This window comes from Haliaeetus leucocephalus, unplaced genomic scaffold (assembly GCF_000737465.1).
Source record: "Haliaeetus leucocephalus isolate CR32 unplaced genomic scaffold, Haliaeetus_leucocephalus-4.0 Scaffold41, whole genome shotgun sequence".
In the NCBI taxonomy this organism is placed as follows: domain Eukaryota; kingdom Metazoa; phylum Chordata; class Aves; order Accipitriformes; family Accipitridae; genus Haliaeetus; species Haliaeetus leucocephalus.
In genome coordinates this window covers 2,591,544-2,654,623 of record NW_010972477.1, presented here as the reverse complement: position 1 = coordinate 2,654,623, position 63,080 = coordinate 2,591,544, and the positions used below count along the sequence as shown (strand labels likewise).

The window sequence follows — 63,080 nt, the reverse complement described above, 5'->3', positions numbered from 1 at the left end:
AGGCCGGTGCCGCGCTCGGTCCTCTCAGGCCCGGCCGGCGCTGAGGGGGGACGCCGGTTCTGTGGTGCCCGGGTCGGTCTCGGTACCCCGCAGCCTCCCCGCCTTCCCTCCCGGTTCCACGGAGCTAGCAGGGCCGTGCCCCGGAGGGAGGGCTCGGGCGGGTGTGGCTTCAAAGCGGGCGGATGAGAGAGGTAAAGGGTGTTGAGGGGAAAGGTTTGGTGAAGGGGGCAGAGACCTCCGCTGAATGGGCTTGTTTCTATTAGCATGCCATTTGCATTATTAATAGAGTTCTAAGCGTTTCTTTGTCGGAGGGTTGGCTGTAAGCCTGCCGGAGAACGCTCTTTTCTGCCCGTAAATGACTTTGTGCATCCAGGGACCGCGCGGGAGAAACGAACCCAGCGGCAGAACGAGCGGGAGCGACACCTGAGGCTGGGAGGACATCTTCCCCCCGCCCCGAGTACAGAGGCGAGGACGCCGTCGTGGCTGCAACTCGTCGACGACTCCTCGGCTCTCACCGCTCGCTCCAGGTCAAGCTCCCAGAAACGACGGCTTGCCTCCGGGTGGAAGGTGACAGGTAGGGAAGCTCGCCTCGGCCTTCCCGGGGACGGCGTGCCTTCTCCCTGCCCGTGCCGTTCCCGCCGTTCGCTGGCGGTGTTCCCTGTGATGGGCTTCGTTCGGTTTGGGAAGGGAACCTGGAACGCTCGGCCGGGCTGCTGCCGCTTTTGCGCTTCTCGAACCTTGCGTTGGGGTTGCGTGGTGGTTGTCCGTTCTCTGGGTCTACGCCGCGGGCTGGGTCAGCGGCGAGATGGTCCGTTCCCTGGCCGCAGGAAGGCAATCTGACCTGTGGAGGTTCGGTCCACAGTGTAGACGGGTAGAAAGAGTCTGTGACTGAAGAAGCCTCTGTACAGTAGGGCCACCACTTCCATTTCTTCTCCCTGTAGAGATCAAATTATCCTGTTTTTATTTAGAATTCAAGAGCAATTAAATGTAAGCTGTCCAACGAAGTCAAAGCAAACTGAAGTTACTGCTCCTTTCGTAGCTAGTGACTATTTTGCCTCAAAGTCTGGCCATTCCAAGGCGAATGGATCGGCTTCTGACAGCTCTGGGCTTCTCGGATGAGCACCCTAGCATCCCATTATCAGATTTACTGCCAATAGTAAAACAGGAAAACTTTTAAGAACCCAGAAAATTCGGTGTCCCACAGACCGCTTATGTCCTTTTTCCAATCTCTCATCCCAGTGAACTCCTCCTCCAAAGACAGTCTGACAAGCTGCCAAAGCTATTAATGACTCCGTGGTCTTTTACAGCCTGGAGAACCTGTAGGAACCCAGTGCTCTTTAATTCCGGTATCAAATTCAGAAATGGTCCAGAAAAAAACCCAAGGTAATACAGGACAACACTTCAATGAGATGAAAAAGGTTTGTATCTTCTCTGTCTGCCTATACACCAGTATAGAGTGATTAAATTGTACTACTACTTTATGGAGCAGAGCCATAAGTAATAACAGTACATTTAGTTGTATTTTAATTTGAAGTCTAACAAATTTGAAGTTGTTGCTGTAATTGTGAATTCAAGAAACTGAAAAGTGGCAAATGTAACCCAATTAGAAAAAAACCTTTTCATACCAGGAGAGAAATGATACTTATATGTAAGTGGGCTTACATGTCAGTCAAATAGCTGGGCTTTTCCTCCCACACCTAAGGTTAACTTTTGTTAATTTTCTGCCTGCCTACTCTCTCGGGACTTAAACTTCATCCTGAGTCCACGAGGTGGCAGCAGATCCAAAAGCAAAATTAACCAGATGGCCAAATTTGCGGGCTGGTTTAGTTTCCCTGAAAATACAAGGGCCCTGAACCGATCCGATGCGTTTTTCCCCCCACTTATGCTAAAAGGTTTAATTTGGTTTGATTTTTGGATGAGGGTGAACTGCTGTGCAGTCTGCTTCCCCTGAATGCCATTTATGTGCAAAGTCATTAGCAACAATAATTGACCCCACAAGCGAATAGGCAGAGGAAAGATGCTAGAATGTCTGGTAATTTAAAGGCTCTGCATTGTCACTCCAAGTCACCGCTTCAGTTCCAGAAGAAATAACTGAGACTGCTGAAAGTATTTCCTTCACTTTAAAGAAGCAAACTGAACTTTGAAATAATACAAGCTTTAAAATTTGGCTTTCAGTCAGGCCAGTATAAATTCTAACCAAATTGTTCTAGAAAGCAAAGACTTCTGTTCCTTGGGAGTTTGGATGTTGAGTCTGCAGACTACTGTTTTCCAGTTAAACCATGCATATCAGTCTTTTTAAAACAGAACCCATTTGAAATTGATTCGTACCCAATGTTTAACAATGAGAAGTGGAATTTTGGGCCTTGAAATAATTAAATACCTTGGTGTAAAGTAGTTTGCTAGAAATACACTAATGGCATACTTTTTTTAAGTCTGATGATAAGACAGAAACCCTTCTGCAAATGCATCTTGTTTCTTGCTGCTCCTGTCAACTGCTAAGGGAAAAAGAATACTTTATTCTATGTGCTGTATTTCTTGTTGCTTAGGCTATAATAAAATTTGCTTATTCAGCTACACTTTTTGTATTAGCTTGAATAGTTAGTTCATTATATTTTGTTCTGAGTAGCGTTTGATCCTGCTTCCTTATCCTAAAAACTGCTGAAACGTTAAAAGGTTTGAACATTAATCTATATTTTATGTTGAAGTCTCCCTTGGCAATAGGTGAAGATTCTGATGTCACCATGGTCTGAATTACTGGTCCAGACATACATGTTACTGAGAGAGATCTGACCTGATCAGGATCCCCCCAGAAAGTAAAATGATGCCACATTTCTCTAAAATCCAGAGAACCGTATTGTCAATGTGGCATATCTCTACACGTTTCAGCAGAGTACTTTCTGGACTGAAAATATACTCTCCTATATTTGAATTTAACATATTGTATCTGTTTTGAGATGTACATAAATTCTGTGTGCTGTAACAATTGGCTTCCCAGCCTTTTAAGACCTTCAAGAACCAATATACAGAGCTAACCCTCTCAACCCAGTACTTTATCAGGCAAAAGGTCGTTTTCACCTTGTATACTTTCTGTTTCTATGTTTATCTCTCTACTGGAAGCCAGCAGCATTTTCCGCCTCGGTAATTTCTAAAACCATTGTATTGTAGCTATGAATATTTTAAAAAATTGCTTTGCTGTAATTCTTAGGACACCTACACCTTACAATTGGAAAGGTACTTCAAACATCTGTAGAATTAGCCTAATTAGCATTAATTTGTCTAATCTGCGTATCAACAACTAGATACCTGCATGATAAGCCAGTGCCAGATTTTTCACGCATGTTGAATAGCTTTCCTGTGCTGAGGCTTGTTCTGCTGCATCTCTCTGTTGGAACTAGGTAGGGCTTTACAGCTACCTCAAACGCGTCTGTGTGCAAACTGGTAGGAATTGTGGGACCAGTTGCAGTGCTGTCCCTAGCAAGCTGCTAGCTAGTAAGCGAGGCTGTTGCCTCTTTCTTCAGGCTAAGGATGGATTGCCACAACAAAGCCTCTTTCCAAGAGATTTTGTTCTTAAACAGGCAAACCTTTTCATTCAGGCAAGCCTTAGCTACTTAATTTTTTCTCCATTAGATCTTAGGCAGCATTTTACAGCTGACTTTCCAAATAATGAATAAGAAATATTAATTTGTTTTCCAATTACTTCATTTTTTTTAAAACCAGAAAACTAGAATTATATTAAAAGGCAAAACACAAATACAAAAGCAAGGTTTGGTGGCTGCTATTGCACACATCAGAAGCAGTGTGCAGTTACACTGATAAAGAAAGTTGTATATAAAGCAATACAGATGTGAAATTAAAACCAATAAAGATATACATTAATGCTAAATACAATGTCTGCAATTAATTTTAAGCAAGTTGAACATGTGGTGCATATTAGAGTTCATAAAATCTCGCCATAGGCAAATAATTAATGTTGCATACATCAAGTCTGGAAGGATAGCCAACTGAAAGCGATTAAATGTGGAGTATATAATTAATTACAAGTTGCTATGAAGGTAATAAAGTAGTAAACAAGATTCTGGCACTGTCAGTGAGCATAAGTTAAGAAACTATTTTATTGTTTTGGAAAAGAATTTGAAATAGATCTCATGTTCGCTGAAAGAGGCAGTTCTGATGTTCATAAAACTTACCGTAAAAGAAAATTGGGCTCTGCTTTACATTGCGTAACTTTTCTCAACACAGCAAATGATCTGAAACTAAAGTCATCTGTCAGTCTAAATTTTAAACCCCTGAAATAAGTTATGGGATTAGAGACATGTCTGCTTCTCCTCAAATAAGAATGCTGAGTGAAGTAAAATATAATCCTTGGTAACAGAGCTTATGAAATGGATAATTTAAAAACAGGTTGTGGACTGATGGCAGCAGCAAGGCCATTCTCTTTGACATAGAAAAACTGCATCAGTAAAGCCTAATTACCATGTCCTTCTGTGTTAAAGAAGGTGCTGCTAAAAAAAGTGTCTAAAAAAATGTCACCAAGATACATTTATGCTATTTGGTCAGATGCTTTTTACTCTCTACGCTGCTTTGTGTGCTCTATAGTCTTTGTACTGTATACTTTCTGTAATGGAGTTATGTATTAATGTAACTGTATCAATCTGCTGCCTTCAGGACTACTATGTGTAAGCCAGGGTTGCTAGCAAGCGTGTGGAGAACCTTCATGTAAAAGGCTCTCTGATGGGACAGAAGAGAATTTCAATTTGATTTCTGGAATAACATTAAGGGATCGATAAAAGAAGAAAGTGTTATTCAGTTTGAGAAATTGGAAATGAGGGAAACTATACTCCCCAAGCTCCAGAATCTTCCAGTAGAAAACTGATCCCTTCAAAATATGGAAAAAGAGTATTTCAAATGGAATTGTGTTCAGTCCAGTGGAATCATTCAACCATCCTGCTGATCTACATCTGAATCTAAAATCAAGTGTCTAAATCTACAGGCTGCCACCCCAGTAACCACAGTAGAGACAAGCTGTGCTTGTGCCAGTCAAAATCCTATCTTCTTTCTGGCCTTGGCTCACCATCCAAGAGGACAAATAACAGCATTTAGCAAGTGATGACACATCTATGTCTTTGAATACAGATAAAATGGATATTCATTTTGCTTTTCAACTCAGGCTTCAGTATCAGCAGTGCATCTGCCAGCATGTCATAAGTATGGGTTGGAGATAGAAAAGGATGTGTTGAAGAACATTGAGAATGCCATATGGAAATTCTTCTGTGGATTATCCCACTGAATCACCTAGTCGTGTATAGGATTAGTTACTTCTCCATATGGTGTTTAAGGACCAGATTGCTGCTGGAATATTTTCCAAAGGCTATTTTTATGTTTTGCTGTACTATGGAATTGTGTGAAAAATTACATCATAACCTGCACCTACAGTGAGATATTTTAAAGCACCCAAAGAGCTTTATACATTTTCCTCCACGTTTTAGCAATTATAATACTCTCTCAATTAGTAATCTTTGAAGAACTGTGATTCATTCACTGCTATATGTACATTTCCGTATGAACACAGTCTGCAAGCTTTGCAAAAATGGGTGTGGGCGGCATGAAATCGTTTATGCCGCTAATTGACAATTATGCAGTTGCTTCTAGTTTCAAACAGAAAAAAAAATCAATGTAGACTGGCAGATAAAATAAAAAAGAAAGGGGAAGGAATAACATTCCATTTTTTGCAACCAGATTGTGTCATGCTATTTAAATCAGTTTCAGTTAAACTAGCTAAAACTAATCAGTTTTAGCTAAAATAAGATTATTTATTCTTGCTATTCCATACACTAGCTAGCAAGTTCTGTCAAGATGACTTTATGTGAACTAGAGATCAATGCCTATTCCTATTGGTACCTACACTTGAGTGACATGAGTGAATTAGGGTAGAACTTTGCTAGTATGCATTAATACTGAATACTTCTCAAAATACCTTAATAAAAGTGTCAAGAGGTACTTTATTTATTCTAATGTCTGTAACTTTTTGTAATAAGAATACATATGCGTAATTTACATAGTAAGTTTAACAGTGGAGGAAGTTTATTAGAGAACTCCAATGTCTTTGCGAGGAAAGGAAAAACCACGCACGTCTGGGAAGAACGGAGAGAGGGACTCAGGTTTTTTGATGAGAACAAGGTGCAGCACAGTGGGACGAGGCAGCGGGAGCAAGTGCTGCGTTGCGGTGAGCTGGCGGAGTTTATCCCATGGCCAAGGGCCTCGTGCTGTCCAGTCCAGCCCAGTCCAGCCCAGCCTGTACCTGCTCAGGCACACTGTGACGTGGGTGACCGGGCCCTCCGTGCGCAGGAGTCCTCTCCTCACCATCACGACATGGGGACACGAGGATCAACTGAAGCTTCTTCAGTTACGCGGCTTTAAATAATATACACTATAGCAAAATAACTTGGTACTTTTGAAATTGTGCACAGTAGATAAGAATTCAGATCCTAAAGAATAATTTTAAAGCTCTCCCACCATATATTCAAAAATTCAGAGGTAAATTCTTTCTGTCTTTGGTAACTAAGACTGAAAATAAGAAGAGTTACTTTTCCCTTTAAAATGCTCATATTTACTTTTCTTGGGTCGTGAAACTAAACCAGACCTTAAAAATCACTAAGCACCTTGATCTCTCTCATAACTGATAACCAATTTTTTTTTTTTTGTGTGTATATATATATATATATATATACACACACACACACATACACAAAACCTGGCAAGATCCAAGTAAAATTTAGTGACCTAAATCAAGACTGAAGATACATAAAACTAAAACTGAAATTGGAAAAAAATACATTGACTGCTTGGAAGCATGTAAACATCATATATGCTTTGTGCTTCAGCTTCCTGGGTTCCTTTGGCACCTGCTTCTTCCTAAATCCTCGGCTTTCTTGGTGGACTGCCGTCCTCCAAATCCCAGCTCCTCCAGTGGAACAGAGGCAGGATCTGGGTATCGATGTCCAAGACAAAAGCCACGAGCCCCTCACCTTTCTGGGTGCCTACATGCTTCTCAGGGAAAGCCTGAGAATAAATAACCTTTCAAAAATGTAATGAAGTCCTACGCATAGCATCTTAAAAGGAGAACACGAAGAAGTAGCGTGGTTTAAAAATGTTCTTACTAGTGCCCACAATGTAAATCAAGTAATACTTTAGTGATGTCACAAATTAAATGATAGAAGTGATGCCCTTTATGCGAACCTATATACCTTACATACACTACTAACTAATTACATTTTAACTCAGTAAATAATAGCAAACAAGGAAGACACAATAATGAGATGAAAGCTGGGGAAGGGGGAACTGTCAGTGAACTTTATCAAGCTGCATTTTATTATACCTCATGCACATTTGGAGGTGCAAGAGTATTTTAAAAAACAGAAGCAAAATTATATCTTTAAAATACTTACAGGGTCTGAAAGTCATCTGGTGTGGTTTTGGCTGTTCTGTACATCCTAGCTTTGAAGTTAAGAGAAAAACAGCAGAACGCAATCCTGAAATGGTACTTTAAATTCTTCTGCAATTCCTAAAGAAAAAGCTATTTTTAAATGAAAGTTTATTTTCTTATTTACTCAACAACCATGACTACACCTATCCAGCAATACTAAGAACAGATTGCTAAGCCAACAACTGAACTTAAATTAACATCATAACTATAGCATTAATAACAGAAGGGAAGCCTGCAAAATGCGAATATGGTCATTTTTGCCGAAAGCCGAGAAAAACATTGGGGGAAAAAAAAAAAAAATCTCATGAGAACACCACGTTGGGGATCTGCAGAATGCGGCAGCCCGACAGCGGCGAGGCTGCTGCAGGCTCCAGTAACTGGGCTTCGGCACGCAGAGCAACTGGTAGCTGGTCCTGCATCCTCCCTCTCCCCAGTTGCCTCCTGTGCAGGTGCACACATACCAACTGGTCTCCCAGTCAACCCCATACCTTATGGTCTCTCCAGCAGTCCCACCTGCAGAAAGGCACAAGCGTGCCTTGCTCCAGCTGCCCCAGGACAGAGCTGTGGGCCCAGCTCCGCTTGCTCGGTGCGCACAGAAGACGCTGTCCCTTGCCCGAGAAAAGAGTTAGAAATGGAGTTTCATGAGACAGAATGTGCTGGTACGGCACAGGGTGCAGCCTTAATGTAACGGCCAAAGCATAATGACCTTAAGTGTAATGACCGGCCACCGGTTTATACACAACCAGCCCCTTTTATCCCCTTTTCCCTCTCTTTTCCCATGCTCGTTCCTCCCCAAACCACCTCGATCCCTCCCTTTCCCCACCTTTGGTTCCCTCCCGTAGCCCTGCCATGGCAAGTCCGGCACAACCCAGATCCCGAGAGCCTCTCCAGCAGGTTCATCGTCTGGGTCTCACAGCTGGGCGGCGTAAGACTCTCCCAGGACAGCACTGGGATGGGCTGGGACAGGGTCTCCATTCCTCTTACTGGGCTGTAGGGGTTCCCCCACCTGCCGCTGTGCCCCTGCGCTGCCTCGTGTTTGTGGGGACGAGCTGTTCATCACATAACCCAACTTTGAACCAAATAATCTAGTCCACTTGTAGATCTCTTAATGTGCTACCCACAAACCAAAGAAAACCAGGACACGTCATCAGGTTGCTGTCTCTGGATCCCTAGCCTTACGATAACCAGCTTGAGATCCTCTCCCTTGAAAAGGACTTGACGAATTTTACAGTTACACTAGGAAACCAAAATGGGGAACAAATAAATTACAATACATATTAAAAGTCACTCGGAATAGAAATTGAAGAAAATATCCAACAATGGAAGTCAAACAAGTTGAAAAAAACCCCAGTGAAAGGAAAAAACAACAGCTGAAAACAGACCACATGTCTAGAGCTAGTACCCTATTGCAGGAGTTGTACGTTCCTTGCCCTTCCTCTGGCATTCCCCAAATTTTTCCCAGAGAAGCATATTATCGTTTCTGTAACCCTGTAAAGCATGCTGCAGCTTCTGAATACCTTAGGTATGAGCAAAACACGCCATCTTAAACAGCAGCGTACAATTTTGAAGGTACCGTTTCTACAAAATGCCTAAAGACTCCACCTTGCTCCTAAAAAGGGGCATGCAACAGAGAGAGCAAACTCATTCTAGAAAGCATCGAGGGCGCGCTTCCAAAGGCATTGCAGGTAAGGGAAAAGAGCATACTGGCGTATTGATTTTCTAGCTGGCTAAGTTAACATTCGTTATTTTTTCTGTGTTTGTTGTTACAGAACAGATTTTATATTAGTAGTGCAATTCTAATACTGCTAATTAGTCACTAGTCATTAGTATTTAATATTATTTAATTTTTCTTCTCTTTTTTGGGGGGGCTTTGCTTTACTGACCGTTCTTGTTATTGCTTATAGAACAAGAACAAATGCCCACATGTCAATATGCTTATGGGCATCAAAGCCATCAACCCAAATCGAGTCATCAAGAAGTTCTGGTGCCATGTATACACCATTTTATGCCAAGCCTAGGGTCGTTTCCAACATCTGATCAGTCCTTTGTCCAGAAACGCATTACTGCAAGGCCTAAAATGAAGATAAAATACACTTCAAAATAAAAGTTTGGTTCATATAGATTTGAAGTTAGCATTATCACATTTCATTAATTGGTATTATCCATTTAATACCAAATCAGGTGTGTGCAAAAGCTGAAGTGCTACAGCAAAGCAGAACTGCTCTACCAGGAAGCGGCAGATTATTTCATCTATGCTAATTAAACCCTGAAATTACTCGAAGTTGTGAGCTAGCTGACTATATCACTTAGTGAGAAAAAGTAAACACAGGTAGAATATTGCCTTCAAATTAGTTCGAGGTGGTTTGCTCGTTACAGGAGTTTAAAGAAAGAGCTGAAGCAACGTTGGGACTTGGTGTTACTTTGACAGCTTGTGAAGGATTGGGAATGTATGGAAAGGTTGGGATAGTGGGCAGTGATTCTTCTGAAGAAGGACAAAGAAAAGAGATAAGAAATTATATACCAGTCAATTTTGGTTTGATTGTTTGGGAAAAAAACCACACCTGTAATGAATCATCCATCGCTATTTTTGAGTACCACCATGACAGCAAGCAAGAGTCAACAAGCGTTTTGTTACTGGCAAGTTGTGGCAAATGTATCTTATTTCCCTTCCCAACAAGTGAAGCAAGGAAAATTCAAGTTGGGCATCAAAAAAAGCTTTCTAAAGATAAGGCTAGTGAAGTAATGAAATGTACTGCCTAGGGAAGTTGTAGAATATGCATCAGAAAGAGTCTGGCAAATCTTTCAGAAATAGTCTGGGCAAATGTTTGCCATGCACGTGGATATGGTTTGTCTCGCTTTGGAGGAGTGTGAAAGGTTTGATGATTTCCAGAATCTTTTTCAGGCCTCTTTTTCTCCGATTCTTCACGTGGACCTCCAGGCTATGTCTCAGAAATGAAGGGGGCCTTCACTAGCAGGGCAGAGACTGCTGGAAAGGACTTTTGGCTGCAAAGGGCAGACCTGAACGTGCTCAAAAACAAAGGTGAAGGAGCTGCACGCACCCTTGTTCTGGCTGGACCTTTGCGAGCGACTGCCTGTAAGCGTGCTCTAGAAGAGAAACCTAGCAAAGGAAGCTGTCGAAATTTTTTCAGCCTTTCTGGGGATTAAAAACCAAAAGTGACGTTTTCAACCTCAGAATAAGACCCATTCACCCCAACAGACAGCAATAAAAACTGCGTCAGCTCTAGGAAACACTGCATTTGAGAACGTTTTCTAAATGTCAAGACTCATCTCCCGCATTCAAAACCTCCCAGATTTCATCTCTTTCTAGCACGAAGTTCAAACTCCCCATTGCATGCCTGTTCGATCCATTTTCTGTGTGACACATTCCTATATTTTAAGATATGGTAGAAGCAAACTGGGATAACATATCATCGGAGTTGTGGCCTCAAATGCTTCAAAGGAGATGGAAAACGAGGGGTTTTTTTACTTCACTTATTATGTGGATGCAGGAGAAGTTCTGTTTGCTCTTGTGAAATTAATTGCTAGATCTTATCAAGTCAACTTAAATTTTGTAAAAAGCTCATTCAACAGTCACTGGCTGTCGCCGTAGCGCAGGCACTCACGTGCTGCAGCGCTGCATTCACCATCGCCGCTGCAGCAACCTCTTAACACCGCTACTCTCTGCTCCAGAATACAAGGGGTTTTGGAAAAAAAGCTAATAAAAATAGTCTGTCCAAAGGAGTTCTAGATACTATGACAGAAGCAAGAAATAACCCTGCAGAATTAATTCCAAGAAAATTAGTTATATATACTTTCCTTTCTCTATTGCTACTGCAGATGCTTGAGTGTATGACTGACAACAGTAAATCTTGGCAAAATCTGTGCTTAAATATATTTATAGAACTATTTTCTCCAGAAGAACATATAGCATGGGTCTATCTGAGAGAGCACAGTGCAGAAAATACATAGCTAAATAAAATGACCTAGATCCCAAAAGATATAAAAGAATTAGTTTTGCACACTTATGAATAGATGTGCAGTAGTTTATACTTCTTAATGTAGGATATTACAAAATTAAATAATATTTTATTGAATATTTCTACTAATTATTACAAAAGTATTAAAATACTTATTATTTAAATTAACTGTTAAGATGATTGTTCAATTATTTTATTATTTAATCTCAATTTAATCTCAAATGTCAAGTGGCAAAAATCAGGAAGGCTTCGAAATGTAAGAATAAAGGGAGTTTAGATTAAGAATCCTTTCTAGTAATATTTATAATTTATTGAGAAGTTATCCTTGCTAGGTTTATGCCTGCCTTCTGGATCATTGATTTTATAATCACCTCAACTATCAGCACTGGTAATTAAAAGACGTAACGTTCTTTTGTGAAGTACAATGCAACCAAACAGACATTACATATTTTTCATCACAGTCTTTCTATCTTATTTAGCATTTTCTGTGTACAAGTGAATAAATCATGAACCACACATTATCAATTGTGAGGATTAACAGAGTAGGACTTCTGATCAGATTGATATTCCTGAGACTAAATATTATACAGTGTTTTGTATGCAACACAAGTTGTCCAATAAATGCTACATTTTCCTAATTCAGCCACATGGCAGATCTACTAATGACAAGGAGAACAGGTTATTTTTAATCCAGAATTTCTTATAAAAGAGATTATTTGAAAATTCCTTACTGAGATCAGCAATGCAGCATCACAATCCTTAACGAAGATATTTTTACTTTTTAATGCCTATGTGCTGTTGCTGGTTTACATTCTCACCCAAATATTTTAATGTCTAGATATACAAGACCACTTGCAACAAAAAGTATAAAATCTAAACAACCATAAATTATCAACTGCAGGCTGACAGTCCTGACAGTGTGTCACTGCAGGTAGTTATACAGTGACTCATGTTTGTGGTAGCAAGGCTGAATTTCTACTGGAATTTCTTGATGTCATAGCTGATGCAATGAACCCTAAAACAAAAAGGAAATTCTTCTCATTAACTTGTGTTATTATGCTTGCATTTGAAAATTGATATGGTGGGACAGGATCAGTAATCAGTAGAGCTACTAATTAACTCCAGTGGTTTGTTTCTTTTTAAGAAAAAAAAATATCAAAACACAATCCCCTTTTCTTATCAAACCATCTTTTTTGTGCCAATGACTGTGAACTCACTGATCAGTAAGAATCATATTCTATTAAGGGAGATCAATTCCTCCTAGGTCTTATTCTAAAGACTACTTTTCTGTTTCACCAACTTAAGTAAAATTGGTTTTGATTAGGATTTAAGTAGATGAATAAACTACGAAAATGATAATTTTAGACGGATTTGTAATGGACACTTTTCTCCAGTCCCATAACATATAAGGGAGCCTGAATGTTTGTTAATTTAGTTTAAAAGAAAGGAAATTAAAAGCCTCTGTAACATATAGATCATGCTCTTTTCTAACCTCTCTTTAAGAAACAGCAAACAAAACCAGAGAGATAACTATCTGCAAAATTACAGGCTTGTAAGAAAAAATATTTCAAAGCTATATCATTCACATACTTCAAAAGTTCTTTTCTGTATAAAAATGTCAAGTAAAGTATAGACTTGAACAAAAATTAAGTACACCATAACTACCCCCCCGCCCCCGGAAAGGACCCTAAAAAGACATGACTAAGATTTTCCCCTTTAAAAGATAAAGATATGAAAAAATGAGTCCTTTTTACTTGGCAATAATGATACCAGTATACATGCATGTTGAAGTAGTATGGTACTAAAAATGTCAGCTTCTTTAAATCATTATTTTTTTTTTATCCCTTGATGAAAAGATTCTCACAGCAACATTGTCTCCTTACCACTGAGCTTTCCAGACCTCTCCAGTGTGGCCTTTTCTTAAAAAAAAAAAAAAAAAAAAAATCAAGTTGTTGAATAACAATACATATTTCTTTTCAGAACTGGACACAGTTTAAGTAGGTGTGTATTAAGGACTTTGGTTGTTATTCTCTGCAGCTTTTTAGCATTTGTAAGATTAAAGATAGGAGACAGTCTGAGGATTTTGAAGTGGTGCAGTGAGTCTTCTGGGTAGCAGACCATCTAGCTGCAACATTGCAATAGATTTTTGTAAACAAATTCACTGCTGTTCAGTTCTTAAGAAACGATGTCTCGCTGATGCTTAAAGCAAAAATGTTAAGTTTGGGGGAAGAATAAAGATAGTAGACTTCCACTCTCAGTTAAAAGATTTAGTGCTATCTCGTGTCTTTGATCTTCAGTAGGGAAAGCAGAGCTGACAACTGTTCTTTCTCATTCTCCCTCTTCCAACAGTGCCGATCTTTCCCAAAATCTTTAATTCCGTTGCAGCAGAACAATAATTAATTGAGGTTCCAGCAAATATATTCTTATTCTTATAGGTCCAAATGGGAAGCTAAAGGAGTTGAGTGGTTCCCTAACCAGACTCAGAAGAAGGAAAAAATGACATGCATTATTTGTTGATGAGAAAAATAAACAAGCCAGCCAAAAGCCCAACAGAAAAACTCTCATTGGTCACCCAGACTAGCTCCATGTTTCACCTCAATGAACTAAATACAACTCAATCACGCAATGTATTGCAATTTTAGTAATTCCCTCCAGTGTATCTACAGCGATACACCACTGCATACTTTAAAATTAGAAGGTGACTTGAGAAACAGAGATGGTTTCTAACACTAAATTACAGTTTTACTTCACCTGTGGTAATAGATGCATAGAATATGGAAGGCAGATGAACAATCATTATTATAACTTTACAATTCATCGTCTTTAAATGTGAAATAGCATGGTTGTTTTGGTACCATACGTAGGCAGATCACTAAAACCAGCTGAGTATCTATCAAATCCAACCTTCCTTCCAATGAAGAAAATGTGTATCAAATTACTGAAAGGTAGAATAATCTCACATAACAAGACTTGTAAACGTTTTAAATTCAGATGTGAATGATTCACAGGTACAATGTAAGTTTTGACAAAGAGTTTTGATTTGGTGCTTTTACATTTTTATTGTAAGTCATGCTTAACTCTTGACCTACCTACATCTACTAGCGTTTTGCAGTAACAATAGCAGTGCCGAGCCACTTCCTGAGGTGCAAGAATAATCCAGCAATTCCTAAACACGGGGGAGATTTTTTTCAGTTAAAATCAAGAAATCATTGAAATGAAGAGCAGCTTTTGTAAAGAGTTTCAGAATTCTTGACTGGCATCACCTACAATTGCCCCCTCCTCCCTCCTCAGTATTAAGAAAACCTGATTTTCCAAATCAACTAGATTTTGCAATGAGTATTAAATGCAATATTTAGAAAAGAAATATTTTATTTTACATGCTCAGCATCAACGTGCACATATAACTGATGCATTTGGGTCTGACCAATTTTGTGACAGGCTGTGATAGCCAAAAATGACAGAAGTAGCAGCACTACAATAGGGCTTATGACAAACAAGGAAAGTATCTGTGCTGAATTGTATTGCATCAGATACTGAAAAAAAGAAAGCGTATGACCAGTTTGCATCCCTGCTTTTACTTCACCTAACTCAGATTTTCTGCCAAGTCCATAGAGGTATTACAGTTTGTAGAAGCTTTAGAACTTATTGCAAAGAAATTCATTGCCTCTGATTAATTGCACTTCAACATGAAGTAGCCCCATAAAACAGAGGCAGACATCATTACATAGCAGCCTGTCTCATTTCTTCCAGGTACCAAATCAATCTACCTACGTGACTGTCAAGCTCGCGCCTTTGAGACTAAGGAAACAGAAAAAACAGAACAGAGGCAACAAACACGTGTTGTCCGAACATGGCAGTCAAAGAAGAAAATGTAAATTGTTCCAATTTTTTATTAAGCACATTGACAGAAAAGAAAATTGCAGGTATTGCAGCGAGGAGAATAAAGGCATTAAAAAAAAAAAAAAAGGAAAAGAAAGGAAAAAGGTTTTTAGCCACAACCTGATTTCTTGGTCAGTTAAGTGACTCCTCCTTCTCTGTAAACTTTTTTTTAATTTGTCAGTAAATAAGACACATACAAAACTGAGTGGAAGAAATGGCAAACTTCAAGCCTGTGTAGTACAATGAAGAATTAGACTGAGACTAGTAAAAAATACTTTACAAGAACTGAATGCTTATGATCCCCTGCGCAGAATAGTTCTTCGTCTTTGCAGATAAGGTTTTTTGGCAAGGAAGTGTCCCATTTTGATCTGAATAGCACAGTCAGTTGCAACAAAACCAGAATCCAAATACCAAAAAACACCATGAAAGCAATAAATCATATAGTAACCATGTCAAAATGCTTGCTGTATCCAGATAGATTTGTAATTACACAACAAACATGAAAAGTAGTTTCATATTTACTAATCTGTTTATTAAATACATTGACTAAAATAATAGAAACTAAAGCCCTCGTACCTTGGAAGTAATGGCTTTTCACCGATCTTCCAATTACGGAGATTTCCATAACAACGTGCAACAACCTCACTTACCGAGGATGCAGTCCTCCATGTCATTTCTCCATATTCCAAAACAGTAAGACATCTTTTCTGGAAAACATATGTGTTACCATTCAGGATCACTGAAACAAAATACTGCTGAACAAAGCAGCAATTCTGACAATGACATGAACTCACCTCACAAATGCATTCAAACAGCACGGATGTAACAGCTTCAGCTGTAGAAAAAAATGCATATCAAGTTTTTATAAGCAAAAATATCTGCCTTTATACCAGCAGGAAATATCTAGCTATACACCAGCAGAGTTTGGACAGACCGATTAAATTACAAATGGGTGTTCTCTTGCATATTCTATTAAAAACTTAGTTCTTGCTACAAAATGAAAACTGAATTAGAACACTATAGATATTTGTGAGCTATGGGAGCACAGAGGGTCTTTAACCTTCCTCCTTACTGCTCTTTTTGTGCTCATGCTTCAAAAAGGGTGCCACAAGGAGAATCATACAGTGTCTCAAGTTGGAAGGGACCTATGAGGATCATCGAGTCCAACTCCCTAGTCCTCGCAGGACTACCTAAAACTAAACAATACGACTAAGAGCATCGTCCCCACTTCCCTGGGCAGCCTGTTCCAGGGACCAACCTCCCTTCTCAAGTGAAGAACCTTTTCCTCATGTCCAGCCTGAACTTCCCCTGACACAGCTTCATTCCATTTCCTCGTGTCCTATTGCTGGTCACCTGAGAGAGGAGATCAGCACCTCCCCCTCTGATGGCCCCCTTGAGGAAGTTGTAGACTGCGATGAGGTCACCCCTCAGCAATGAGGTCACCCCTCAGCCTTCTCTTCTCTAAGCTGAACAAGCCAAGTGACCTCAGCCTCTCCTCAAGTCTTGCCCTCAAGACCCTTCACCATCTTGGTCACCCTCCTCTGGACACACTCTAATGGTTTGATGTCCTTCTTATATTGAGTATATAAGTATTTGCATCCAACATCAGCAGCTCTTCCCTGCACAAGAGCAACTTAAAGTACCAGCGTCAGTCTAACCACAAGCAAGGTGAAAGTAATTTCCGATCTGTGGATTTGCTCTCCCCACAGGACAGGCCTACTGTTTCGGACAGAAGTCTTAATTCAAAAGGTCATTCTGTTCAGTTCATCCGTGGAAGTGCGTTCCCTTTTCTCGTGAAGGAAAGCAGAACGTTTTTCTTCCTGCTGCCTTGATTCTGATCAGTCATGTCTGTCCAACACTGATCTTCAAAGCAGAGAATATTTAAAAATTATTATTAAAATGAAGCTGAAAGAGCCCCCAGAGTTAATCTTTATTAAAAAAAGATATCCCACAGCCTACTATTTTTGTTTCAACTTAAGGAGCAAACCCATAGAGCAGCATACAATCAAAGGTAGGTAATATACACAACAGCAGATCAGAAAAGATCAGCATTATAGTGTGATTTCTTGTTGTCATGATCAGGAATTGACATTATCAAGCAAGCATACAGAATAATGACAATATTTGGCTCATTTTAGGCGTTTCCGCAAACAGGAAAAAAAAAAGAGGCACCTATGAAGCAAACAAAACAATAACTAAAACCAAAATTGATAAAATTCTATTGCAATTACCAGAAGGCCAGTTGCTCCCTTTATACACGTAGATATCGGAAGACTGTAATCTCATACGTACACACATTCACATCATCCCACTCTAAGGACAGCTTTCAGTCTGAACACCACTGGTAATGCCATTTTAGACGCTCTGGGGCACGCCAGCTGTCACTGCAGCAAGATGCACGTCTCCGTTGCTTTTGTGTTGAATCAGCCTGCTTCAGTAAACGCGTGAGATATCCCAGGACATTGTTACGGCAGTTGAAGCCTTTGATTAGGCTACTGAACCTACTCTAGGTGTATAACTTAGGTACTTAAATTCTGTAAGTGAACTCAAACTATATAAAACAGTGGAAAATGAATGCCTGAAAATGGAAGGAGAATCCAGACACTCTCCTGTCACAGTGAAACACCAGAGGTAGCTTTTGAAGATTGCTTCAGTAGTGAACTTGAATATATTAAAATATCCCAAATGCCCATGCTGTTTACAAAATGGTGACTTGGAAGATAAGAGCAAAAACGTGCGAGAAGTATCAGGCATGCCTGCAGCTGAACCTAGGGGACGATGAGTAAAACACAAGCGTTTCTGAAAAATAAACAAACTTCCATTTCTCAATGCATCATCATTCCTGGACTCTTGGAACAAGATGGGAAAGTAACCTGCTGTAAACCTAGGGAAACACCAGTAATTGTAGAGCTTCTGGCAGAAAAAGCTCCTCCTTCCCAAGAGATCCAAGCGTAGCTTTGCTAACTGCAGCATGACATGACTGCACATGCATAAAAACACACTTGAATGGAAAACCTACTTTTTCAACTCAGGAATGTAAAACTGTTAGGGTGGGCAGTCTGGAAACACTAGCAATGCTGGAATTTTCCCGACTGCAGCGAATCTCTGTCCTACCTACAGATACAGTCTTCACATTGCCTGATAAACTACTTGGCTACGATTGCGCTGTGTATTTGTACCACGTGAATTAACGGTGGTCCTTTTCTAAGTAACTGTGGGGCGAATCGAAGCGCGCAGTGGGAGACTAAAACGTGGACTGCGTCTGCTAACAGAAAGGTTAGAGCTGCTCGGTAGTAGTACTTGCTACAAGATAAAGCTATCGGTTGCTTTTCTGTGAAAGCAAGAGAAGAAGCCTCATCACAACAGACTAGGACGCCAAAGCTCACTGCTTTTTCTCGCTCCCTTAAGCCATCAGCAAGATGACCTTTGCAGAATGGAATAATCAGGGATAACTTATCCCCTACGTTCACAGCAGAAACATAATCGACTACATCAGTATTTTCCAGCTTGCTTTATGTCCTTTCACTATACTGGAGATGGCTGACACATAAAAAGAATCAGGGTTTTCCTCCTAGATAAGGAGCTTGTTTTCCTTCAGTGGTTATCGTTTCACTCCTCTTTTCTCTACTGGACAGCTGTGCTTTCTCTGTATCTCAGTGTTCTAGCTGCTTAGACTACAACAGTCCATGTTTTGGGGTCTTCTGGTTGTTGTTGTTTAAAGCCCATATGAAAACAAACTGATTCTGGGATGATTTTCTGTATGAAAGAACAAAAATAACACTACAGACAATGCAATACTTGCGTTATCTTCAACATCGCCTTCAAAATAGGATGCATCAGCAAAATTCTGTCTAGCACCTCCTCAATATGCACAGATGGCATGAGAACTGCTAGCTATACAGCTTGGTTTCTTTCTTTCTCACTTTCTTAGCCTTGATTTTTCATCCTTGATTTAATTTATCATTTTCATATCTTTTGAATTTTTATTGCATAAGACCACGTTTATGGTCTTGCACAGCCATTTCTTTATTGAGCACTTCAAAAATACCTGCATTATGTTCCTTGCTATGATGCTTTTCTTTCCATAATTATTTTTAGCTTGTCAGGTGACTCCCAAGCCTTCCTGAAGGAAGACGCCTTCATTTCTCAGTCTGTGTGTCACCGTCTCAGGGCTGCTTTGAATAGGGTATTGGAGATACTTGCCTGGGTAAAAAGCCATCAGGCCATACTAAACGGTGCCTACACAACACCAAGGGACGGCCAGCTATCTCACCTCCTTTCCTCTCCATGATCATCTCTGATTTTAAATACCCTTTCCTTGTTTTTATGGAAATTTTTCAATGCGTTTCTTTGAGTAGGGCCTGGCACAAACAACTCTGCCTGATAATCAAGCTTTGATTTCTTCCGTCGATTCTTCACAGTATTTCCTTTGTGAATACTGGATGAGCCGATGTCCCTTCAGCCTGGCCACCTCCTTCAGGCCCACGATCACGTACGCTGCGAGGACGTGGCGCTCCTGCTTCCCGAGTGTCAGGATTCACCTAGGGAGACAGGTTGAAAGGGGCTGCCAGAAAAAGCACACAAGTCTGTATTTGAGGGACTGATTCATAACCTAATCAGTCACTCATATGTAAAACATCTGTAACCATTTATGAAGTTACGGTACTCCAGCTTAGACACGGTAAACAGATCATCTCAAGAGACGACAGCTTCCTGAACTGTGTGGCCTATATAAATCACCTTCAATAGTGCTTAAGACTATAAAGGAAAAACAAAACACACCAAAACACATGAAAACCCCAGTGACTGGACCACTGCCTGAGCAGTTATGTCTTCGGAAAGGAATCAGTAACATAGAGCTACTCCTGGAAGCTCCTTAAACGCTACTGCTGCTTCACAAGTGCATGTCTGTCTATGCCTTGGGCAGAGCAGCTAATTTTTGCCATACCGCATAGGTAAGGCATATGGATGCAACTAAAACCCTCAAGAGTGCAGAAAAAAAAATTTTTTTCCAGTTTCTTCTAAATCTCCTGGCTTTCTGATCAAATATGGAATCTGCAGGAGCTCAGTTGTCATGTGTAAGTATTGTAAACTGTAACCCGGGACTGCATCAACCTCTAAATGAGAAACTCAAACTAATTTAGATCTAGAAAGATTACAGTATCTCATAGGTTTTATACTTACCTCAGGGCACAGCTGCCTTCTTAATCAAGTCCAACAGATGGACACTGAAGGAAACTCATGTTGATGTGTATTGAAGGTAATGACCTAATACTTCAAAGTGCCATCACTTGTCTTTGGATTTGATTATTTTTTTATCTTTTTGGCTTTATTAAGGGCTGCTGTAAACAAGGTATTCTTTAAAGCATAGATTTTAAGAAATCCAACCACAAAGGCTTTCAGTCTTTTTACAGTTAAAATAGGGATGACATGATAATGATTGTTTTTACTCAAGATAACACTGAAGGAGCCCTAGTCTTGTAACGCTCCTTCCTTTTTCTCCCAAGCAATTTCAGTAAAGAAATTATATCTAGCTAGTGTTTAGATATTTCCCAAGGTGATATCATAAACCATTACAGAAGTGTACTTTTGCCAAAGCAAAAATCGCCTGTGAAATGTTCTGTGTGAAGGGGTGCACAAGTGAGAGAGCTCATGTCACAAATGGTGCATGAAAATTCTTCCCCCCGCATCCAAGGGGATGGATGGATGGAAAGCCCTCCGGCCTGACAGGCACTCCCACTTACAACCCTCCTTCTTTGCTTTATCACTATCACCAAGGGGGTATAGCGTATTTGTAGAGGGCTGTCATACACAAAGACAGATTTGCTCCTGAAACGGATGCAGGGCAGTGGCAACTCTCGATGACATTACCTGTTCTCAGCCAAATGTCCAACAGCGCGAGCAGCAGTTAGACGCACGGCAGCTGGAGAGCGCAGCCTGACATTTTCTTTGGGTTGAAAAGGCCTGGAGAAAAATAGCTGGGACTGGAAGGATTTGCTTTTAAAAATTACATTCTATTTAAAAAAAAATAATGTTTTTTTATGCCAAGGGGCCAAAGTCCTTTTACAATGCAGCTGCTGATGCCAGTCAAAACCGATCAACACTGAAGGTAGGACTGCAGGGAGAGGGAGACCTACTGCTGGGATAAAACTTCTCACTAAAGGTTCCTTATGAAGGAAGTCTCCAAGAGCCAGACTGGCAGAAAAGCAAGAGTTGCTCAAGAAATTGCAGAGAAAGATTACCTTTTCAAGTGAACTAAACCAATCCAACTGTCCCCCAACTTTCCAAGTGGATTTCTCACACAGAGCAGGAAATGCAACTGGTGCCGTCTCTTCTGCGGGGAGACAGGGAGTGAGTGACTCAACACACATGCTAGCAAGCAGAATTTTGCATTAGCTAAAAAAGAGGGGGGAAACAAGCAAGATGAGAGCTGGAATTGTCTTTCTTCATACTACAACACTAAACACACACAAAACACAACACAGAAACACCAATTTAATTATTCCCAGCAGAGAAGATCCTGCTGGGAAGATGGATGAAAAAAGACCCAAGCTGCCATTCACCTTCTAAAAATGAGAGTGATGTGACATGACAAACAGTAGTACTTAAACATTTATCAGTTGAACTGCATATTAAAGAAGTTTCTTTAACTTGAGCCAGGTTTCAAATGGTCTAAAGAAACCATCTGTTTCTAATTTAAAATAAATGCATTGAATATACTGCCTTTAGCATAAATTCTTTCTTTTTTAAAACAATTTGAAATTATTTTCAGCTCCAGAATGCAACATCTTCGGAAGAGGAAACAACGAAACATACATCTGGCTACAGGAAACTGGAAAAATGGCTGCAGCCACACATTGTTATGGAGGAAGAAATCATTAAGATCCTAAACTATATCATTCTTCTTTTGCATTAGATCTCAAAGACTAGTAGAACGATGAACAAAGCCAGGTTACTTACCTGGAACTTTTCTCCAAAGTGTGTTATCTGTTTGTACAGTTACACTAGGATTATCTGTAAGCAAGCACTCAGATAAATTTTACCATACAAGTTTCCTCAGTATCGTACTTCAAGCCTCCTACGTGCAACTGTGGCAACAAGAAAGTGAGCAGAGCACCCAGTTCCCCTTCTGGAGAACCCCCTTCACCACAGAACCAGAAGATTTGGACTTTAAAAGAGAGGGCTGCGAGCATACCATATGTACCGACAACACCACCTGACGAAGTTAACGAAGAAATCTGGTAAAACTTTCTTTTTCACAATATTCCCCCCTCCTCCTTCAAGTTCAATACTATTCCGAGTGTTTTAAGAACTGGGGAGTGCTTATCTGCGGCACCAGCAATGATGTGCAGAGCAGCCCCGAAGAGGCTGTAAGGCACCGCGACCGCGTGAGCCTTAGCAGAAGGAGCCTTTGTAAGAAACTGAAATCAGCAGTTTGACAATATTATTGCAGTGGAGAGACTAACAGTCCACGGATCTTTCAGACCTGGGTAGATGGAAATGAGGTTCTCTGTAAGGGCTCAGGTCTGCCAATACAAAACCACAAAGCCTTCTAACATCTAGCGTGGGAAGCACTGTCTTTGCAAAACAAGCATAGGCAAAGCAGTTTCCTGAAAAAAGGTATGAAAAAGGTAGTTCACTTTCATGAAGAATTGCCTAGAGAGGTTCAGGGACTGAATCTTGCTGACCCTTCACCAGAAGCTATTGTCAAATAGCGTCAAAAGACAATCTTCAGGGAGTAAGAAAGAAGATAACAAAGCTTCAAAAAGCTTCTCTTTTAGGAAGGAGATGTAGTTCGGACAGCCCATTCCACAGCAGGGCGTTAATGGAAGAAAGCACAGCTGGATTCCACTCTTTGGAAATATGTAAGAATTAGGCAGCAACTGTGGTGTCAAAGACTTCTTCTGTTGCCATTCCTTACTCTGTTCCTGAACCGATAAAGAATTTGACCGCTGGGACTATACTCATGAGTTTCCCAGGCCCACAGCGTAGAAAGGAATGGGAATACATGACTCCTGGAAAAATGCATGAATACAAATTTTAAAGTGGGGATGTCCAGAGCAATAGGTAAGCTGTGAGAACTCCGAGTCAACTTGGAATTTATCACCAATTTTCCCTTTACCTCATCTTTTCTTAAGACTGTTACTGCTTCTGTCTTGTAGATTTTTAGATGTTTAACTTAAAACCACAATAAAGTAGATGTTTTCTAAGTATGTTAGTCCCTGTGGGCAGATGACCAATGCCAAGAATCAAAATAGCAACCTCCAGTTCTGGAAGTACAAGCTTCTATTGCCCAAGCTACGAAAGGCAGGCAAGTAATCTCAAGAACTGCACTGGGCCACAAATACTCACGCAAAACAAATAACTGTGAGTAAGTCTACACCAGCAGGTTAATTTGTTAACAGCAGGTTAATTGCTGTTAACTCTTGTTACAGGTGGCACCTGCCGTATGAATAATCTATCAACTCCAAGCATGGTCACCAGCCAACGAAGGGCAACGTGATGGGGATGAGAAGACCTTAGGCTCGATACTTCCAGCAGCCACCCGAGCAGAACACCACATATGGACTAACCCTGACCCAGACTTTGTGTCTGAGAAGGACAACATGCCACGTGGTTTTCTCGGTGTCATGACTTTCTGGGTCTCATCCCAGTGACTGCTTTGCCCTTGGCCCACCGCAGACTCTCAGTACGCTAGATGAACTCAGGCTGGTGGCAACACGCTGATCTTTAAGATGTGGGATAACTGGCAACAGTCACAAAAAGTTTCAGACACGGACTGGCACACACTCTGCTATGTCTTCACCAGGTTCCCCAAGGAGACCGGGAGCCTATACTCACACCAGCAGTATGCCAAAAAATTTTTGGTGGCCAACAGAGCCTGACATCTCTCTGTCCATCCCCCATGCTCCCTATGAGTAACCCAACTAAACCACATTGCTCAGAATCTCTCATTCAGTCAAATTTTGAAAGTCCCCAAGGACGAACAGTCCAGAATTGCCCTGAGCAACCTACTCCTGTGCTTAAGCACCCTCCTGGTGAAGAGCATTTTCCTTAAAACAAGTACCGAGACTGAAAACGTATCCCCAGTAGGCGTACGCACAGAGGGCACGTACGCAACGTATGTGTACGCGGCTGGCCACCCAGAGCACCCACAGGAGCCAGAGGCCTCCTCCTCCTCCTCCCCTGTCTGGCTGAGCAGGACGGAGGTCTGTTAGTGGGAACACGTATGTACGGGCACAGTCCGCCCAGTAGCTGCCCCAGAATCCCAGTCTCCCCAGTCGCTGGTACTGGGGGCTCCAGTCCCACTCCAGCTGCTGGCAGCCAGACCCGCACTGGCTCCAGTCACTGGCACGAGGGATGCAGACCCCCCCCGGACCCCCGGTCCCACTCCAGCTGCCGGTGTTTGGGCCTGTAGACCCTGGTCTCTCCCGTCGCTGCACCACGGACACGCGGGACCCCCTGCCCATGGTCTGGCTCCAGCTGCTGCCCTCGGACACCCCCACGGCCCCAGAACCAAGTCCCTCACTCGGGGAAAGATGCAGAAAGGGATTTAAAAAGAAGGGAAGACGGCCAGAACGGCACGCTGACCGGCCAGCTCTGTTTACATGCGACCCCCCCTTTTTATCCCTGTATCCCTCTATTTTCCCACCCTCGCTCCTCTCCCGATCACCCGAACCTCTCCCTTTCCCCACGCTTTGTTCCTCCCCTACACATCCCTTAAGTCCTGCACCCTCCTTGGACTGAAAGGTGTATTTCCAATCCCTTTTCCCCTCATTTAAAAACCTACACAAATTTATTTGATATTATGTAAAATTAAAAATGAATATCAACTTATGTGCCCAATTCTTCAACAGCTTCCACAAACTTCCAGCCACTAGCAATTGCAGAGCTCTTTTCAATTTCGTAATTGAGCTGATCAGAAACACATCTCAAGGATGTCGAATCTTCATCTCCATATACCTATTTTAATTCCCATAAACACTGCAATTCTGCACAGGACCCTATCAGCACAGCTTGCTCTGGCTTTTTTCTCTTCAAAAGGGAGGTACTGATTTCGGGTACCATTACATCTCAGAGACTAGGGATTTAAATCTTATTTTCAAGAAACTCTCAGGAAGACTCAAGGCTGTGGGTTTCCCAGGGACTTCTGGACACTTTATTTGCAGTCCAGTCAACTTAATGAAGGAAATGCTGCGCCTACATTTTTTTTTTTCCAACCTGGAGGACTTGGGAACAACTGCAGCTGCTCCGAGCCAGAATTATGAGACTCACAAAACCACAGCAGTCCACCACGTCAGCAAGGGGATTTGCAGGGTAAGATTTTAGTTAACTCTTCTCCAATGAAATGATGAGCACTTACACAAATTCCCAGACAAAAACATTCTCTAAGCAGTGCAAGCAAACCAACGTACCTTCCACACGACTCTCAACTGATGGAAGACCGAAGCCCCGTCGCTCACCAGGAGCCCTCCTGCAGAATCCCACCACACAAGCGGTCACCCAAACATCTGTAACAGAGCGATGCTGTAGAGCGTTCCCCTACAAAACCTGCCCGTGCCCATGTGCTTCCCTGCTGTTAGTACCAGTTAAAACATCACGCCTTGATAGATAAAGCAAGCTAGTAAGAGCATTGAATAAGAACTTTGGAATTTTTAATTTCCTATCTAAAAGGAATCTATTTTCTACCAGGACCACCCTTATGCTGTACTAGAATTACCTGGTACATTCCTGTACAGCAGTTACCCACTTGACAAAAATTCATAAAAGGAAAACTGCAATTCTTACTTGGTACTGCATAAAAGTGGCTTGTTTATACACTCTTCAGTTATGCTGCACCTACACAAAATATTCATTACTTCGGTGCAGCAGGTATTAAAAAGAACCTATTTCAACAGCCCCACACTTTAAAAAAACAATTTCTATCAGGCAAAACCTACCAGCTGAAAGTCTGCCACTCTTTACACTGACTTGTAATCCAAACTAGCGTGCAGACCTCCCGAATTCACATCTCCTCTAAAATGGTCTTAAAACATCCTCACATCCAAGTTACTTGCGGTAACTGTTTGCTGTTCATGGATTTTCAGTTGTTAGGTTCAGTCCCTCAAAGCGTGAATCGCAGAAGACTATTTAATAAAAAACCAAGCTTGGTAGACAGCAACATTACTATGCTATTTCCAGGCCATACATTTCCTCTGCTAGGAGATGTATGAGGGGGACTCGGGATTTTACTGAACTTTGGTTGCTTGCAGCGGTAGGAAAGGCCTTCCTTTAGCTGCTCAAGGGAGAAAGGCATGTTCTCAGCCAAACAATCATACCTCCCGTGAAAGAGTTTAAACAGGAACACAGCGTTTTGACGTGGCTTTTGGCTTTCTCTGGACACCTTACGGCTTCCCATTTTTGGAGAAAGAGTTTGCTGGAAGAAGTGCTTTTTGGTAATTCAGTCTGGTTATTTCTGAGCCAAAATTAATGGATGCACGTAAAGTTATGGAAGGGCAAGATGTCATATTTTTTGTTGTGTCTGCATCTTCACCTTCCTTCAGAAACGTAACACCAGTTTAAAATTGAGTTTTGCACAAAAACAATCTACTCCAACACAAGCTGATTTTACTTGCTGTTCTGTGATACACCGAGGTCAGCTGTTTAAGTAGTCTGAAATCCTCAGCAGCTCTGTTACTTCTATGTAAATATAAACGGAGAGAAGGAACACTTTGTCATTAGTTATTTTGTCCAAGAGATCAGAGATACCAGCAAGGTAATTATTCAAACATTACTGCAGGACACAAGAAAGATCAGGGGCTTTATCATTATCTGTATAGCATACATGAGATGGATTGCCTCAGCGTTAGCAAACCCCTTTATCATTTTTATACTAGCAGAAACTCCTTCTGAGGAAAGGAATTCACAGTAAACCCACATTTTGCCAGGTAAGAACGTCACACCCAGACCCATGCCTACCTGCAACTTCTTTCTCTGAAAGACAACTCACGGGTTTTGAAAAAAGTTATTTATTTTCACTGCTTTAATCTCTCTACTGTAGTGTTAGCACTTAACATAAGCATCCACTCTTCTACTGTCCTATTTACAATCCATTGAAATGTATACTCTACAAATACAATACATATTTTCAGAAATGTAAGGGAAATGCACAATTTTGTAAGGTTTAAAAAAAGTGACACTCATCTGTACAGGATCCTCAAATCATCCAAGAAGTAAAATTTACAAGGCAGTATCCACACAGCTATGTAAGGACAGGTGCTACAGTGACAAAGCAGCAAACTTGCTAATACAATAAAATACAGAAAATTAAAGTGTTTTGGGGCACCAGATAATACATTTAGTACCGCTGAAGTTGTAAATTTAGTAATACCCATATTTCTAGAAACATGTAACTGCAAACCTGGAGAATGTTCTGAAAAATATTAAACATTATATACACATGAGGTAAATGTACCTTGGTCTTTTAAGAGGTAATTTGAGTTTAAAGCAACTGATATGGTGAAGTTTTTTTGTTTTAAAACACAAAATGATTAACACCTTGCAATCGTTTCAATGGTACGATACAAACAAGGAACTAACTAAAAGGTGAATTTCATGGCAATCACACTCAGAACCATTACTGAAAAAAATAAAATAGCCTCTTGTTTCATTTGACACCTTCATGTCCCCACACAGTCAATCCCAATGTCTTTACCTATATACAAAGTCTTTCTTAGGATTACAAGTGGAACCATTGGAGGGTGACACTGTGTCATACTTGGAAAGTCAGCTTGAGAAACATCCCAGAATTCCAGCTTTTAAGGTTGGAAGGTCCCTGAAGAATTCCAGCATTCCAAACACAATGTTTTGGGCTTTTCACCATCAGACCATTTCCAATGCTCCTTATTCTCCATGTCCACATCCACCTGGTCACAAGTCTGTAAACCAAACTGAGGCTTCAATGCTACTAAAACGTCAAATTGATTAAATCCACAAAAACTTAAGTGAATGTATAATGTATGTAATATTTACAATAAACATTTGCATCAGTATTCATCAGAAACTGTTTTGGTATATACTTGAAATGATACAAAATTAATATTTTGAATGCTAAAATATTTTGGTCCCCCTGGATTTCCAAGAGCAGATCTGGTGATATTACAATCTTAATTTAAAAAATACTTATGTGTACCTGTGTCCATATATATAAGATATGATCTTACACAGGTAACATTTAAAGTTACATAATATATACAGACACAGCCTTTGTAAAAGGTGTTCAGTTTATATAATGGAAAAGAAGAACAAAGCTTGAAGTTGTGGTGTCAGAACTGAGGATACATATAGCTCTATTCAGAATTTTCCTGTTCAGCATTCCAATATGAATAATAAGGTTGTCCCAAAATAATATTCCTAACATCACACACTGTATCAAGCATCCTTCCTGTGCTTTGTTTTTGCAAGCTTCCATTACAAAGGGAAAAATTAGAACAATATAAGAATAGTTGCTAGCAATTCAGGAGAATGAAGACTGAAGAATGAGATGAGACATGTAACATGAGATGATGCTGTTCAGCTGCCACAGATTCTCTTTTAAATGCAACAGAACTGCTCCTTATATTTTAGGAAACTAAATGTTACGGTGATAAGGTTTTGTAGGTGCTAAAAAAAGCTACTAATGAAATTATTTGATGAATTATATCGGAAGCTCTCTCATGTTACCATCAAGATTACCTTAAAGATCTGAAGCATGCCAGCAGTCTAATGATTCTAAAGTATGAACTATACCATTTGCATCTATGGTAAAGATCCAGTTACGCCTATGAAAAACTCAAAAAGTTTAATTGTTTAAATAGAAAGCCTTTGAAATTAGTATGGAGATTAGTAAATTCTACTTTGATGCTGACCTGTTTTCTTCAAATATTTGTCTAGATACATAGAACTTGTTAGAGGCATGCGAAGTACATAGACTTGGGAGTTTAGTTATACTTGATCATTTTTTCAGAACAGTCATAATTGAAAAAACTCTGTGGTGCACAGCTGTCCATTTGCACAAAGGCATTGTTTATTTAAAATACCTACACGAAGCCATTTTTGATGCAGCTTTGACTGATAGAGGCCTGAAGCACAGAAGCCTGACTGGTCAGATAATGCTAAACAAACGTTAAGCACGACAGCTGTACATATGTTTAAAATCAATTGTTTTCTAAGAACTTCTCTTACTTTTTCTTCTTTTCCTGGATGCCACCTTCCAGTACGAGTAAACTCATCCATAAAGGTGGCTGAATAAAGCATTTCATTAATTGCAGTTCAACCTCTGAAGGTCTGTAATTCCCACATCAGTTAAACCTATCTCCAAGCAAGCACTAAGAATTTGGAAATACGCAAGAGTTAGCAAAGTGCTAAGGTTTATCTTGGCTAAGGCTCACATCACCTATATAGCCTCTTCTTGCTAGGACCCATCCATCTTACTGCTTTAACTACCACATATCACAGACCACGGAATACAGTCTCGACTATGCTTCTGTTAGCCACCACCCTGCCGCTGCTACTGGCTTTGTGAAAAGCTCTCTCTCAGTGGACTGTGTGCTGAAGAATGAAAAGAAAGCAGAGGGAAGGTTGCCGAGCATGTTGCACAACAGGATGGATACTGATGTGTTCTGGAGAGTAGGAGGTTAGGTGGCGTATTATTTACCAGGCACATTTACATACCGACATACACCTGAGTGTTTCAGGCATTAATGAAACCAGAGGTCAACCAGACTCCTCCTAAAACTGCAACTGAAAAAAAATATCCTGGTAACAGCAGTTTTTATTTTAAAGAGAATTTTCCATATTAATTCCCCCAGTTCCCTCCAGAAGTCGTACATTCGGGCAGGAAGCAATTCAATTTCTAAACGAGTTTGCAAAAATCTTGTGATATCCTTAAAATCTCAGGCAAATCTTGACTAAAGCCATGCATATTCTTCTGTGTTCTTATGACAACACAAGCCACCATAAGCTTTGTTCTTGTAACTATGAAGAGGATTGCTGGAATCCTCTGGTATTTGTATCCGAAGACCTGCAGCTCACCACTTTCTGTAGCTCACCACTTTCTGTGTATGAGGCACACACAAAATATATGCACATAAAATTTATAAGCAGCTTTGAACTTTCTAGTACAAAAGCCCAAATAACTTCTCCCTAATTACAGGTGCACTTAATCCTCGTTTAATTGCAAATATTGTTCTTTGAGCCTTAAAGACTCTGCAGAACTGCACAGAAAATATGCTTTTCATATTTGATTTAATGGAGCAAAATCTCCCTTAAGAACACCTTACTCCTCTTGCTACTTTTCTGAAGTAGATAGGTACTTCAAGCATTTTAGAAGTACCACTTGATTAAAAAAAAAAATCTTATATATAATTATGACTGATGACAATTACAAAATATGACAGTGAATTAATTAGCTTACACTATTTAAAACTCCTACAGTGGTTTAAAGAGTCAGATTTTGGTAAAATTAAAGGTGTTCCATGAATCATGTGCTCACTTGCTGAAAACGAGTGTGAATTAGATCTTAGCTAGGCAAAGGAACGACTGATTTTTAGCTTGTATTTTTGAAACCAAAAGTACCATAGGCTTTGTACGCTCCTACTATTCTGCATTAAAAGACTCAAAAGCGGCACTTACTGGTATAATACAATCTATTTTGAAGGCAATGTAATGTTCTGAGAAAGTGGAAAAACCCCAGTAATCACGTATAAAGTATAGTTGCATAAATTATGTTCCCACAACTGAATGAGGTCAATTTGTAAATCAAGGTAAGAGTCCAAGAGATATACTACCTTAATAGCTAGCAAAGTATACTCCAACAGTACATTCACAATCTGAATCAAAGAACCGTGACAGTGGTTCAGAATAGTCAATGTACCAGCCAGGAATAAAGCTGCTTAGAGAGCCATCAATGCACTCTAGAACAATACAGTGAACCAGTTCCATTTTAAAAGTGACCTCCTATTTTTAGCACAGTTAAAGAAGTTAAGACCAGCTATCAACTTTCCAAATAAAAAATTATAGGTTAATTAAAATAAAACTAGACTACACAATGTTTTGTAAGTAACCTGGGAAAGAGGTTCATAGTGCACAGAAAGGACCCAACACAACTGTTTAGCACGTCCACAAAAATCCTAGTAAGTGACGTTCCTATGAAGTACTAAAAGGCAGCAATATCCTTCTGTTCCCCCAATGAGGTAGAACAATTAACCTTCTTAACACGCCACTCTGGTGCAGATATGGATTTTTACAGTATTCCTCGGTAGCAAATCCAGGATTACATCTTTATCCCCTCCTGTTGACTAAGTTGCGATAATGTTTTCTTAATGCGCAAAGCTGTTAGCCTAGCAGCTCCGTTGGCATACCAGCATTCCCGCATAATTTTTGCCATTACTCGTAATGCCTGCAAAGGAAAGACAAGTAATTATATGTGCTGCTGTTCCAACATAGCCCATGTAACCTCTGTTCTGCCTTAGCCTCTTTATGCATTTCTGAAATCTGTTACTAGTACTACAGCTGCATGGAATTGTGTGTTGTATGAAAAACTAAAATTCTTACTTTATTGACAGAAAAATAAAATTCTTTAAAATCCTGTAGAGCATAACTAGTATTTTTCAGTAGAATTTCAGCCCATGCAAAAATATTTTAATGAAAAATTAGTAGCTTGCCTGTAACTGTTTTCTGAAATTTCACATTAGACAAAAATACACTCTTTTTTATTGTACCTCCAGTTAAGGAGTTAGTTCAAGGTAGAGCAATTCAAAGTTCATCAGCCGTCTTCCTCAAATTGAAGCTCTCTAATGACTCTGAAAATTTCTGGAGTCTTTTTATCCTTCAGACAGCCATTCTTTGAAATCCGTGAATGTTACTACACAAGTAACAATGCAAATAACACAAGAACTGAAGATGAAATAAAATAATAGCTCTACATTCCAAGAATTACTCCCAAAGCTGTATCACATTGAGCTGCTAAGTAAGTTTGCAGCATTGGAATGGCAGCATTTAAAAAACAATGACTTTACAGTCTGTTGGTGTGTATCATCGCCTTTCTCTCCTACTTGCGTTCTCTTGCCCAATCTGTTATCTCAGACCTTCACCCATGTATTCATTTCACACATGCCACAACCTAGTTCCCTCTTCCACCTAAAGTACATGGTATCTTATCAATCTCTTACTCCTACCGTAGCCTACTGCAGCTCTTCTTCTAAGCTCTGAATCAGAAAGCATTGATTCTAGCCCTGGCTGGGTTCCTAGAGCAAGCAATACGAACGAAAGTTGGCTGGAAAGGCAAGAGCTCGCTGCTGTGCATGATACTGTCCGTGCAGCGTAATGAGCTCACCCCAGAACCAGGTAGGCACTTCTACAGAGGCATGGTCACGTCAGGAGCAGTCGCTACATGCACGCTTCAGTTCTAAGCCTTTGGCTTACTAGAGTCTCAGCTTCCTAATAACTGTGTTCATCTTTTAGTAAAGTGCACACAGTACAAATTCTGAGACACACAAAGCACTAAGCCACCACAGTTTTGGATGAAAATTCCTAAAGGCATTTACTATTCTGGCCAGTCTGTAGGATATTCCTTGACTACACAACGGTAGGGCAAAGACCCCCGAGTGAGTTAGTTCCAAGTGAGCATTCACACGAGGCAGCACGGCACTGTTGAAGATACCATTTGTGTCCCAACGAGCAGTACAGTGCTGCTGCGCTGGCAGAGTATCGAGCTGAAACTAGCAAGTCCAGTTCTTGAAAGACATAACCAGCCTAGTTACAAACCAACTGGCACAGACCTGACTAGCTCATGTATCTTTACTACGCCTGCTGTGGGTTAACCCCAGCGGGCAGCTCAGCCCCACACAGCCGCTCGCTTGCTTCCTCCCCACTCCAGTGAGATGGGGGAGAGAATCGGGAGGGCAAAAGTGAGAAAACTCGTGGGTTGAGATAAAGACAGCTTAATAGGCAAAGGGGGAAAACCAAGCCAAAACAAAGAAAATCAAGTGATACGAACCCAATTGCTTACCACCATCCAAATGATGGCCAGCCAGTCCCTGAGCAACAGCAACCCCTGGAAAACTCCCTGCTCTCCCGGTTTTATTGCTGAGCATGACATTGCATGGTATGGAGTATCCCCCTGATCAATTTGGGTCAGCTCTCCCAGTCGTGTTCCCTCTCAGCCTCTCATCCACCCCCAGCCTACTCAGCCGCTGGGCGGGCAGGGTGAGAAACAGAGGAAGCCTTGAAGCTGTGCAAGCACTGTTCAGCAATAGCTAAAACATCGGTCTACTATCAAACTGTTCTGGCCACAAATCCAAAACACAGCACCATACAGGCTGCTCTGAAGAAAGCTAACTCAATCCCAGCCAGACGCAGTACAACCCCCAGCTGCAGAATTTATTTGCAGTGATGCTTCCTGTATAATATAACTCAGACTACCTTTAATTTACATTAGCATCACCTATGCTTCTCAGGAAGGGATCCTAAAATCCTCCACACAGGATTAGCTATTAATTTTTGTGAAATTACATTAAATATTAATGTATAACCGAGGATCAATGACATTCAATAAAGCCACAATGATCAGAATGAAATTAAGTTCTCCCAGAAGCAACCCTTCTCCCTTCAACAACAAGCACAATTTTTAAGCCATTGAAATCAATAAAAGCTCTAGTGTCCATTAAAACAGCTTTAGCAAGGTTAGTTAATACCTCACAGCTCTGCCATCTGTTTGGAATATTGGGCCTTAACTTCTGCTCACACACAACTTTCCTCATTTCTTCAACAGAAGGATCTGAAGGAACGAGGTCATAGTACGGCAACTGGTAATCTTCATGGATTCCTGTAATAGGTTGAAAATAGCTTTATTTTAGCTAACACTGTACTACATATTCTTCACTTTTTACTGTGTTCCTTATCAGTACCCTACTGTTTTCTTTTTTGGTTTTATTTTTTAAAAATTACATTACAATGACTGATAAATAAATTTAAAAAAAGAAAAAAAAATTCCTTAACCGTACCTTATGAGTATTTACATTACCCTTGAAGAACTTTTAATTTTGAAATTTATGTATTTGGAAAAGATGGAAACTATGTCAAATCTTTCATATGCTATGCTTCCAAGAAGCATGTCTTTAGTATATGATTTATAATAGCATGTTCTATTTTAAATAAGGTATGGATGTTATCTGAACACATTATAGCTAGCCCTTACTTGTGGTGTTTGCCCCTTGCTCTCAAGGACATTTAACTTCAGCCTTTTCTCCCCTCTATGTAAAGGTTTTAGAAAAAAATTAATATAGACAAGGATATTTCCTATTTTCTTCAACAGGTATGGTTCATCAATTTACAAAGAGGTCAAATAAACCAGTCATCATTTACAGGTTTAACAATTAGAAAGTCTGAGATGTACTGGCTATTACCTTGCACCGTTTTTAGAGCAAACTGTTTACTCAAACTTATTCAGGTTCTGTAAGTTACTTATAAATCCTTAGTATGTCCAATTTTGTAAAGATTGCCACATACCACCGATTGAACATCGCCGAGCTATTTCCCAAAACACTAATCCCATTGCATAGATGTCTGCTCGTTTGAATGACTCAAAATGTTTCATATTTATGGAATCATCTAGAACTTCAGGTGCCATGTACCTATTTGCAACAAAACAAAAAAAAAAAAAAAAGAGAAGAGAACGTTTAATTTCATAAATACTCACTGTAAGGAAAGTTCATGCTACTGATCAGCTCAAAACCAAATTTAAATACTTATGTGGAAAAGGACACAAAGGAAAATCTGCTTCATTAATGTTATCCAAACAAAGACCTTTCAGGGCAAAGGGGATAATAAGTAAACCTAGAGGAACGAGCACAACAATAGGGGGAATAAGTACAATGATAAACAGATAGAGCCATAAACCTGATAGACACAGGAGAACAGAGACAATAACACAGACCAAAAGTCTCCAGTTGCTAACTGATGGGCTATTAAGAAACTTCAGGCATAGCTTTAGAGGGCCAGTCTGGACCTTGTAAACTGCTAATAAGTGCGCAACAAGAGGAACACAAGGATTGTGGATATTCAAGGGAGGCCTGTGGGACTATGCAATGCTTATCAAGGAAAGTTTAGGAGAAGGGTAACTGGAACAGAAGTAGAGCAATAAAAAAAGGGTGTCATAGGGGCCAGCTGCATAAAGAGTTGCCAGTCACTATGCCTGTCTGACCAAGCCCTGCACCTGCTCACCGCAGCGTATCCTATCTTCTTAAATCCTAACTATCTTTCTAAGCAATCTCACTCTCAAGCGACGTGCACATGTGCTCTAAGGACTATGTGCCAGCAACTGGAGGCAGGCGTGAGTGAGTTCGGGGCTGGCAACTGGAGTCAGATGAGGGATGAAGCTGCCCTTGGGCATGGGGTGCCAGCAACTGCACAGAAGGAGGGTCTCAGCTGGAAGGGGAACTGCAGATCCCAGCAGTGCGTGTCCACAGGTCTTCGGAGCACGTATCTGGAGCTACTGTAATGAATTCTGGGCCAGCAACTGCAGTCAGACAGTGGGTGAAGACCCCCCTGGTGCCAGCAACTGGAGCGAACAAGAGTCTCCGCTGCAGCCGCTGAAGTGGTACCACAGCCTTCACAGTCACTCATGTGCTTACAGGTACCAGCTAAAGGGGAGAACTGGGATAACAGAAGCAGAGTAAGGGCCTCTCAGCACCGGCAACTGGAGTGGGAATCACAGGTCATAAGGTCTATGTGCCCCAGCCAGCTGCTGGGGTGGGCCAGAAGGGCTGTATTTCCCCCCAAAGCTGGTATGCATGGCAGGTGTGGATGGGTGTAATTCACTAGCAAACTTCAAGCTGTTCTAGCCAGCAAATAGGTGGCCCAGGCAGGGATGCTTGACAGGGGGAGGGCCTGTGCTGGTATTCGAGGGAATCCATGCACGTAGGTGTGCATAAAGGCACATGCATCTCTTTGCTACTGTGCATTAACCCAGCCCAGCTGGTAAGTAGGCGACCTGTGGAGCACAGAAGAGGGCATTAGACACAGCGAGGGTTGTACTGGTAGTTGGGGGATTCATAAACTTCCATGGGCTTGTGAGGCCGCAGAAGGGAGGGTGTGTTTTCACTAATGAAGTTCAATCCTGATCAGCTGAAGAGAAAGAAGGAGACTTGGCTGACTGTACTTATATTTTATACAAGTTCTGACAGTGTTTTATGTGGGTGTTGAAGACAACACATGGTGTATAGCAATCTGTGTAATCGGCCCTGTCTGTAGTGTATGTGTCTGCGTATGCCCAGCCTCGCTACTGGTTGAATCCCAAATAAGAAAGAAGCAGCAGCTGCATCCGTGGGCCTGGGATGGACAGAGCCCCAGACCTTTGGACACACCAGGCTGGGCTCCAGAGGTCAGGCAGGAGGAAGCGCCGGCTCCTGGAATCTGCCACTTAGAACATCCCCCAGCAAGACTAGAGAGGGAATACACACGAAGGGCTGGTTACAAAATCAGCACTGTGAAGGATTCCTCCGGAGGAAAGGCTCCCTGTCATTGCAGTAATTGGTTCTTCATCATACAGTCTGTAAGTCCCATCATAAAACATGGAGGCTTTTTTCTTTTTTTTAATAGTAAATTCTATTTGGGTTACACATTAACAACTGTGCTCACAAAAGTTTACTTTATCAACATTTCCTGAAACTGAAAAATCTGTCATGGACTTTCAACTAAGAAACAAGGACTGAAAACTGGTCATGGCATCCAAGTGATTGTTTAGTGACTAGGCCTAATGTGGGAACATCAAAAAAATGTCAGTGTGGACTGCATTCTGAGAGTTACTGACAGCAGCATCCCCACTGGCTGCTGGAAAGAATGAATGGTATTTGCTGCATCAGTCAACATCAGTGATAAGATTGCTCTCTCACTCTGGTATAGCTCTGGCAGCTAAATCCAATATGTAACGTTTAGCAGAGTTCAGTGTGTTTCTCCACATCATTGCCCCGTTAATCTCAAGCTGACATAACAATGAAGCAGGCAAACAATGACACCAGCACTTCGGAGAGCACGGTTAACTTAAAGCAACACACATAGATTACTGGAGTGGACTACAGTGTCTGACAATAGCTCAACCTCTGGAACAGCCACGGAAGCCTATGCACAATTTCACTTAATCAACATAATACTAGCATTTTCTCTTCCTAGTACCAGAGATGGTAGGCAGAATACAAGACACACTACTTAAAATAAATTTCAGGACTATTAGACCTTTAAGAAGTCTCTCAGCACTACTGTGTCCTACAGAAATGACATACGTACAAGGAAGCAAGGTCTACCAACAAGAGAAAAAATGCAACCAGGAGTCCAGAACTTCAACAAGGGTTCCTGACATGAGAGCTCTCCTAAGCACTGTACAGGCATATAATTCCCCAGAAGTGATAAACACAGCACAAGCAGCAGACAACTGTCTAAAGAGGAACGTAACATTTACTTTGACAGTATTTATTGAATGGAAGCAGGGTCTTAAGTTTACGTATGTCACAATCTTTGATATAGACAAGGCTTAAATTATTCTGGGCCACCCGTATCAAAACCTTTTTAATCAAGAATGCAAGATTGTGGTGGGTGTTTTAATGGTCTCCAAGGATTTTGCATTATTGGATAATCTTCTTATGCTACTTCATGTACTTGACAGTATAGTGATCAGCTTTGAGTCTAGAAGAAAGAATATTTGATCTATCTTAAGATCACATGGGGATGAGAAGAGTGATGGAGCTGGGAAAACACCAAACCAAAAACTCCAACCATGTTGCAAGACTGTCAGCCAGAATCACTTATACAAGCAGTAAAGGAGGTTGTCTCAGTTTCTGTAAATCATCTTAAGGACAAGGGTCTTAACAGGAAAGATCATAAGAGGCCTGAATGTGGCAATGGAGCTGAATTCATAACCTCAAAAGAAAAAAATCCATCCCCCCTCCCGCCCCAAATGTGACTTCCAATGAATTTATTGGCAAATTGACCTCTTACCATGATCCTCCATCAATGCATTTAGATTGGCTTTGGCTTTCATAACACAGAATAGTGACTAACTGCTCAAAAAGTCTGAAAGATTATTGCTGGAACAAGAGAGGTGAAAGGCAAGTAGGTCATCTAGTGCAATTAGCAGATTAGCCCTTTCACGGCTATCAGACAAAAGGGAGAGAAACATGCATCTCCTTGTCAGCTTATATATTGGAAATGCATTGCTTGTCAGAAACAGTATTTTAGGTTCTGGAGAGAGCTACTCTACATTGACTAACTTGGACCTTGTGAACAAGGTCTGCAGCTCAGTACCCTCCAAGAATTAAAAGGATAAGTCTACAAAGAAGTTTACAAATTATGTTGAGCATGGCCTTGCCAAACTTTGGGTGCCTGCTGACCTCTTACCCCCACCCTTTTTTGGCCCAAGAGCTCTGTTGCCTAAATTTCTTCTACAACATACTCGGAGCTTGGTGTCATCGAACAGGACCCATACACAACATGCTGAGTGTGACTTCTCCTTTCACCAAGCCTGTTGTCTACAAGCATAGCTAGAATTCCACTCATACTGGGTTTAGGTAAACTGCAGAAAAGCACCCATGTTAAGGTGGAATTTGCAGCCAAGCTTCTTTGAAAGACAGCCTATTTCAACTACCAAAAGTAACAGTTGGCCCACACTTCTCAAAAAAACCCAAACAAAAAAACAACAACAAAAAAAAAAAGGAGAATGAGGGGTTTTTTTTTTTCCTTGCCTCAGGGAGTGAGAGAGGGATTCTATTTCCTTCTCAGTTTAAAGCTCACATTCCCTGCTTTATGCTGCAGGCTGTGCTGTGAAAGCATACAGTTCACACCCTCTGGTAAAGCTAAGCCTCTGAACAGAAAAGAAAGATTCATTCAGAGAGAACGATCATCAGTCTGGCTCAGCACCTATATCACTCACCGAAGAGTGAGTCTTGCTTGCTCCCTAGACCATACATTTTTTACAACAGACAATCATTAGAAAAATATAAACTTAGCCAAATCTCCCTGAACTTGCACACAGAGCTTCCATGTGCAGAAGAGATACCAGCAGTGGCAATCAATGAGAATAAAATTGCCATTGAACAGGTAAGATCTGAACTTTATTATGAAAAATTGATCAGAGGTGCAGAGTTACTTAACTAAGAATGCACAAGAGGGAGGAAGAGGGGACCAAGCCTTTTATGAGAATGAACAATTTTCAGAATGGTAGAAGTGACTGATGTCTTTGAAGTGGGAAACAGACTTAGTCATGCTGCTGCCCACTGCAGCAAGAGAGTTACTACAGCTTTACCCTTGTCAAGAAGCATAAGGCAGATAAACAAGCAATTTAATAGCGCCTATGCATGAAGAGATCTTGTAAGTGGGATCTACAGACACAGCTGAAAGGAGGCTTTCTCCAAAGGCTAGACTAAAGAAAATAACTGATTTGCACACCATTTTTCTTTGCATGTAGCTGTAGTAGAAAATACTAAGTCACATGTGGTATGTGCCCTGCACGCAGCTAAGTTCGCATTGACAAATTCCACAGTAGTCTGCTGTTTTGCTGCTACCAATGATTACTGGAGACTTTGAGAAGGAATAATGCCCGCTACTTTGTAATCTAGTAGTAGTTCAGAAAATAAATCTCATCTGACCATTTGTGTGGTATTTTTAAAGTTGGCAAAGGACTAGTACAGCAGAGCTTTAAAACAAAGTAATTTCAGCAATATAATTGTCAGTAAAATAAATTTTCAGTACATGTTCTAAAAGCTTCTGTTCACTGAGCCTTCTTCCAAAAAGCCACAGCTAAAGGGGCATCCTAGTTCATTGTAAAACCCCAATCACCGTTCCCTGCCCCCCACTCCCCTGCAGTATCACTCACTAAAGAGAGTTATTAAAAAAATACATTTTTTTATGTATGGATTGGAGATTGGGCAACATCAACACAGAATTTTCTCCAACACTGCTAGGGCATATGCTGGAGTTAATCACATACAGCCCTGAAACTCTGGGCTTCCACACATTTCTCTGTGACAGGCGTACAAACTTCAGTTTGATGTATCACTGAACCCATAGGCATCAAAAGGACAAAAAGGTTGCCTGCATCACACAACTATGCTGCTGTGGTTCACTGTTAGTGCTAGTGCTACTGTCTCTAAATGCTGTATAGCTGCACAGATTACTAAAGGAAATTAATCTTCTCTTCAGAACAGCTTCCAGTTATTATTGTCTGGAGGTTCAGCAATGATAAATTACAGCCAGGAAATTTACTTGCACTTGTGGTTGATGGAGTTAAAGAGCTCCGAGTTCTTTTGAGACAAGAAAATCCATATTGCCAAATTCAGAAGTAGGCCTTTAAAAGAAAGGGACTTATACTGACTTATCCGTTGATAATTCTATTTATGCATTAGATGACAGATGACTGCTGTTTTAAGCTCTTGTACTTCTCTCAAAAATATGATCCCATGAAAGACTGCATCCAAGACACTGCACCTTTTATGTTCTACCACATAGGCTTCACACTGAAAAAACCCCAGCTTTTTACTTTCACTGTCAATATCCTGTCTTACATTCCAGGCTGGGCTGCAAGCAACATTTCCATGCAACACAAGGCAAAAAGAATAAAGATATGGCAGTGAAGTCTCTAAAACTGCCATTCATGAAGTCTCCTAATTGTTTTAATATATACTTGTGCCCTACAATATTTTGCAGATTTTCAGTATTTACACATGCTAGTAATAGACGCCAATATTCAACATGCGTTTTAAGCACCTACTGTCTAACTACATTACCAGCTGGCAAGGAAGTGTCTAGGAATTCTACCTGCCATTGTTTACATTTTCCTGTTGCTTGTATTTGTACCCACAAAAATCTTCTATATGGGACAAGACAAAACCCAAAGCATTTTATTATAATGTCACCTGACACATCATTTTAATGATTTTACCTTTTTGTTCCCACTCTGTGGTTTGGGGCAATATCAATTGTGTCTGTAGCAGAATCGTGCCTAACTGCCAACCCTAGGTCCGCAATGCAGCATGTTCCATTCTTCTTTACCAATATATTTTTTGATTTCAAATCTCTGTGGGCAATCGCTGGTTTGCCTGTAAGGGGAAAAAAAAGACCCCAAACCCAGAAATTACACATCTGTAAAAAGATAATTGCTATTATTCTAAGCCTGGTGCAGATTTTGTTTGAAGTTACAGAATTCCTTCCAGTTCTACTGCTTAATATGCATCAAGGTAACTCCTGAAATCATTCACTGTGGACTGGCTGGCTGTCCAGAAAAGTGCCTTAAACATCTACCATATTACTCCACTCTACCGCTCCTTTCCCTCTTCCTGCAAGTATTTATTGTGTACACATACTACCTGCCACAAAAAAGTTTCTTATCTCTCTGGAAATAGACCCAGAGTGCTGTCTCAAAGTTAAGAAGATAGTACAGGCACCATTACTTAGTGCCTTTTAATAGGTATTTTGTAGGAAGGATTGTTACATCACAAAACCTGGGTATACCACAGAAAGGAAGGTAAAAAACCTTACAAATTAAGAACTTCTATTAGTTCAGAAATTATCACAGGTCCCAAACAGACATTTTTCAATTCACTCAGCTCCAGAAAGGATTAACTTGGGTATCTGTGCTGAGTTCAGCTGCCTTCTCATCACGTAAGTAGCTGTGTGCAAAGCAACTACACTGTGAAAAGGTTCAATGTTCTAATTAAGAAGAGAATTATAGTAGGAAGAGCTACGTATGTATCATTTTTAAGAAACCCAGTATTATCCACATGACAAGTTGAATAGTTTTAGATTACCTTGCGTGCCAACAATTTCCATGTGAAGATGAGCAAGACCACTGGCAGTGGACAAAGCTAATTTTATCATTCCTTCCACTGTTACTGTATACCTGTTCAGGTAATCAAAGAGTGATCCATGCTCATGATAGTCTGACACCAACCACAGCTGAGTCCATGTACCATTGTCTGCAAAATAACACTGGCATGAATACCACATATACACACACAAAAGACAAGCAAACCATATATGCCACTTTTATACAATGCTTATGAAGTACAAATTACATTTTGCAAGTAACCTCAGCCAATTAGGCTCTCAAATCTTTACTTCTATCTCCGTAATATTTAAATGCCTCTGTAAGGGCTGGGACTACCATGCAAGACTTTCTGAACAGCTTAGTGAGTATTCTCTTATTTAAACTAAAAGATTAACCATAGAAAGCTGACGCCACTGTGATTCTGAGGTGAACTATTCAGGTTATTAGCCAGGCCCTGCCTTCCTCTAACTTTTCTGCTTGGGGGGAACAGTGCTGAATGCATGATACAGAACATCCTGTCACTATCGGTCTAATACAATACTGTTCAGGCTACCCATAAAAAAAAAAAAAAAAAAAAACATTCAAGCTTTGCCCCATGATGCCTTCAGTCTTCCCATAACCTCTCCAGCTTCAGCCTGGGAGATAATTTCCATAGCTACCAGCAGCTGGTAGATTTTTCCACCTGAAGCAGAAGCTTGCAAGCAGCAATTTGACACACTACTTCAAAAACAAAGTCAAATCCCACCTCTGGTGACATCTAAGTTGCTGGCCAAAATTGAGGTTTCCAGGAGGCACAAGGGTAAAGCGAATGAAAAACACTGATTATGAGAAAACCAGTTTGTTGTATGATTTTTCACTGAACTATGAAGAACAAGATTATTCCATAATACATTTGCAGATATCCGAAGGCATACAAGTGACATAAGAACTAAATTGTTCACATTATTAAACTAGTGGACACAAAATACCTTGAAGTTTAAGCCACAGAGAGAAGACTATTAAAGGAATTAGAATCAAGAGGGGGGGGGCAAAAGTGTTTTTTTTTAACCTAAGAAGTAGAAATACACCCAGAAAAGAACAATCCTGACACCAAATAGGTTTTCCAATTTTGTTTTGTTATAAAAACCACTCTCGTGTGGCAGATCTGAGAAGTGGTTTTATAGCTAGCTACTTTTGTAGAACAGTCTTTCATCTCTTTAAAAGGCTAGTTATCCCATAAAAGATTTTAGTTGGACTTTTATCCTGAATTACACAGCCACTATTCCCTAAGAACGAGTGACAAAACTCAGCACAAGCCAAAGAGATATCTCATTATGTGGTAGTCGCTAAGGATTATCAAAGTGCGTACTCAAGAACTAAATATGAAGAATAGTAAGGAGAGAAAGGAATTCAGAAGTTAGTTCCTACCATAAACATACTGAAAAACTTTTAGTTTCCAAAGAAGAGGTTCTTATACTTCCTTCCCCTCTGCCTCCACTCCCCTCAAAGAACACACTTGGCCCAGAGAAGTCAGAGGCACTAAATGCCTGATCTACAGATTGACAGAAACTACCTTTATAGAAGTACTTGTGCTTATCTTTAAATAAGCACTTGGGTGGGGGTGGGAAAACTTTCAAGCATCCCTTCTACTTGGATGTTTCCAGGGAGGCCAGTGATGCCATTAAAAATAATTTTTAAAAAGTAATTAAAAAGCCACCAAATCCTTCAGAGTCGGGAAATAAAAATCTAATCTACATTCAAACCATTCTCATAACGGGAAGAGAATTTTGCCTTATTACATTCACAGAATAGTCTCAACTAAGTTGCTAATTTAAACAGGCAAAAAAAAGCAGTCAAATGCTCTAACCTGTAAAAGACTGTTAGAAAGCTGCTTTTGCAGTGGGAAGCTTCTTATGATATGCCCACAGAAGTGACTCCTAAACTTTGTTTTTCAAAGAAAAAAGGAAATTAAAGATTTTTTTTTTAAATATCTTCAATTATTTTATAGTTAGGTCTGCTGCTTCTTTTGCTACTTCACATACCCGAGCATGAACTCTTAGAACTCAGCATACTATTAAATGCTACTTTTTCCAAAGAGAATTATGGTCTCTGAAAAGTCAGTCCAACAGTACTAGCTTCACTGAACCAGTTTTACAGAACTGTATGTGTTCACAGGCATATAAAAGGTGCTCTCAAACACACATAGTCAAAGAGCTCCAAAAAGCTGTAGAAGTTCAAAATAAAGTAAATCAGTTCAGAATATTCTCCTCACTCAGTTTTATTCTACTGCTTCACCAGTTATGACCTTGCATTGCCTGAAATAATCTTCTCCTGGGCATTAACACTATACACACTCATTGCTTGATCCCGTATTTGATTTCTTCTCCTGTTTCTTATGAATGGGATACCTCAGCAGGTGTCTAAACTGGACAACAATAAGTAGGGAAATTAGTAATCTGATTTTAAGTAGTCTACCACACTTGTGGTGTTTAAACAGATCTTTTAAAGATATCATGAAATTTCTGAAGAACTATCATTGCTTCGAATCAAGACTACAGTGTCTTTGCATAGTTTTTCCCCTCTTAACTCTAGGTGCCCACCTAAGAAGAGCATATGCTGCTGATTACAGACCCTTCTACTTCAGTTTTATCTTAATTATTAGCTGCAAGTCTTAATATTCAGTCTGTTTTTACCTTCCTTCCAAAGGAGAAAATATAAAGCTAGGCTTACTATCCATTCTGAAAGGAGCCATGATTCTTTACTGTTTTATGTCATATCTGTGGCCCTCCAACCAGATTTTAAGAAGGGATAGTGTTACATCCAAGCCTACGTGGATAATAGTAATGACTGACAAGCTAAAATGCAGCAGTAAGTACGGTGCCCAGCTACTAGATGGGACCTAGATTTTTTTTACCTTGCTGTATTTGACAAGCTACACATTTGTTTAGCAATCTAAGCAGAACACATGTTATGACGCACTTAAGTTGTCTTATACTGTTGACAGTAGTTAATTATTACCAAGTAATAATAAACCTGACCCTGAGTATTTTTGGCTGCACAGTAAACAGCATCTGTCATGATGCTTTCAATCACAGGATTTGCATTATCAGGTAAGAAAAAGGAATTATGCTCAGTAGTAATTACAGAGTAGCACAGCCTTCCATGACGAGGTAACCTAATTTAGTTCATATACACACCATGATCAAGAATCTCAAGCAATTTCAGAATGTTCGAGAATGTTATAAAAATTTATGTATGTTCTTGGAAACCTATTTAAGAGACTAACTATGGTTATTTCGTCTGTTTGCAAGAAACTTTTAAGTATTTTAGGCCATCAAAATCACTCAGAAGTAAAAGCTTTTTCTTTTGCAGTTCTAACAAAATTTGAAATTCCGAGTAAAGAAGCTTTCAGATTTGTTGTTAAGACTGATTACAGTTTGAGAAATACATTAGTGAAGTCCAAGCAACATCCATCTTAGACGAGCTGTCTCTTGAAAAAAGGAATTTATAACAATTACTTTATCAAATATATAATCAAGTTTCAATTAGTAAATTCAGTCAATTCAATTTTAAGTGAAAAATGCTTTTTTCACATTGGTACTAGCAAAACAAAAATTTGGACTGGTCACATGCTTATTTTTAAACCAGATACTAGGTGTTAAGGTGTGACAGTATTGCTTGGTAGAAGAGTTTTGAACTGCAGACTTATGTTCCAAGTTGAATGCTTAAAAGAAGTTACAGAAACTGCCTAATTGCAGGAGTTCCCCAGTGTCATGTAGTAAAGTGTTTCAAAGCAGAGAGTGGGATACAGTAGCCTCTTCTGGTGTGCAGATAATGTAACAGGAAAAAAAACAGGAAAAAGCACTGAAAAGATCAGATACAGAGGGGATCTAGAACTAGAAAACTCTTAGAAATGAGATACTCCGGGAGATGTTGGGGAAAACACTTTTGTCTGTGGCTGCAAGAGGACTGATACTGTTAGCAAAACAGCTTGACTCTATCACATTGAGAAAGTCATCTGATTAAACTGATGAAAAGCACTTGAGCTCCATAGCTTAGCAAGATCTTCCAGTCAAATTCCTTCTTCTCAGGCTAAAGCCAGAGCTTCAAAAAGAATAAATGGTTCAAGTATTACTTTTCTCAAGAGGAAGGAATTCTGCTCATTTCTCCACAGCATATTGCATAATAACATTCTTGGGGATCTACTTACCATGTACGGTAGTCTGACTGAACAACTTTCACCTAGGGAAGTGCAGCTTTCAATTAAGGGGAAGGAATGGAGAGGCCAAAGTATTTCAGTGCATAAAGTTACCTGAAACTGTGCAGTACAAGACTTCACCTTACTTGTAACATGACTACAGACAATTATGGTTACAGACAGCTAATCCAGGGAAACCTTTAGTACTGTAAATGGAGGTTGCTGCCCCTCCTCTTCTGCTAGTAGAATAATGCAGATAAGTAGTCATGGATACACTTTACAATTAAGTATCTAGGTTAGAAAGAACAAAACAAAAAAACCCCACCCCAAACCCAAATTATCTGTTTAGGTGGTTCAAAACAAGGCCATACATGGCCCAGAAAGCAGTCTCCCTGACCTAGCAGTATTTGAAAGTTCGCATATACTCCTGGCTAAGTAAAGAGCTACCCAGAACACAAACATGCTAGCCAGACAGAACACAACTGCAGTTAAAAGTGCTTCTCAGCCCTCAAGCTGGCTTAACAGCAGCACCAGTATATTTTGGGACAGGAAAGCAGACAGATCAGACCAGCTCCTGCAGCATTCTGAACACCATACAGCTGTGGGGAAGTAGGGGAGGAGGAAGAGAATGTGCCATGAGGGCACATGGAATGTCTAAACCGTGTAGTAGAACAAGGAGTGAAGAGCGTACTTCAGTCACAAGCTTTACGACTCCACCATCTGAGCTGAACGCCACTGACAGCTGATCTATCTGTGCTTGGAAGCACTTTCTAATCTATACATGCACCTTCTACATGAAGGCACCCCCCTCACCTCCCCAATTTTACAACTACTATGGCCAGCCAGATGTTCCCCAGCAGCTGTGAAAAATATGCAGTTGCATTAAGAGGAGAGACCTAACTAATGCCTTTACTAGTAGCAAGAATTGCAGCATGACGCTGGCCCACATTTACACCACAAACTACATGTCAGGAGATACGAGTCCTCAGCATTCATGATGGATACACAGTTCTCACTCCTGAGAATTCTTCTCCATGTATCACTGAAGCTTTCAGCAAGCACTGAATTGGGATTGCACAAGTAACACTGAGAATTCTGCACTGGTGGGTTAAAAACAATGATCCAGCTTCCCCCATCTGCTCCGACCGCAATGCTGTTAGAAAATAGAGTCAGGAATAGCAGCATTTTCAAAACACGTCTTTATCCATTTTTTGTAAACCAATTACCAACTAGTTCAAGAAAACAGAAGAGCCTTGCCCTAAAGCTTTAAAGCCTCAAATAATGGCATGACCTACCAACCAAGGATTTTTTCTTTGTATGTACCGCATATTAACAATAGAAACCAGAAACAATTCTATATCACATTATATTACAAGGAATCTAAAGATGACCAAGTCAAATGGAATTTCATCCTGTTGCATCTGGAACCTGAGCCAGCAATCAGGAAATTATTTTAGGAACCCACTCATTTAGGAAACCTTCCTCATACCTCCTCTGTACAGTAGTCAAATGTATTTTGGGGACAAACTATCTATGGGTTTGGGGCAAAATGGGAGACTGGCTGGGATGCTTAGCCACAGATAGATTTTGTTAAAAGTTACAGATAAGGTATTGCAATATACCCTTTACGTTTTAGTGAGACATAGTACCTAAGGCTTCTGCAGGGATGAATTTTCATTTATGTCTTTAATGCAACTGATACACTAATTTTAAACTCAGGCTCCAGATACTCCCCTAGGTCCATCAGAACAAACTCAAGCTGTCAGGAGGTGCTATTAATATCCAATACAACTTGAGGCAAACTGAAAGTAAGACAGTTTCTAATAGTAAGCATAATAAGCTGCAGGAAAAAGCTGCCTAGTATGCTGTAGATCTGCAAGCTCTTGGAGGTTAACAAGTTGCACAAAAATCTGTTATGAGCAAGTTAGCTATAGCTAACCCTTTCCTGAAGAAGGGAAGTGTTCTGCACAACCTCTTGGGTTCTGTTCCAATTCTACAGATTTCTGTAGATATAGAAACTTGAAATTAATCTAGTGATAACTAAAAAGAACTCTATTTACATGTATACTTCAACTACACTAAAACCATTTAGGAATTTCCCACAAAACCGAGAGCCCTTTAAGAATCCAGGATGTGTGTGAATTCTTGACTCCTCCCTAAGGTGACAGAATTTTCTGTTAAAGCTTTCTTTACAAAAAAGTCAAAGGCCATTTGTGGTGAAACATGTAATTTCAGATTAAAATAACTGAATGAAACAGCATAATATTTTAGCCTCCCTTAACGTGAGAAATTCAAAATTGTTGTTAGTTTTGCCAAATTTTCGTGTCTTAAATTGGACTGCAGGAAAACCCAAGCAACTTTCATCTCACTGAAACCACAATAAATCAAGTTGAAGAAACGGTTAAACTCTTCCTCTTAGTGGATACTTAAAGGCTTATCAGGAGAGCTTCAGGAAACAGGTACAGTTTTTAATACTAGGAATAAATCATTAATTCCCTTTTTCCAATTTCTTTTCTAACTGGAGTTCTAAATGAATATCTCATATCTCAGCCTTAAAAATGAATCCTCTACCTCTTACTTTATATTAGGACAACAGGATTAGACATGATCTCTTTTGGTCCCACACATGTATCTTATTAGGCTATTAGGGAAGTACAGGTACAGGTATTAAGCAGATGTGTGAGCTGACAGAATAAGGCATTTCTTTTTTGATACCAAACTTAGTGAGTATTTTAACTTGCTTGTAGAAATTACACCTCATTAAATATGCAATAATTTTTTTTAAAGAATTAAACAAAGCATGTTTTCCAGAAAAAGGAAAATGTACTTTTTGCCTTCATTAAACCTATGAAAAGCTTGCCAAACTCTGAAATATTCTAGTAACAAAATTATTTTTTGCTACTTTTAATGGGATCCTTACAACTTTATCTTCCCCTCCATTTACCATCTATTCTGACTGGGTACACAATCAGCTAAATGAATTCATAGTATCACTAACCTTTGTTGTCTGCTGCTATAAATCCAAGAATGTTTTCATGTCGTAGCATAACTGTTTGATAAATTTCTGCTTCGCGAAACCATGAGCGTTCCTCTCTTGAAGAGAAGATCTTCACAGCAACTTCTTCTCCTCTCCACTTCCCTCGCCAGACTTCTCCAAAGCGACCCTTACCAATGCTTTCTTGAAGTACTATAGTTCTTGCAATTGTTCTTTGCACAAGTAAAGGTAAACCTAAAAAAAAGATTTAACATTAACCTTAAACATCACCAACAAACAAGCACTTAGCATAAGTACTAAATATAAGATCTATATTCCATTAAGATATTTCTTTTAGAATGCACATAAGCTCTCCTAAGATTTTAACAACTTGTTTTGCACTGCTAACAAGCAAGTAGGTAAGATGCTGCCTTCAACCTTAAAGGCCAGCAAAACAAGCACTCAAAGATATTATGCTAAAAACTGCCTCTACAGTTGTTAAAAAGAAGGCACAAACTTCCTTCCAGTTTAGAATTTTGACAGTTGTTGACCCATAAAGTCTTATTTTAATGAAAAGAGAGAAACAAACCATGAAGCAATCAGGACCAGGATTGAGGTTTTTTTGTTTGTTTGTTTAAGAAAAGGGTCTGCCCATAACTCTCCTAGCAAAGCAGTTCAAGAGCACTTTTGCTACTGATTCATTTACTTGACATGACTTGGTCCATTTCCAAGCTAAAGTTAAACCATGCTTATCATCAACACTGTTGAAAGTTTACACGTGTGCCCAAGTATGCCAGTAGCCTGTTAGTGCTCTCAAGCCACTGTAAAATAGGAAAACATTGTTGTAATGCAAGCTTCCCATTTTACAGGCCATTCTTGTGCACCTTGCTATAATTATACTTGAGAAAAATGCTTACATTCATCAAGGTTTTTATAGCTTTGAAACATCTATGTGCTTTCAACTCATAGCACCTGATAACATGCCGCAGTAAGTTTATACAACAAACAAGAAGCACTGCCATCCCTCAATCAGGGTGGGGTTTTGTTTACTTTAAATCTTTCCTGCTGTAACTGCAAGGCTTGTCAGAGAATTCTGCAGTGATACTACACTGCAGGATGAACGTATCAGCCAGGTTATCTGCTCACAATAAGCTCTTTTGGTATAGGATTATTTCATTTACAGAGTAATCTATTACTCCACAATCACTGTTCCAATAGCTGATAGAGCAACATGTGTATTGCCTTATGCTATAGAAAATAAATCCCAACTAATAGCTCAAATAACTAGTTCCTGTCCGTCTCTGGACATTGTTTGCTAGTTAACAGCACGAGGCAGACATCTGATCGGGTCACCAGCATTATCAAGCTTGTGTCTCAGTCTGAGGAGTGCAAATTAGAACACTGCAGTGTTCAGAGGAGTTCAAGACTTCCACACTTATAGGAATTTTCTGCATCATCTGTGCTGACAACATACCTACGTGAAGAAAGGAAGGGGAAAAAAAGGACACCATACCAGTGATTTAATCACTCATGTGCTATAATAGTTCTTACTGAGAAAGTTAAAATTTTTTGCTGTAATAGCTGTCCTCAGGTCAATTGTACTGCATGCCCAAACTGTAAAGGCTCATCTGTGAGGCCTAACTTCATTCTTTATGGACAGACTTCTGACATGCAGAAAAGGCCAGACTAGAACAACCACAGGATCAAACTCAACCCTGAAAACGTAAAATTGGACTTTGTTAGCCAGAGAAAGCTTCCTCCTTTGCACTTATGTACTACTGCAGAATCCACTGGCAAATGTTAAATACAAGCTGATTTTGTATACTTGAAATGGGTGACATGCCTAGTATTTTCTTTTTCCTGCAGCTGTTTCAGTAAACTGTACATTTTCAGATGCACTCCTCTTAATTTGCTATACCATTTATAGACATCCCTTCTTGTTTAAAAAAGAGGCCCAAGGATATCAGCTAACCTCTAAACAGATACTAAGCTCTAAACCCTCCAGACATGAAGCACTTCAATTTCAGATTACAAACCCCTAACCATCATGTTAATATGTCACAGTACAATAAAAACCCTCCTAACTGTGATCTATCCACCTTGCTCCTATACTTATTTTTAGAGTACTTAAAAGATTCAACTTCCTTCTGTTTTTTGCAACTGTGCTTTCTCTTACCACTGCTGCTGAACAAAACCAGAAGACTGGAATCCATATTTATATTACATCCGTAAGAATTCCTTACAGACTTTCTGTTGCAACTGACTAGCCTCCTCTTTTTGCTATAGAGGAAACACAGCGCTGTATCGCCACGAACTTGAGCAACTGCTTTACCATAAACCAGACTGCCTGAGAAGTAGCTTATTGGAGGTAGCTACGTTAGCTTTGACATACACACCGGGCACAACTGTACTTGAAGCTCTTGGGAGTGCAGTTTCTTTTAACCGTGCACGAAGAAAGATGACAGTTTGCTAATCAGGACGATGAGAAAATTCAAGCCCATGTTAAAATCAGCAGCAGCTCATAACGTTTAGTATCTTGTCTTCAGCCACAGTCATCCAATTTACCCCTGAAGCCTTCATCATCATCTTCATACATCATTAACAAAGTATCCTCAAGCCTTCTGAGAGTTTAACAAAAGAGTTCTTTTTCTTTTCCATATCTTCACTGTACTCTGATTAGTTTGGATCAATGACTGTCCAACGTGTAAGAAGTTTGTACCCGATTTGGATAATTCGGGAATTAAGGAATTAAGTTCTAAAGCGCTAAAAGTAGCCAACAAGAACAGCTGCTAGAACTTTGTTCTTGTTCATATTCTTGTTTGTAAGTCTCTGCCCAGAAGACTTCCTCTTAAGACTAATAAGAAACCCCAATCCTGGTAAAAATCTCATTCCCTTCAAGCTTCTATGAACCACAGGTAAGTTTTTTAAGGAGTTTTACAGTCACTTCAGCTGACTCAACTTTACATTGATCTTTGTGACCCTTTGGATTTCTAAACACTTTAAGTTCCTGCTTGAAGTCACCTACCAATAATAACCAAAGCTTCTCCCTGCTGTTTTAGGCAATTATTCCTATTTCCTTGCAACTAAGTTACTTTGCCATTTGTGAGTTGGAGACTAAGAGCTGGGCATCCCAGTCTGTCTATACAATATGTAGTTGATATTTAGAGATTTGCCTCATGATCTGAAAATCATTCTCAGCTCCAAAAGACTTTTAAATCCTTCTCTTAGAAGCTGCGGCTTGAGCAGAAGGATCTATTCTAGATGTTTCATCAATTCCTTTCATCAGGCCTCTAGCTGTTTCAGGTCTTGTTCGTCATGGAACAACAGGGCAACGCTAACAGAAGTCAAGACTGAATAATTTATAACAGCTTACTATTCATCATTGCAGAAAATGAATCCTACTTCCCTTTTGACCTGATTAGGAAGCTCATTTTTAGAGATCTGATCACCTCTCTGTTTTATATGCTTCTCTTCAGAGAACACTGTAATATAAACCTGTAGAATCCTTTTTATTTGACTGTGAACTCTTTCGGTCCCTCAGTATGAATTTAAGAGCAGAACATGTACTTTAGGTCACCAGGTCCTCAGCTGTGCCTCTTAGGTCTGGATTATTTTGTCTGTTCTGTACATTTCCATTGTGTTTCTTGCACCTCTCACCCCAACAGCATCCCTTTCACACAGTTCAGTTTCTGCCAGGGTTAAGCTCTATTTTAACTAGCAGCTCTGACTTTTCTTCCTTTAGTGACCCTGTTCCCCACCTCCAGTTTATTCCATAAATGTAGTCTTGTCAATTTTAAATGTGCTGTACCAAAGTCTGGATTAAAATACACATTTCAATGAGATTCAGTTGCTGCAGGCGTATTTCAGGACAGAAGAAAATTAACAGTTCAAGTGCTAGGACACTGTAAATTAGTCAATCAATGACTATATAAATTTTGAGACAAAGCAATACAAGTCATTGTAAATATATACTCTGCCAACAGTACAGAAAATAAGTACTTGAAGTACTTCCCATCCCACTGTCATAATAAAAGGGAAGCATAAAATACTAAATAAGGCTAATACTTGTCTTACAAACACCTGAACAACATGGAACTCACTGCAGCTGAAGTTAAAAGATCACTCTTATGGGAACACCCAGTCTTGTTTTACAGGGAACATGACTTTGTCTTTCAAGCACAAAAACAAACCAGTGAAGAGCTTTCCTTAGGGGTAAGTAAAATTCAACCATATCTGTTGGTTTTCTTCCTCTGATGCAGCCATCAGTAGCCAATGCTCAAATACTGTAGTAGGTCAGGTGCTCTGGGAGGCTAGACCAGCTGGAGTGTCCTAAAGCTCTGAAAACTAAGTAATTCCACAACATGCTGCTTTGACTTAAAGTGTAATTTGCAAACAGGCAAGGGAAGAGTCAGTAGTTTCTAACCATTTGCTCTGGAGGAAGAATCTTAAGTTTCTTGAACTGGGATTCCCCGCTTTTCAAGACCTTATTTTGAAGCAGTACTTCCAGAGTTTTCAAACATGAAGAGAGGCTCAGAAGCGCCACAGGGAAGAAGGCCAGAAGGAAAATGAAGGAATAATCCTGACAACAAATGGAAAGACCAATTGACAACTAAGTCTGATGCAACATTATTGTAGGCCTCACTTCTGATCTAAAGCAGCATGGGAAAGCAGCCATGTAGAAAGTGGCAGAAGTGCTGTGATTACCGACAGAAGTTAGAAGGGAACTATCAATCAGACAGTACACATACCAATAGCTACAGATACAAATTAACTTTCGGTTTAAAGCTAAAGAAAAAAACTTCACAAATTATCTCAAGACCACAGAAGATGGTAATTTAGATAATGCTGTGCAGAACAAAAAGGTAAGTGACTGAACCTTACTAATAGAGGAAACAAAGTATTTACAATAGCTGACTGTGATATTCCCTGAATATCAGACTGTACTCTCAGAATGACGAGGAACAGTAGCAGCAACTCAAAATGTTTCTTTTATTTCACATATTTCCATATATTGAATCTGCACTGATATGGAATGAATCTACATCGAAGTAGCTTTTCTAGTCATTTCTCCAGTTAATGATAAGTTTAAGTAGACTTGACAATATTAAAGAAATGCAATGCCTTACAAGGCTCAAACACAAAGCAATTGCTATTAATAGTGTGACATTACCTGACCCGGAGCCTGAAGTTGTCATATCATAAATTAAATCCTTTAAAGTAGTTCCTTCGGATATAAAGGGACGATCCAGTGAGGGATCTTCTTCACTTGGCACACGATGATGAATTACAGTACGGTTATGACAAAGATATAGAATCAACATTAGTGAAATGCAGACAAAGCAGACAGGTCCAGCAATGACAGCAGCCAGTTCCACAGGTCCTAGATTAGAAGCTGGTTTTCCTGGAGTAGGGCCTAACAGTAAAAATAAAAGAAAATGGTAAAACTATTTCTTTCTTTTTATGCAGCTAAGTTTATTGTATTTTACAGTGATCTTCAAATTATTTCGATGTATTTGTTAAAACTTTTGCACAATAACTTTTTCAAGAATCAAAGTAAGTATTACAAAGGACAAAAGCAACTATGTGCTTACTCACAGTTTCCATTTAACTTGCATATAAGTCTGCAAAACCGGCCCTAACATCCCTATCCAGAAGATTAAATTTCTTGTTCAAAACCTCTTGAAATTTTACTTGAAGAATCTCAGGTGTATTTTAGGCCTTCAAATTCACCTACAACTTCAAAACTGAAACTTCTGCTCTTACAGAATTTTGTTTAAAAAAAAAATAAATAAAATCAAATATGCCAAAACCCCTTACCTGGTGTTGGAATTGGAAGTTCTATTTTATTGCAGTGGTCTCTGTCACAGCAATGAGGCACAGTAATGACTCCATCTCTGGAGGAGGGGGCACAAACAAACGGCCTGTCTCGGGGAATCAGATCGATTTCTGCTATACACATACTGTTGTGTATGACTTTGTCTGCAGTTCGTGTCACTGAGGTAAAACATAGCCCATCTGTCACACACGTGAAGTTGTCTTTTGTACATAGATGGCAGTAACACTGTAATGCTGTATTGAGAAAAAACATTAATGTTAGTATTGGTACATGTTCTGAGTTGAGAAATAACTTGAATGACTAAAGAAATAAAAGTTCTAAAAACTAGGAGGCCTATAATCTTTTTCGTTACATAAACACGGAACTGTAACACTACAGAACAACACAACAAGGCCTTTTAGTGGGACAAAAACAAAAACAAACAAAAAAAAAAGAGAGATGAGCAGATGAAAGAAAGTAAAATTTAAAGCTAAAGTCATCTCTTCTTATACAGTTGTGTATTAAAAGAGACAGCCTGCAATCCTAGATGTTCCTCCAGGTAAAGAAGTTCTATTATAGTTCCCCACACTAAAGATCTAGACTCTTTAATAACACTGCATCCTCTATAGCATGCAATTCTGCTATTTTCAAACCAAATACAAATAATGCCATTTTTTTCACAATAACCACGGGTATTGCTTTAGTAAGGGACAAATAGGATGCTGCTGGCTATCCAAGATTAATACTTTATACATTACTCGATGGCTTCAATTTTGTGCTGAGGGAAGGGCATATACAGGCTTAATCCTCATTAAAAGAACAAACCCTGAATGACCTGAGAACACACCCTTTCACACAAGCAGAATATAGTTTTGACTTGTTATTTATGAAGCCAGAGGAAAACACTGCCTTACATTACTCAAGTTCCTGGTCTACTAAAGCTATCAACTGCACTAGTAAAAGAGGGGGCATGGGGAGGGAAGCAGGAATTTCAGACTAATCATGTCTAAGATCATCAGGTTTCATTCTCTAAATTGCAGAAGTTCTTGGAGAAGGGAGACTACTACTTCAAATTTCTTTCTCTATTCCTTCCTGCATTTACAGGACCAAAGCCAGGCAGAAAGCAGTGTAGTAGCAACAATAAAAATACCAATACACTCTGACTCCACTTGTTTATCTGCAGAGAGCAAGAGCTAGCATAGAACTTGTGTACATGCATGCAGAAAGATTAAAACCTGAAATTTAGACAAATTTAAAACCTTAAACATTCATGCCCAAAACACAAAAATGCACTGAGCCATAAACAAGCCTCTTTCAAGAGAACATACAAAATCTTACATCAAATGTGTGAGGATTAATAGCTGGCAAAGCAAGAGATGCCCTCAAATCTGAGATCTGGTGTTCCACTCGAATTCAAGAGTTTAAGATAACCACCTGAATTGCCTTGGATTTTACACCCCTCTCTATGGTTGGATATCATGCACTCAAATAAAAGGTGATCTCAAATACATATTCCATCTCAAAGGCTTGATTCCGAGTTGTACCCCTTTCTCTGAAAAGGCCTCCTTCCCCCAAGATTTTGAATCAAAACAAATTATCACCAGTCATCCTCTACTGTTACAGAGAAGACCTAAGGTTCTTAGGACTCCCTACAGAAAGACAACCCATGTTTCAAAGAGTCACCAGCCCACAGACCAGTCAGAAAAAGGGAGAAAAAACCATGAAAGGGACTGCAAAACTATTTGTTTAGTATGAAGTTTACTGAACAAATAACTAGAAGGTATATGAAATGAGAACTGGGAAACGGGAAGGTAAAGCTTCTTAACAGTACTGTGGGGCAGGTACACCCGTCCTGACCGAGACCAAAACTCCCCAACTGCTCCAAGGAAAGAGCCACCACCAGAAGCCAAGGTCTGGGGGTCGAAAGCCCCTCGGCTGAGGGATAGGAAAAGCAAGGTCCTTTGGTCAACAGACAAGGCTCTCTGCCAGCGAAACACCTCAGTCGAGAAAAGCTTCCAGATCCCCCGACCGCAGGTGACCACGAGCCCCGATCCAGCCGAGGGTATAAAGGCAGCCCGCCGGGAGACCCCTCTTCCTCGGAGCCCGTCTTCGGAGTGGGGGGTCCGCAGCTGGAGACTCTCCCCTCAGATGGGGACGTCGCCTCAGGGCACTCCCCAGGGCTGAGCGCCTTGCCTTATCGGAGAGTGATCTGTGCATTTTAAGTCATCTTTCTAAGCTTAGATTTGGTTAGTTTGCATAGGGATAGCTCCCAGCTGACATCCTGAGCCTGTAAGTTGTGTTCATCGCAGTATTTACAACCTAATATTCCTGTCCAATCTGGCTGTTATACCCCAACAGATCATAACTATTCAAACTGACAGTTACATTTTGATATCATTAAAGAAGAATGACTTCTGAAATATATCGTTGCCTAGTGTTTCTGCAACAAGTACCGCTTTTTGAAGATGCAATTTCCCACCTCCCCATCAGAGAAGTAAGGAAAGTCTTATTATTCAGAGTTTAACTACAAGAACATTTAACAGTTATTTTCCTGTTGGTGTGCCTTTCGTAATTTACACTTGAACAAAGTATTTTTTAACCCATTAAACCCATTAAAAGTTTCCTAAAATATTCACACATTGATATATATATATGTCAACTTTCTTAACAAGCAGGCCTTTATCTCACTTACTTTGTACCCATGACTTTTTTTTTTCTATTTAAAGAATATTCTTGGCTTATCCTAACTGCGCATGCATCTGAATGCTTACAGTAAAAGACAGATATTCATAAGTTACACTGAGTCACTGTACAGAGGCCAAGTTATTTGAAGTGAAAAATGAGGTTTGGGTTGACCTTGTTACACTTATGCATCTTCCCAATCTTGTGATGTTGTAGAAAGACACTGATACCACTATGACTAAGTAATGCATTTGGTGTCTTATCTTGCTCATTCATTTTGTTCCCATCTCTCTTTTGCTAAAGAATTCCCAATGAGTGCAATTTGATACAGTTTATACTTTTGTTCCAGTTTGATGCCACTATCTTCTAGTCTCCTGCCAAGACACAGTACGCAGTCACACACAACTGAATGGTTTCCTTGGCACTGACAGATCACTACTTCCTTCTGAAGCTACTCTCCCCCTCCCTTAAAAGCAGAAAGCAATGCCTAAACAGCTGAATGGCCAAAGCTTCTAGGAATACAGGTTTTTTGCTGCTCTCTAGTGGACGTACTCTTAAAAAAAATTAAAAATGCTTCAGCCCCCTTACTACTTACTCTTGCCACTTAAAATTCTTCATGCCTTCCAACTCAGGTGGGTAACAGAACTCCTGTATTTTACTAACAAGAAAACTAATTCAGAATCTTCAGCAACAATCCATATCAGGAGGAGAAGAAACAGAATTGGAATGTCCTTGCCCATGTCTCACTCTCCGGTTGTCTATGCGTAAAAGAACAAAGACTATGACCGTATAAGCGTGTTGTAGATGAGATTTAACATCAGTGGGATGAGGAGATGTCAATGACCAACTGTAGTTAAATCACTTCATTCCTATAAGGAAGTGTTTTCACTTGTAACTGATCTCAAGAAAAACATATCATACTGTTGTCCTCTTGGAGATAAAATTTTTTGCTTTGTCTCCAAGTAGTCCATGTTCTTCTCAGAGAAGCATTACAGTAATTTTAAACTCTCAGAAACTAGTCAGGTCTTTAAGTTGACTTAAATGAATACATACATTTCTAGAATGGGTTGATAACAGTATGCAATGAAAGAATGGCAATGCTGATGTAAGCTAATCTTCCATAGCCAGTAACGTCTTTCAGGTATAATGTATTTCAATACATTCACTACATTTGGAAAACACCCTTTGAATCCACTACCACAAAAAAGCTCCTTCAAAACTACTAAACTCAAAGAGGAAAAAAAAAAAGTTTTCTCTTAGTCCATCTTTTCCATGGTGCAGAACTTTTTTTTTTTTTTTTTTTTTTTTTTAAGTATTACAACAGTGTTTGGATGGAACCACTACCATGAAGCTCCACTACCAACTGCTGAAAGGTCATGTCTGTTTAAGTGATATGAGGCTTGGGAACTGAAAGTACAGACAGCTAAATGAATGCACCGAAAGTTATATAGACAACCACTGACAAAGCCAAGAACAGAAATTGGGTCACCATAGTAATTTAGTGCCTTCTCTACTGCATTTCCTCACTGCGCCATGACCATTCTACATAATCGTTCCTGCTTTATGTGACTGACTACGATTACAGGAAAACAGTGAGACAAAGCAGTTATAAAACTGTGTGTGTGTGCGCGTTATGACACATATCATTTCATAGAAGTCATCAACAGCATACTTCTCATACCTCAAACCGATTTAATAATAGATTAACCTCTTCTGTTGAATACAATTACTTGGGTAATTGCTCAGGCTCAGACTCTCAGTTTGACAGTTTTGTATTCCCTTTAAAAAGCCTCTCTTCCATGGGTGCTGCAGCCTGGAAAGCCCACAGCGAGGGTAAAGCAAGCTGGCAACATAAATGAGACACTGAAACGACGCAGCTTGACAAGACTTAAAATAAGCTGGCTCCCAAGAGCTCAGATATTAATACTATATACAAAACGTGAACAGAGAATTAAGTACACCCTGTCCACTTAACTTTCAGAAGTCCGTACTGTTAGGTACCTATCGAAACAGTCTTCTTTTTTGTATCTGTTGTGTTTCTGAAGTAAGAAAATTGCACGAAGCCTTTATTTTTAGAATTGCATAAAACCCTGCGAATCACTACATAGTATGTGCTAACATCCTGCAGAACTACTTCAACCAGACAGTTTAGCATAGAACACCACCTCCAGCCAAAGAATTTTTGGTTGGAAATCCTATGTTGAAATACCGTCTTTCAAAGAATGCCAACAAAGGGTATTAGAGCAGTTAAAATTTGTGAGGTGCTCTAAAAAAACCCCAAACCCACATCTCATTATGCATAATTAACAATTTTATATTAATAATACTTTGATTTATTTCAACATGTATCTTTGTTTTACGAATTTAAAAAAGACAAATAGTCTCAGGTCCCCAACAGCAGCATTATGCTGAAGAAGAAACTCAAGATCCTTCTCCTGTGACATTACAACTCTTCTCCCGTGGAAAATACAATTTTTGAACCCAAAATTTCACCAAACAGTGGAACTTCACCAGAAGAACAACTGGGACTCCTGGTTCCACAAGATGCAGAGTTTCAAGGGATAAAGGAGCGGGGCTATGACGTGCAAGAGACAGTAATAGATTTTGGGGAGATGAGCAAGAGGGCTGTAGTGTTTAATGGTAGTTTTTTTCCCCTATCCAATAAAATTTGCCAGAAGCAAAAAAGCCTGACACCGAAAGGTGCCGTCAGCTTCCTATTCTCTGATTCAGACAATCCCCTCAAACAATACACCTGACTCATCTCTGAACTCTTCTAGCTCAAGACAAAAAAATGTTTAGGTCTTACAATATGTGGGACATGGTTACATTTTTTTTTTTTAACCATGATACTTCATGACCTTCACTAACTCATCTCACAAGGCACTAATTATGTTTAACTGTTGTAAAGCAACAGTACTGGATTTCAAGTTTTCAGGACAACTTTCACATACATTTCATCCATCTTTGTTAAGCAAAACTTCCACTGAAAACAGCAGGTTTTGGCGACCGAAGCGATACACTCAAGAAAACAGACAAATTACTTTATTAAGGCACTATCCTCAACAAGCAACGATAGAGCCTTGTGAAAAATCCCAGCTTCAAAAAAGCAGTATTATATTCTCTGTAGTGCAGGTGCCAAAGGGCACTAACAGTTTTTTTGCATCTCATCCATAAAGCTACTCACAGATACGTTCATGCCTCTTACAGCAAGATACATTAAAAATTTGTTTCTGGTATCTTTCATAGAACAGTATGCTTTAGAAAACCAAAAGAAAGTTAAAATTAAAAGCCTAGGTTATAATTTTACTAATGTTACGAAAACAGAAAGAATAAAGATCTTCATCTGTACTTTTAATTTCATTTCAGCATACAAGCCAGATTTCCATCTTTATTTGCAATTAGGAGCAATTGTGTGAATGCAAGAGTTCCTAAGAGATGACTCCCCAGAATTCTGGAGAGACCAAAGACTATGGCTCACACAGTTTAAAAAAATAAAAAAAGCTAAATTTCAGACTCTGTCTTACAAATTAGGGCTGTTCTTCTGTTCAGCTAGCTGCTGTGATTCATTACACGTCTGATCTCCATATAAACCGTATCACAAGACGATTCATTCATGCAATAAACACTAGTATACTGCAAAACAGCAGCATGAGAAGCAATCAGAAGATGCCTAACTTTTGTCAACCCATGATAAGAATACTAAGTAACAGCAGACAGATCATACCTTGCACTTCTTTGTCAACTTAGACCACAATGTTCAAAGAAATTAACCCCTTTACCAGTACCAGGACCTGTCTATGAGTTATGGATCTCTCCCCCCACCCCCCCACTCCCTCAGCTAGGAAGGATTTATCTTTTCTTAAACAAAAGGTAGCACACCACCACTTCCATCTTTAAGCTCTTCTATGGAAGTCTCTTGCCTTGTTGTCACATAAAGCTTTTAGACCTCAATTTCACGACTGAGATTAGGTGAAAACCATTGATTGATCAGAGGCATTAAAAGGGCAAAGAAAAATTCCAAGCTCAAATCAAGGTAAAATTTCCTTCAACGTCTAAATTGGATGCGTTACATAAGGAAGCTTTAAATTATTAAAGCCTGCTGCACCTTTTTAAGAACACAAGAACCGCCACGGTTCTTAAGCTTATTTCACTGTTTCCACATCAAAAATTCTTCCTCTTCTTCAAAAATAACATGGACAATTAACACAACATTTTAGTATAGCAAGTTATGTTTTAAGTAATATTTTCTTTACAGCATGAGTACCATCTTGGATTGAATGATGAAAAGCATGGATTTTTATCCCTGTCGAGGGATGTCTCAAAGCTGTAATTGAAAAAGGAAGTTGCGGTGCTTCTCCTCTTCCTCTTTAAACCCCAAATCAATACACAATCCACCTACAGAAGAATTTCGGAAGCAGACTGATTATGGAATGCAGTTTGTGGATCTGTCATCATCATCATCTAACCTTCTGCAGATGAAACTGAAACCTATAGAGTAGGGTGTCTGTAACGTTTGTACGCCGCGTTAGGACATACGGCCCAAACTGCTAACCAAAGAACAAAATGGGCTTGCCTTTTTTTTTTTTTGGTGTTAAATAGAAAAATATCCATTTCTCGCATTTCTGACTCCGCACGCCGGCCCTGCAACAGCACAGCTCTGACACCCCATCTCTCTCTCTCGCAGGAGAGCAGGGGTGCAGGAGGCTGGAGGCACAAACCCCCGCTGCAGCTCCAGGCTGGCCCAGAGTCCTCGCCGCCGCACACACGGCTCCGCTCTTCGGCTCCAGCCCCGGGATCACCCACCGCCACCTCACCGGCACGGCACGGCGCCTAACGGAGCTCAAGCATCTGACGTGGGAGTTCGGGGAGTCTTTTTACCTTCGCTACGTGGAACATTCAACACGTATCTCTCCCCCAGCCGGCGCCGCTCGCTTCTCCTCCCCCGCGGCACCCTTCGTAAGCGCCCTGCAGCCCGCCGAAGGGAGACCCGCAAGGCTCGGCGGCGGCTTTTCCCCGCTCCGAAGCTGCCTGGAGAAGGACAGGCACCTTCCCCCCGGGACGGAACGGGGTGGTGGTGGGGTGGGGGGAACGGGGACCGTGTGTGTGTGCTCCGCCACCGATAATCAAGTTGCCTTCGCGGGCCGCGTACCCGCCTGGGAAAGGACGGGCCGGGGCCGGCGGGCTCGGGAAAGTTACCCCGGGCGGAGAGCACCCGAGGGGGCACCGGCGGGGGGGTGGCTGTCGAGGGGAGCCCGCCGCG

General features: G+C 40.1%; 1 protein-coding gene across 1 annotated transcript; it reads right to left on the bottom strand.

Moving 5' to 3' along the window:
* Positions 1-31,066: 31,066 nt before the first annotated feature.
* TGFBR1 (transforming growth factor, beta receptor 1) lies at positions 31,067-62,047 on the bottom strand. The gene is made up of 9 exons (XM_010576911.1): positions 61,926-62,047; positions 55,141-55,392; positions 54,494-54,736; positions 49,348-49,578; positions 42,153-42,320; positions 41,288-41,444; positions 34,867-34,991; positions 34,053-34,183; positions 31,067-31,756 (listed from the first exon to the last, which is right to left on the bottom strand). The coding sequence occupies exons 2-9, from the start codon at positions 55,280-55,282 to the stop codon at positions 31,631-31,633; spliced, it is 1,323 nt and encodes a 440-aa protein (XP_010575213.1). The 5' UTR covers positions 55,283-55,392; positions 61,926-62,047; the 3' UTR covers positions 31,067-31,630.
* Positions 62,048-63,080: the final 1,033 nt, after the last annotated feature.

Excerpts from the sequence above, each read along its gene's own strand:
- TGFBR1 (XM_010576911.1), bottom strand. The coding sequence starts at position 55,282 with ATGTGTATAGCAGAAATCGATCTGATTCCCCGAGACAGGCCGTTTGTT. Across the intron at positions 54,737-55,140 it reads ACTTCCAATTCCAACACCAG|GCCCTACTCCAGGAAAACCA; the intron begins GTAAGGGGTTTT and ends TTTTACTGTTAG. Across the intron at positions 34,184-34,866 it reads TCGGCGATGTTCAATCGGTG|GAATCCATGAAGATTACCAG; the intron begins GTATGTGGCAAT and ends AACCTATTACAG.